Source organism: Arachis ipaensis, chromosome B5, assembly GCF_059453495.1.
Source record: "Arachis ipaensis isolate K30076 ecotype BB chromosome B5, ASM5945349v1, whole genome shotgun sequence".
Classification (NCBI taxonomy): domain Eukaryota; kingdom Viridiplantae; phylum Streptophyta; class Magnoliopsida; order Fabales; family Fabaceae; genus Arachis; species Arachis ipaensis.
This window is the reverse complement of record NC_142440.1, coordinates 13152104-13224192: the sequence shown is the minus strand read 5'-3', so window position 1 is coordinate 13224192 and position 72089 is coordinate 13152104. Positions and strand designations below refer to the sequence as shown.

Sequence of the window (72089 nt, the reverse complement as noted above, 5' to 3'; positions counted from 1 at the left end):
AGATTGTAAGCCAATTGTCAAGGTGGATGAGACTCACTTGTACGGAAAGTATAAGGGTTGTCTGTTAGTGACAGTTTCACAGGATGGCAACAACAACATCGTCCCTATTGCGTTTGCTATTGTGGAAGAAGAGACTTCTGATGCGTGACACTTTTTCCTCAGTAACCTGCGACAACATGTTGTCATTCGGGATGGTGTGAGGCTGATATCCAACCGACACAAATCCATCAATGCAGCAGTGGCACGCAGTAATGGAGCTTGGTCACCTCCCAGAGCTTTCCACATGTTTTACATCAGGCATATAGAGTCGAATTTTCTGAGAAAATTCAAGGCATCATACCTAAAAAAACTGGTCGTCAATATAGGTAACATTGAGTAATTCTAAGAACGTGGCTAACAGAGTTACTTTCAATAAGTGCTTCTCATCCATTTTTTTACGATTGTTTTCTTGTTATCGTGTAGGTTATTCGCGGATGGTGCGCGAGTACAAAGTGTGTTACCAGCGTTTACGAGAATGGGGCGAGGCTTATAGTAACTGGTTAGACCGAATTTCCCGCGAACAGTATGCGTTGGCATTTGATGGTGGCTATTGATGGGGCCACATGACGATGAACCTAGTGGAGTGTATCAACTCAGTATTGAAGAGTGCACGCAATCTACCCATTACTGCTCTTGTCAAGGCAACATTCTACAGGCTTAACGAGTTGTTCACCCGAAAAAGAGCCGAGGCGGAAGCACGGATTAATGCTGGACATGTTTTTTCGAAAGTCGTGACCTCAAAGTTGCATGCAAACCAGCTAGGATCAGGAAACATCCAGGTCAGGTGCGTGAGATGCCAAGTGGACTACAATAGAACGTCGACCTCCGACGACAACGATGTGGCTGTGGTGAGTTCTAAGTGGACCGGCTTCCTTGTCGTCATATATTTGCATGTTGTGCAAATCAACGACTAGATTGGCAAGTTTATGTCCATGATGTGTATAAGATGGACCAGGTTTGACGGGTGTTTCGAGCCAGGTTTAGGCCACTGGAGAATCCTACTACATGGCCCGCTTACAATGGGCCTCGCTTCGTATCGAATCCGTTCCTGAGACGCGTAACCAAAGGTCGCCCTAGGATGACGTGCTTCTTGAATTAGATGGATATGTGAATGCTACGTCGCCCCAGACGATGTAGGCAATGTGGGGCTGAGGGACACAGCCGTAGCAGATGCCGTCAGACAGTTGGTGCAAATGCCAATGGAGATGCACAGTAGATTCATACGTTGTGATATTTGCAAGTTTGTAACATATGACAATCTACCATGTGACAAATATGACTTTATGTATTATCTAAACAGTCCTCTAAGATTATGATATTTGAAATATTTTGTAATGATATATGAAATATTACAACTATAAAAACAAGTCCATGACATAGATAGTAATCATACATAGAACAGTTAATTAATACATAAAGAACTTGAAACATTTACTTAATACATAAAGATCTTGAAACAGTTAATTAGCACACAAAGAAGTTAACTGATAAATAGAAAATCTTAAGATCACAACAACTACTTTCTCATTGCCCATTTTACATCATCTACAAGACTCTTGCACTTCTTGGCGGCCTTTTTGAACACGGAAGGAGTGTATCGACTAGCACTGCGACGTGGCGGATCAATCCGTAGATTGTAACCTATGTCTGCATCCACTTTTGCACGTGCATCACCTGTATAGAATTTACTTAATGAAGTACATAAAGTAATCAAACCAACAATGATACAATAGCAGTATAACAACAAGTTCTACAAAAAGACCAAGTATACCATGTAGTCAACCGAATCACAATATAATCAACACTTTAAACAAGTAAGGGAATGTATAAAATATAATACCATCATTACGGCATTCTTCATCCTCGTCGGACTCCTCTATTTCATCCTCATCGTCCTCGTCCTCGTCCTCGTCGTCCGGTGAATCTACTAGATACCCATCAGTCTCTCGTTCAGGTGTGTTTGCATTTTCTTCAATGAGACCCATTGAAACACGATTAGAGTTTTGGCTATTAAGAACCCCACGACCACCGACACTCCTACTAGAGTCAATATATACAAACCCTCCAGAAGCACTCGATGAAGCACCCACCATAAACTGTTCATGCTGTTGGGCATATTGTGATTGTCCTGCATCTACAGTCATGAAACCAAGCAACTGGCTAAAAGAACCTCCTTTTTCTGGGTCAAAATGTGGCACACCCCAATACTGCTGATGTGCTGGGTACGACGAGGTAAACTGTGTTTGAGGTACATATTGGCTTGAATACATAGGTTGTTCTTGTGGAAGTTGACTTGGAGGTGGAGGGGGTGCTGGAGGCGACTGTGGCTCCTGCTCTTCATTGTCAACATCCGTATCATGATTACCCTCATCATTCTCTTGAACCACAAGATTGGACAAGGTCAAACGATCTCCAAATTTTGCCCGATACCAATACCTGTAAGTATCCAAGGGGTGCTATGAAGGCATGGGAAGCTCAGTAAGCACGTGATTATACCTGTTCGTCCACTGCATCACCCAAAATGAATGAGTCGTGGCCGTGACCCAGTTAAGATTTTTAGAACCAGTCAGGACTTCTCTTTGTGCCTTGTCTGAATTTCGTTCCTGATGAGGCACTCCCTGAACAAAACCGAACTGTCGCCTATACCTATCCGTGGCATGCCACTCAATGCATTCAAAACAGACCAACGGTACCGTAGCGCTCCAACAAACCGAGTGCACGTAGATGTCTGGTGAAATTATGTCCGGATCCACGCGATCGACACCATAAGCAACCTACACAAACTAGTAAAGATAAATTAAAGTCATGATTACATTCCACTTAACAATCACAATGACAAGATCAATAACAATAACAATAAGATTAACAATAACACTAAACCCGAAACAAATACTTTCTTAATGAAAACACACCTGGCCCTCCTGAAGATCGTCGAAGGCCTTCTTAAAGTGGGCCAGCGTAAGATATCTATAGTGACGGTCTCCACGCTCTCAGTTACGCCACCTAATATGACTTATTTCGTTAACACAATTGGATATTAAAAAATAAGCTACGGGGTGACTGTAAGATAGTATTACCTGTTTGCAAGCGGAAAACTGCGGGGTTCCCTAGGAACTGGCGCTAGATATGGCAGGTGGATCCAAGCCCAACCCAGCAGAAGTGTTAGCGGACCATCGATCTCCTTACAGTCATAACGAGATGCCCTGCATAACGCCCTGTATAGGTGTGCTAGGCATGCCGAGCCCCAACTGTACTGTCCAATACTCTCAAAATCACGAAGCAGAGGTAGATACTTCCAATGCACACCTGCGACAGACTTGTCCCCAAACAAGATTGTTCCGATCAACAACATAATGTGGCACTTCACGTACCTCTGTATACTGTTTTCATCAGTCAACTGTAAGTTTTCTTTTAGATCCCGCAGCCAGGTCAGTTTTATGCAGCTTCCTCTACATGCTGACTTACTGGGTGCAACTCCAAACTGGTGTAAACACTCCGCCTCCAAGGCTTCAAAACTGCTCATTGTCATCCCTGTGACTGGAAGACCGTCCGTCAGAAGGCCAAGAATCATTGCCACATCTTCAAGCGTCACAGCACATTCACCAATCGGAAGGTGAAAGGTATGCATGTTTGGATGCCACCTTTCGATCAGAGCATTCACCAGTGCTTTCTGACATTGGACTACCCCAATCTGAGACGCATGATAAAATCCAGTTAATCGTAAATGCTCCTCCACTCTATCATTATACCGATCCGGAGGAACTGGGTGATCACATGTCAACATCCTCAAACTCTACAAAAACATAACAAATTATTATTAGTCAACTCGTTAACATTTAATAATTTACTACTAGAGCATCTAAAATATCAAACTCGTGCTAAACTTTACCCTAATTATAACAATTAGTAGTAAGTACCATGAACTAACCCACCAATTTATTAACTTTCAAAAGTAACAAAATTTGCACAACTAACTTAACAACATATTAAGTGAAACCACACAAGTATTATAAATTATCTTACCAAATCCAACTAAAACAAATAATCCTAACTTCTAAATTTATTTACTAATCCTAAAAATTATTCACAACTAACTATTAACAATAACAACTAATACATAATTCCAATTCTTATAAACTAATAATGCTCTTAATTAATTAACAATTACAGAGTAGTTGTTTATTTATTTATTCACGGTAATAGAAAAAATGTTATAATAACTAATATCATAATCTCTAAAATTAATTATAAAATTTAATTCACTAATTATAACTTCAAAATTTGTAACTTCAAAAATTATTACAAATAATATGCTAACTACATTTAAACAAATAATCATCATTAACATAAATTCCTAAATTCAACTCTAAATAATCATCATTTACATTCCTAAATTCAACTCTAACAACAATAACAATAATAATAATTAACTTCCTAACCATAACAATTATAATTATAAAAAACTAAAAAATTTTCCAAAAAAAAATAACATCATCAGGTCAAAAAAATAATAATCATTTACATTATTCAATTCTAATAATAATAATAATAATAATAATAATAATAATAATAATTAACTTCCTAATAATAACAATTATAATTATAAAAACCAAAAAAATATTCCAAAAAAAAAACCATAATCAGGCACAAAAATAATAATCATTTACACTCGTAAATTCAATTCTAAGAACAATAACAATAATAATTGACTTCCTAACAATAACAATTATAATTATAAAATATTAAAAAATTTCAAACAAAAAAATACCGTAATCACGTCAAAAAATAATACACATTTTTATTCAGCTTCTAACAATAACAACAATAATAATCAACTTCCTAACAATAATAATTTTAATTATAAAATATTAAAAAAATTCAAAAAAAACCTACATCTGATAAAAATGATAGTAATTCCTACATTCAATTTCTAACTACAACAATAATAATTAACCTCCTAACAATAATAATTATAATTACAAAATATAAAAAAATAAAAAAAATAAAAAAAACTTACATATTTTGGATGACTAAAATAATATATAACATAAAGTTTAAGACGATCAACATCTCTAAATTTTTTTTCTTTGGCATCTTCTGCTTGCTATCACCATTTAAACTTGGAGAGTGGAGAAAGGAAAAAGACGAACTAGTATTGGGCTGAGTTTGGTGAAAAAAGTAAAGTGAAAACGGATGGTAAGTGTGGGGGGTTAATGTTGGGTAGGGCACTGTTGGGGGAGCCAGCTGAGCGCGACAAGTGGCAGGGGAAGCACAAGTTGGAGGGTCCGTTCTCACCTACAACACGGACCGTCCGAGTAGCATCATACAAGACACACGGTCCGATTTGTGGTATACCTGACACCACACTCAGGGGAAGCACCACCCTTCTCCATAACGAGGTCCAACACATACTATACTTCCATATGAAAATTAAAAAGCGACTATAGGTGCATATTGTTTTGCTTATGAATAAAAAAAATATCTGTACAAATAAATCTGTACCTTATAATTTCCCACTTTTAAATAGAGAAATAATAATTGCCTAATAATTAGACATGATTTCCTCCAAATTTTATCAATTACATAAATATATTTATACATAACTAAATTGAATTGGTCTAGTGGTTAGCTCACTAGCCCGCCTAAATAAGTAATGGGAGTTCAAAAAATTAATTAGTCTTAGGTTGAAATTTTCGAAAATCTAATTATCACTTTACTCTAAAAAATTTTATACAGATAATTAATTATATTATTATACAATTAAAAATAACTATTTTTTAAATTCCCTACTTTAAAAGTTATTTAAATGTATAAATTTAATTTTTGTATGTGTGCATATTTTTTAAAATAACCATATTATATGTACATCAAAATTAGTCACTAATATAAAATACATATTAGAATATAAATATATATAAAAAATAAATTAAATTATATATGTATTTATATCATATGAACATACATAACAGTTTCAATTTTAATATTTTTATTAAAATAAAAAGTTTAATCTTTTTTTACTAATAACAACCTTAATATATCTTTAGCGTATATATTAATTTAGAGTTTAATTTTGATATACTGACAGTATAAAATTTTTTACTCATTTATTCAATTATATCTATTTTTTTATAATTATTCACGCAGTCAATACAAAAAAATTATTTTTACTGATGTAGTGTTACGTAATTAAATTCACAGATAAAACTATATTATATTCAAGATGCATCAAAAATAAATTCTATAACTAAATCCTATTTATATTTATAAATACCAAAATAAAACATTTATAGCATGAATTCAAAATTCACCATTATGTTGGTTATCCTCCTGTTTTTTTTTTTAAGAGGTGATTGGTGTGTTTTGTATTGAGAGGGATGATTAAATTATTATTATTATTATTATTATTATTATTATTATTATTATTATTATTATTATTATTATTATTATTATTATTTTGGGTTCTTGATTAAAAGGTTATTTTGTCTGCATGGCAGTGGCTTAGACGTAGAATAAGGCTCATTGGACTTGCGTCCTTTTCTCTGACCCACAGATTATATTGGTTTGGGCTTTACTCCAAACCATTTACCAATCCACTTTTGGTTGACTATGCTCTATGAGTCCATGACTTGAGCCAATAAGATGAGGGTGCTGGATTATTATTGGATCAGATCCAAGCATTAAATATAATTTGTATTTGTATATACTCCAAATGCAAAAATATCTTTATATGCATTTGATGGTATATTAATAGAGATCAGTAAAAGTAATTATACTTTACATTCACTACTTAAGTAGTCATAAAAAATCAGATTGATTAAATAAGAACATAGCAAAAGAATTTTAATTTTATCCGCTCTATTTATCAAGATTAAACTCTTCATATTTACCCACAGAAAAAAAAATCTGCTATACAAAAAATCTTCATGCTTTTATTATTCTGGTGTGCTGAGTTATTTGTATATCTAAATTATTGTTTCGCTTATTCTCAATGTATATTTTATATTTTGATATATATTTTATATGAATAATTGATTATATATATATATAACATATTTTAATCACTTTCGGTCTTTTTTTAAGAGATTGATTTAATATATTGTAAAAATAATTTAGAGCATCAACTGATTGTCTTAATTTTTTCTTTTTGAAAAATCATATATGTAGTTGTATTAATATCCAACAATATAGTTATACTGAAAAAATAATTGCATTCTTTCATTTAATCCAACAATTATATATATACTACAGGATATGCGGAGAATAGCGGCGATTTTAAACCGCCGCTATTCCTAGGATTTTTTTTAAATATAATATTTTATTTTGATTTATTTTATAAACTTGGAGATTTTTTTTATCTATTTTTTTATTTAAAGAATCTTATCGTTCTTCTCTAAAATTCTATATTGCAGGAAAAAAACTCATGAATATTTAACTGCAAAACAAACTAACATGTTTATTTTAATATCAATAAAGTATTTCAATAGTCACCCAAAAAAGTAAGTATTTGGCTAATAATTAATACTGCATAGTTAACATAAACAAAACATATACTGAAAAACAAACTCACATATATCCTAATTTTCATTTTTCGCCATGTCCATCCAAAGAATTCATCAGTGCAGTGATGTCTGGTGGCAGCTCCCCACCTTGCTGTTGGACCAGATAACTCAGCACACTCTCTATTGTCTGCCTCTTCATTTTCTCCAATTGTAGCAATTCACTCTCCAATTGGGATTGTCTATGTCGAAAATCGTATCATACCAGTCAACACAAATTACAAACCACAAGATTTCTACAACTATAAAACATAATGCTAATTTCTAATTTTGTAGAGCAAGTTTAGACCAACTCAACCAGCATTAGTTTTGAAATCACAAATAAATTTGAGGTTATAAAGCAGAATAACCCTTTGTGCAAAATTTTACTTCTAGTTAAGCTCAACTCTTTCCACACTAATAGAAATAATTTGAAATGGGACTTTGTTGTTTCACTGTAACAATTGGCCAATCACATAATATAGTATCAATAAGGGACTAATTTATCTAAAATATAATTACACAACCAATATCAAAAGTTTAAGAATATGGAGTTAAAATCATAGGCACCAGAGATGACATTAAGGAGTTTATTAGACAAAATCTATGTCTTTTTCTAAGTGGCTGTTTCAATATGTGGTGTTGTAGATTGGGGAAGAGGGGATGAAAAATCTACCTAAGCATCCATAAAATACTTTTACCAAAAAAAATTACACTAAAATACTTCATTAACATCATCCTAAAAAAATTAATCAAAGTAAGAACAATAAATAACTGAAACTGCAGTATGAATTAAGAAAGTCAACTAATAACAGGGTTAATAGAGTTATTCAATTTATCTTTTCAGTGTGTATATTTTAGTTTTTGATTTTCAATTATTTTACTGTAGACCCATAATTACAAATAATTTATGGTGTTTTATTATTGTTATCATAGCAACCTTTCACGTAAATTATGTCACCAAACAAATAGATCACAATGAAAATATGTTAATAAATAATCAAGTTAATTTGAATGGCTTTAATTATTTCAAGCAAGTCTCTTGTCATATTATTCCCCTCATAAGCAGTGCTCATAAGACAAAATTAATTATTCATGTTTATCACAAATTCCTACCTATCAGTATTGTAGGAATTTGAAATGCAGCTTCAAAAATTACCCTTTTGATATTCAAGCCTTCTTAGTAAAGCTCTAGCTTCCTATAAAAAAAAGGAAAAGTATGAGGAGCCAATGTAATTGCTCTACAATATGTACAATGAGAATAATTTTGTAATTAAAATCAAATGATTAATTAAAATAATTAATTATTATTTATTTCAAATTTAAAATTAAAAGAAAATTAGGATTTTCTATTTGTTGTTACCTCCTTCATCTAACTCCCTCTTCTTTTGACCTAGCAAAAATTCCTTCCCCCAATTTGACGAGCAGCCATTGAAGAGAGTCCCACTGCCGGCACTAGAGAACCAATCTCCATGAAGTCCGCTGCAACCTGAGCAGTCGGCTCTACCCAACCGGTCCTCCCGCACGATTGGAATCTTCCCTTCATGCTTGGTGTTCGCTGCTGCCATCGTCCCGTGCGCCTCCGTTGTGCTACCGTCAAGCGTCTGTCGTCGACTAAGAGCTCTCCATTGCCGTCGCCTGGCCGCTAGACATCCACACGCCCGCGCGGACCTGTGTCGCATCATACTCATCTCTGAACGCCGCGTCTTCTTTGCGCCGCCTGTGATTTGCCGTCAACGAATCCAACGCCACCATTTTCTCTGCTTGATCGCGATGCTTCTCTTCGTCCCCATCTTGGACTACAAAAGGTCAGTATAAAGCTATCTACTCTATAGTGTATGTTTGTTTGATACCTAGATTTCAGATGTTCTTTGATTTTGGGTTTGGCTGTTTAATGTGATTGATGTTAGATTTTAATTGCTGTAAATGTTATGAACTGCTATGTAGACCAAATATAAAAGTTCAATTCCTGATCTTGTGATTGTTATTAGTTTTTTGAAATCCAAAAATAGTTATAACTCAACATAATGTAGCTTCATTTGAAATTGGGTGCGAATCTAAGGTTCAAGTACTATATGCAGTAGTTATTTTTATGGACAAAGTGGATATTTATCTACTTTATGCCATTGCTTTGTTACTTGATTTATTAGATTGTGCATGCTCATACTCCGCATGTTTCTTTTATTATGTGGTTTAGATTGGATTTTGTTTAATTTTAGTTGAATTAAAGTTGAATCTGAATTATGCCATTTAAACATGATATTCAATCGGATACAGCTTCTTCTTACACAGAAACTCTAGAGCCGTGGCAAAAGTTGAGCATTTGGAAGCCACTTTTTTTCTATTTACACCATTAACCCCATAGACCAAGATTAAATAGATGATTTAACAAACCTTGAGTATTTTTCTCAAGAGGTAAAAATAATTTATTTATCTTTTTTAAAATAAATAAATAAATAGCTAATTGATTGCATAATTTAAAATAGTAGCATGAAAAAAATGAGGTATACAGGATGTGATGATGGAGATGTTAGCCAAAGATACAAAACTGTTCAAGTAAAGAGCGTTCGTTACTTATTTATTTCACTCAAGACAAGAAAAAATGAATGGATTAATCATTAGAGATGACAAAAATCAAGATTAATACAGGACATGTGCATTACACATGATCTTTTTTTCTTTTTTTTTTTTACTTTTACCTTTATAAAAAGAACCATTTTCACTCTTCATTCAAAAACACTCCTCACCATAGTATTACCCCAATTTGTAACTTTATTGTGCAGGGAGGACTTGCTGGATATTTTGAAAGAGATTTACTACTTTAGTTGAAGATCATTTATATTACACTCTACTAATGGACAATCATAAAAAAATTAGATATAAATATTGTATATGTTAAATTTGGTTGATTTAAATGTTGTATATGTTAAGCCATTTAAACATGTTGTAAATGTTGTATATGTTGCTTGAAACTTTTTAGAGTTTGTAATCTCGTACATAGTACGTATGTATGTATTTATTTATTCTAATTTTTCTTTATCTTGTATGTATAAGCACAAGACTTGGCTTCATTGAACATCTTGTTCCTCAATGAGTAATCACCGATGCTTCTATTGATGAATGCAGCAGCCCCTGTAAACTTGTTAATATATTCTATTAATAACAAAATTGGTTATTGATATTATATTATTAATATTATTGCTGAAATTGTTTATTAAATTGACAAAGATATAGTAATTTCAGCATGTGATTTTTTATGTATGTGCTTCCATGTCAAAATGTTTATGATGATTGGCTTAATTTGTATGTGTGTTGAATTAATTTGGTTGCTTAGTGAAGGTTTCTATAATTGCTATTTAGTTCATCGTGCGATACATAATTAGTCATTTTGTTTTGGATTTGTGTATTTATTTGAGAATGAATGCCATGCAAGTTTCGAATCTTATTCAAGTTAGAAGTGATGAGACAGATCTTGGTCATCAAGTTTGGAATATAGTTTAATTTTGTTTTGCCATGAATCGCAGGTTTAAGTTGGTTTAATTTTGTTTTGTACTACTATGTTTTGCAGTGTAAAATTAGAACAAGGAACTGTCACATCTCTATTAGAAAAAAATGGAATTATCAAAGGAGTTCACTACAAAAATAAGAGTGGATAAGAACTTCCAGCAGCAAAGGCTCCTCTCACCATAGTTTGTACTACTATGTTTATATTGCTCTTATTCATTGCCCTTTCTTTTTGGCATCAATGATTGAGATAAATCATGTACTATACTTTAAGCCATTTAAACTAAGGCGGATGTTCATTTTAGTATGATTCCGGATGGTTCTTTTCATTCTAAAGTGGATGATTACTGTGGGTATACAATTTATAGTATAATTTATGATCCTATTGTGTTCATGTAAACAAAAAATTAAAAGAGAAACTAAAATAGGCCGGATGTTCATTTTACTAGGTAGGACGATGGTTATTTTCATTGTAATTTGGATGTTCTATTTATTATTATGTTTCTTTCGGAGGAAAAAATAAGTTAATAAAGAAGTTGTAATTGTATTCATAAACGCATAATAAAAGACAAATTAGGATTAGTGGTCACTGAACATAGCCGTTACTTCCTATTTGAGATCCTACAAAGAAATTGACTTTGCTCTCTAATTTCTCTAGCATTTTTATTTTTGGTCCATAGCCAGCTATCCACACATTGAAGAAAAAAACAGTATCCTTAAGCATGCAACCACATAACATTAGAAAGTGTAGCTCCGTGTCTCTAACTAGTTTGACATATATTTATTGAAGACAAAATTAAGTTGGATATTAGCTTCAGTCTTACTATGATTAGTAGTTTAGTACTATTTTATTTCAACTTTTACCCACAATAGACATAGTCCAATCTAATGCTCTTTTTCTTGTATTTTTTTTAAAGCTTTTCAAACATTCAGTTTTTTGTGCTTTTTGCCAATCCATTGTACACAAATAAGAACACGTTTTCTCTTATTGTAAATCACAGCTTTATAGGTTCTTGAGTTCATATATATAACATAAAGATTAACAAAATCAGAAAATTTATAGTATGTTATCATTTACATTGTTCAGTATTATAGAACAAAGAAATTCATGGAGCAAGCAATATCTTCTCAACATGTTGGCTGCTTTTTAGCTATGATGCAATGTGCCCCGCTGCCTCAGAGAGAGGGAAGTATTTGTACACGACAGGCTTTACCTTTCCTTCTGTAATTGCTGGCCAAACATTCTTCCCTTTATCTAACAATCACAGCTTTATTTTCAATGCTTCTATTCCGCAAGCCATCCCCTGCATTCAATCCAACAAAATTCTAGTTATTGGTTGTCATCAAGACCCCATAAGGCAGCACCTTTGATCACATTAAACCTCTTTCATACCCATTGAACAGATTTGTTTTCTTTACTCATTGCTTTTTGCTCCCATTCATTTCTTAATTTAAACTCCTTTTCTCATTTGAAGCTAATGTCAATGTTTATGAACCCCTGCTTCATGTTATTAGCCTTATTTCTCAAGAACCGTAACCCCCAACATGCTTCCTTCTTTCCATTAGGATACGAAAAAAAAGTAAAGCATAAAGATGTAATCACCAACCGTATATGTAAATCCATTTTCTTTTTGCCATGCAAGTGATAATTTTTAGCAGGAATTTAATTGGTCACACAGACCTGGTCAATCAATTAAAACTATAACAACCACCAAGATAAATTATTTTCATACAATGCAACAACATCGCAGCCCCATAAAGCAGTTTTTATAGCGAAAAACAACCATTTGAATAGATAATAAATTAGCCATCTATTTCAGTAAAAAATCGGTACTTACTATCTCAGATTATAACCCCATTTGAGCATCAAACATGCATTTGTTTACCTAACAAAAGCAAACCAAGAAAGGGAAAAAAAATAGCATGCAACCATAAGCTGATTCAAAGAAGACTTCAACATAATAAAATCAAACCAGCATTCACGATCATCAAAATCAATCAGCAAAATGTCCCAATAGTAACCATTTTTACTTAAGAGAAAAACCTTGTTTAGGCAAGCATGAAATTGAATACGAAAACCAACCATCCGATAACATATTGAAATAACCATCCAATTAAATAATCAAAGGATCTATCATACAGACCAACCATCCAATACCCTACTAATGTAACCATCCAATAAGGGATCAACCATCCCAGCAACACAATCTGTCTCTAGAACAAGATGCAACAACAATGATGAATCATGAAACGAAGAAACTAGCCCACTTACCCTGGATGGTCGACGACGCTCTGGTTATGTTGTTTGTGATGGTTCCGGTGAATGGTCCACGTCAGCCGGTGACCCAAGGCGTGGATCCTCCGCTGCGAACAGTGGCACGGGAATGCTTCAAGCAACAATGTACAAGCGCGGGAATTGGGCGGTGCTCGGCGTGACGGACTGGTGGTTCAGTGCAGAGGTTGCGATGCGGATGCTGCCGGCGATGGTGTATGGTCGCGAACAGGAGTCGCCGACGCAGTTCGCGTCGGAGCTGATGCGGGTCATGCGAAAAGCGGGTGCGCGGCGAAGGGAGGTGGTTACCAACTACAGTGACGCGGCGGAGGGGGTTTGGGAGCAGCGACAGTGATGTTTTTGAGGTTTAGGGTCATTGGGCGGTGCTCGGCGTGACGGACTGGTGGTTCAGCGCCAAGGTTGCGATGCGGATGCTGCCGGCGATGGTGTATGGTCGCGAACAGGAGTCGCCGATGCAGTTCGCGTCGGAGCTGATGCGAGTCGCGCGAAAGGCGGGTGCGCGGCGAAGGGAGGTGGTTACCAACTACAATGACGCGGCGGAGGGGGTTTGGGAGCAGCGACAGTGATGTTTTTGAGGGTTAGGGTCATAGATGGTCAACAATGGTAAATTGAGGGTAATTTGATTTAGGGATAGTAATTAGGATAAATTGAGATCATTAATTTAATTTGGGCTACATAAATAGCTCATTGTATACATTGTATAGAAACTTTATTGTCTCCCTAACGGGACTCATAAAAAAAAGGTCATTTACTCATTTAATTATATCTTATAATAAAGACACATCTCAATCAATAAAATTAAATGACAAATATTGGTCACGTGTTCAAATTAAATGTAGACCACAAACAAAATTGATCACGTGAAGAGTGTCCTACTAGAAAGAAAAATTGATCACGTGTTCAAATTAAATGTAAATCACAAACAACAACAACAAAAAAACCTAATTAAGCCTTTTCTCCTTTGCTCTCCATTAACTACTATACTTACTAATAGTAAAATAAAATATAAAACAATCCACCATCCACACCAAAACACTTAATAACAGCAACACAAGCTATATATATATATAATGGATAGAATGAGGGATTTGATATTAAAGAAGATAGTAGTATATTTTAGAGTTCATGTTACATGTGCCACAACATAAAGCAACTGTTCTATGAACTAGGAGCAAGCCTAGCAGTGGAAATAGAGAATGAAATACTAATCTAATTTAGCAGTCTAGCCACTTCAAAGATACAAAAATATAAAAAAAATTAAAATACACTCCTAAACCACTTTGATCTTCATGCGTTTATTCTATTAAATTAAATGATTTTTATATACATATCAAATTTTATGTGTTGAAAGTTTTCACAAAATAGCATGATAGAGAGAAATCAGTAACATATAATGGAGAGAGAACAATTTGTGTATAAGTGAAGCTTTTATTAATTTTGACCAAAGAACAAATAATAGACCTTTTCACTAAATTATTAGCTCCAACACTATTTTAGAGTTTATTACAACAGGTTAGGATTAGCTTGTTTTAATTCATTTTGTTTGGTTTTGTTGTGATTAGTGTTGTGAAGTATTATGAGAGCAAGAGTTGGATGAGACTGAATGAACAAAATTATGAGTAATATTCTGAATACAATGACACCCTACAGTGACTTTGTATACACACATAAAACTCAAGAATGGTTTTTGAACCTAACTAAGTTCTTTTAGTTTAACTTTCTTAACAGGTTTTATCCATCTTTATTTAGTTCTGGTTTTTTGCTCTTGTTTTCTTTTATGTATTTTTTTGGCTCTGTTTTTGGCTTAAGTGAAAATAATTTTGCACGAATATGTCATATATCATGTTTTCATAAAATATCACATCTTGAATATCAAAGTGTGTGAAATTCCTCACTCTAGAAAAAGTATCAAGAAATTAAAAAACTGAACAGGAATCCAACTTTCACAACTGCATTTATTAGTGCCAAAATGTAGCAAAACATTGTCAAAATTGTTCGGATCAGTATGGTAAAACATATTCAAAACACTTGGCATATTGTCGAACACTTGGCATGCAAAAGCATAACCAATACAAAATAGCACTAACAAGCATTCTTTGCAACACTGATGCACCACTATTTCGCGGTACATTTTATGCTTAATTGAGTGATTTTTATAAACTTTTCCCATATTTATTCAATGAAATAGCATGGTTTCATAGTTTTCTCCTAATTTGTGCTTAAGTGTAAAAACATGCTTTTTAGGCCTTTAATTTACTAATTTTGATTCACCTTTGATTCCACTAGATGCCTTGATGTGTTTGTTAGTGAACTCAGGTTGAAAAGGCTAGGAATGGATCAAAGGAGTGAAGAGAAAACCATGCAAAGTAGAGAAATCATGGAAAATCAAGGATTTGGAGTTCACACATCGACGCGCACGTGTGACAGACGCGCACGCGTGAAGATGAAGTCGCATGGCGACGTGTACGCGTGACATGACGCGTACGCATGACCCATGTGTACGCGTCGCTGCTCGCACATGACCTCATTAAAGTAAAAACGTTGGGGACGATTTCTGAGCTTCCCAAGCCCAGATCCAATTCATTTCTGAGCCTATTACATGCAGAATTCAAGAAGAGTCAAGGGGGGAGGGGAAAGCACATAGTTGAGTTTTCATCATGTTTTAGGTTAGAATTCTAGAGAGAGAAACTCTCTCTTATCTCTAGAATTTGGTTAGATTAGATTCAAATCTCTTCTTAGATCTAGATTTTAATTCATGCTTTGATTTACTTTTCCTTTCTAATTTCTTGTTCCTTTACTTTTACTTTCCTAGTTTAGTATTTTACTCTTTGTATTTGTTTACTTTGTTGTTGAGGCACTCTTGTTTCTTCTATTTTCCTTTAATGCAATTTATGTGTGATTTCTTTTATTGTTGATTTGAGTTGTTGTTGTTAATTCCTTGCAATTAGTAGTTGTAGATTTACTTCTCTTGCAATTTTATTTTGCTTTTCTTTTATGCCTTAAAAGTGTTTGACAAAATGTTTGGAAGGATGTTAGAGTAGATTTTTGTGTTCTTGACTTGGGATGGTAACTTAGGTGAACTTGAGTTACTAATGTCCAAGTGTTGATAATTGGTGTCCATTGACTCTAACTTCCACTAAGTTAATTAGTGAGGTGGCTAGGACTTATGGATTAGGATTAATGTAGCTCATTTGACTTTCCTTCACTCGTTAGAGGATGACTTAACGAGATTGATCCTTGCAATTATCATGTTGTGGTTAGTGACAAGGATAAAGATCCTTGACCATCATTCCTTGCCAAGACCTTTTTATCATTTGAGTTTCCATTTACTTTCTTGCCATTTACTTTTCATGTTCCTTATTCAAAACCCCAAAATATACTTTACCATAACCAATAATTGAGCACACTTCCCTGCAATTCCTTTGAGAGACGACCCGAGGTTTGAATACTTCGGTTATTTTTATTGGAGTTTGTACTTGTGACAAACAAATTTTTGATTGAGGATTGTTTGTTGGTTTAGAAACTATACTTGCAACGAAAATTTATTTGTGAAATTCTTTGCCAACCAATTTTTCCTTCATCAAACACCAAATCAAAATTCAGCACCAATGACATGAAAAATTAGCAGCATTTCGCAGGGACTCAGCAAAGTATCAGTCAATCAATCCAAACAAATTAAAATTCAAACTCAAGAAGCTCTTAACAGCATGTGTAACTATGTATAAACTAACACTAATTCTAACCTAAACTCAACTAACAGCAGCAAATAATCCTAACCAAATCAAATTAACACTAAAATCAACATATAACTAATCCTAATTTAACTAAAACAAAAAATAAAAGGTGATATGAGAACCTGAGTCGAAGAACAGAGCAAAAAATCTGAGAAAGGGATTCAGTGGCAGTGACCAGCCACTGCTGCGTCTGAACTAGAGTGGCTCTGTTCTGATTCTGCGACTGGGAATGAAGGAGGCTGGGGGGAGGTAGAGAGCCACTGTAGTGCGAGGTTGTGAGGAGGGAAAGAAGATAGGCACGACTGCCCTGGATGGTTACCAGCGGCGAGACAGAGAAGGTAGGAGACGAGGACGGTGGTGGTTCTGTGAAGATGGAAGAAGAAGAAGAAGAAGAAGAAGAAGAAGAAGAAGAAAAAGAAGAAGAAGAAAGAAGGGAAGAAGAAGAAGAAGAAGAAGACGACGACGGTGGTGGTTCTGTGGTTCTGACGGAGACCCTGAGGGTGATGATCGATGGTGGCGCTGCATTGGTGCTCGAAGAGAAGCTAGGGTTGGAGAAAGGGGAGTGATTCAGACTTTAGAGCTCTAGACTTCTAATCGAGGGGGTGACGGAGAACTTAGGGCGCTGGCTCTATCTGATTCTTTTTGTAGCAGAAGCTCAAATTGCTATTATAACCGCCGATATCTTGCTAATTTGTGGCAATTTGATAAACAACCGCCAATTTATCGCTGCTATTTTCTGTATTTGTTGTAATAAATTATTAAATGATGAAACTATTTATCATATATGATAAATGATGAATTTATATATGATTGAACTATTTCAAATTAGTAAATTATTTTAGTATATTAAAATTAACAACCATACTAAATGTACATTAAAATCAGCTACTAAAATTAGACATTAGTATAAAATATATAATAAAATATAAATATACATTAAAAATAAATATAATAATTTATATATAAATATATTGATAGTTAATTTTAGCGACTGATTTTAATGTATAAATATAATATTTTTGAAAATTAAACATGTTTATTTTGTATATTAAAATTAAACATGTTAAAACTTCATGAGACCTCTGATCTCTTTCAGTTGAGAGATTAAAATCGTTGTTTGTGTAAGTGATAAATAAAAGAATATTATTATGGCATGGATTGCACATGTATATGGAAGTGTCTCGGGCACAACAATGGGATTTTCGCTGCGATGAATGTTTGTTTGAATCTGATAGTATTCAATATGACTAGACTTTTCAATGTTTTCATCAATCTGAAAAGGAATCTGCAGAGGATGTTATTTTTTTACTTTAAATATATAATGTCACTTTATAAATTAAAATGGGATCAACATATTTCGAAGCCCACGCGCAACCAGTTGATGATCATACCTTTAAATTTAATTATTATTGGTGTGAGAGTTGATGATAATATGATTTTTTTATCTTATAACTATATAGTTAGATGAATTCAATAAGTTCGTTTCTAATAGTTAATTTTGTGTTGATCGTAGTGAACGTTTTATGTAGTTACTTGCATTACTTGAATTAAAAACGAAAAACTCGAATTTTATTTAAGCATGTTTCATCAGCTTTAATTTTTTTTTTCTTTCCCAATTATTTACTGAAAATCTATGTATAGTGCTTTAATTAACGCCCTTTTCATTTATCTAATTAAACACCTCCTGCGTTTTAATTGAACTCAAATTTAATTTCATAAGTTTTACTTTAATAAAGTTGTTTCACGAAAATATGATTAGGGTTTGTTTGGAAATCTTTAAAAGTCACTTTTTTTTTACTTTAGAAAAAATAAAAATAGTAATATCAATGTTTGATATAATTTTTAAAATTAAATTATAGTTTTTTTTTTTTTTTTGGTGACTAAATTATAGCTTTTTAAAAAGTTAGTTAAGTGCTTAGGGAGAAGTTAAAAAAATGACTTCTCTCGTAATAAAATTTTTTATCACATTTTTTTTAAAATAAATACTTTTAAAACAAAAAATACAAATACACAATAATTTATTTTTTATAAACTACTTTTAATATAAGTATTTATTGCTAAATCTATTTTTTTTAAAAAGAATTAATTAAACTGTTTACCCAAACTAAACCTAAATATACCTAGGTTATCTATAAAAGGAGTTTGATAAAAATAAATATTATATTATGACTCTGGAATTATTGTTACTTTTAGTTATTTATGAACTAACAAGTTGTTTGTAACACAAATTGATCTATTAGAAGTTAGAACATACAATTTGTGAAAATATATACTTTGAAATAGAAAACAAGAAAATATACGTGTTTTTTAGAGAAATAATCATAATACATATACTTTAAAATTTAGTCACCAAAATCAATTATTATATATAAAAATACGTATTTTTTATCTCAAAAAATATTATTATACAATTATAAATATATTTAATTATTCTATTATTCTATTATTTAATCATTCTAATAATTGATTATTTAATTAAAATATATGTAAAATATATATATATATATATATAACATTTCTTATAAAGAAATTAAATAACTTTATTTATTTGCTAACACATACACACTTGTTGAAAAGTTATAAGAGAAAATAATTAGATCTTGAAATAGGATATGTCTTGGAAATAGATATTGCTGCTATATGTATGTATATGTGTAAACAACTACTAGCATAATAATATTTATATAGTTCCTTGATTATTAATTTAAGTTAATTTAGTGGTTAATTTATTATTTTATTTAAATAAATGTTAAAGATTTAATTTTTATTTTGTGCATATAATTTATTAGCCAATAATAAATTTTTAAATAAAATTTTAATTCATAATAAATTAATTTTTAATTTATTAGATCGAAGATTTACTCGATTTTTCTTGGTCAAAGAAATACCAATAACACTACTTCTGAAATGTAATCAAATACTACTAATTTGCCTATCCAGATCAGATATGTTATATCCAGCAAAATTAAATCTCATCTGCATGAGAGGGGCTTTTAGCCACCCACAAAATCATACAACGAAGAATGTTAGGAATCAGTAATTTTTGTGATTTATAGCCATTAAGTAATTATCAATGATATTTTTAATAGTGTAAAATTTCATCTAATAATATAAAATTAGTAAATTACTCACTCTTTTTTGACTGATTACATGCTGGTCAAAATTTAATAAAATTGCTGCTTACTAAACTTTTTCATCATACAATAATGAGATTGGTAGTATCCGCAAACAAATGAACCAATCAACTGTTTGATCTCATGTTATATATGTCGGAACCATAACAAAGTGTCATTTAGGTAACGTTTGGTAGAAAAATAGAGACTGAAAAACTGAGACTGAGACTAAGAGATAGAGATCGAAATAAATTTTAATATTTTGTTTTGTGCAAAGTGAGAGACAGAAATTGAAACAAGAATAAAATTCTAATTTAATTTGTACAAAGGATAAAATTGGAATTAATTAATTAAAATGAGGATATTTTAGGTATGAAATGTTATTAAAATTTCAATTTCCGTCTCTAAAAATTTCAGTCCCCTGTATTCCTATTTTTTGGAAGTAATGAAATAATAAAATTTAGGGACAGAAACAAAAATTTTAGTACCAATCTCTAGCCAATAAATATAATATTATATCTCAATTTCTCAGTTTCTGTTCCAATACCTCAAAACAAACGTTACTTTATGTTCAAAATACATTACTACTCTTCCTGTTGTAGAAAATTGTTTTAACATTATTGATCCCTATAGTATAGGAAACGTTTCAGGTGTATAAGCACTTGGTATAACAATTTCATATCCACGATAGATATAATATATATTGGCTAATGGCAAATGGCTACGCCTACAAAGGCTAGTCTATTGTGATTTATTATTAGTTGAGAAATTGGAACACATAATTAATGGTGTGTTCAGTCTGTATTTCTGATCCGCAAGGTTTTCTTTTTCTTTTTTACTTTTAGGGTTTTTTTCCTTTCACAATTAGCATATTAGTCATTTAAAGCGCCAAATTGGCAGGTGGAGCGGATTTAACTTGAAGTAAATTATTAAAGAATTTGTTATTACTTATTAGTAAATTGACTGTTACATGGATAAAATGAAATTTGAATTTATATTTATAATACAGATAATTTATTTCATACTAATTCAAACAAACGACTGAATTGATACATATTTATTAACTTATATCTATTGGTCTAATTTTAATTTGCATTGAGTCAAATGTTCACAAAGAAAAGTGGTAATTAAATTTGAGAAAAGCAGGATCAGAATTCAGAAGCAAAAGATTAATTATAATTATTAATGGAAAAACATAATATATTTACTTTTTCCTTTCTTTTTACACTTTGAGATTAAAGCCAGAAACATCTTTTGGCTCTTTTATTCAGAGAAGCATCTAAGCCTCTAAACAAATTGGAGCTATAATATGTATGTGTGGTCCCTATACATACACATACGTACATCACTATTTGAAGTTATTGCATAAGCAAAATATATATAATCCCTATCCCTAATTAATAATAAATAATAATTAGAAAAAAACGGAGGGTCCACTCTACAATCATATCACACAGAAAGTAGCTAAGTAGCTATATACATAGCTTATCATATCATATGATATTAAACTCATGAAAGTAACAAGAACAATATAATTGCCTTGAAAGCCACATTGCAACATATTACGTGGGGGTCTATCCATTCTATCTACTGATGATGATGATGATGATGCTGAGCATAGAATATAATATTTAATAATTAATAATAATTAAGTTAATTGTAGGAGATGATTATTATATATTACTGGAAATGGGATCAAAGTCTCAATCTAAAACATGGAAAGAAAGAAAGGGAAAAGGAGATGAGACGAGTGAGAGAAAGGGAAAGGGGAGAATGATCTTTGTGATGTATGTTTGGAGATACGGTTTGGAAAATTAGCGCAACAATATCATTACCCATAAGACTACCCTCTGTACCGCCGCACCTCTCTCTCTATCTCTCTCTCCTAGCCCACTGAGGTAAGCAACTACCTTAGCTTACAATTTTTTTTCCTTTAATTTTTACATATCAAATTAATAATTAAAGTTATTTTTAGGAAATGATTTTTTTTTGTTTTTACGGTATTTTTTGATCTGACAGATTAATGACTAATCTGTCATAAATCTGAGCTTTATTTAAGGGTTTGTTGGCTAATGAGTTCTTACATGTATAAAGTAGTATTTGAACTCTCGACACTTGTTTAAACAAATGAGTGAGTTAATTACTCGACTAATCCAAATTGATTAAGAATGGTTTATTTTTAAATCAAATCAAACTAACTTTTTTTCCATGTTATATAAATTGAATCTGATCTCTTGTTAAAGATAAAGTTATTTTTTATTCATCGTTGTATATATGACATGTCAATTGTTGAGTATGTATTTTTGCAGTTTCTTGAGACAATAATTTTACCATTTTGGTATCACTAAAAAGAAAAAAAGAAAAATTCTATCATTTGATATAGTTTCAAATTAAAATAATATATTTAATAAGCTAATATTTTTTTAGTTGAATTAGGTTCATAAAATTTTAATAATAGATTCATATGAGATAGAGCGTTTAATGGCAGTTATTATTATTATTATTATTATTATTATTATTATTTGTTTTGAACAAAAAAATAGTGTAGATATATAACACATCTATGAAGGACATGAGTTGGAAAATGAAACACATAAAGGTAAATGAAGCAGAAGAATGTGACCATTTGGCCAATGTGTGTTTTATTGTTATCTCTTATATGTGTATGTGTACGTGTGAAAGAGGAAGAGAGATATATAGGAGGGTAGTAGTGGCATGTTAATGCATGATAATGAAAGGCAAATCTCATGATGATAGTAGTGTCAAAATCAAGCGAATTATGCAATCTGAAAAGGTTGAAGCTTGAAAGTTGAAACGTATAATAGACACGTACATATATATGGATTGGTAAAAGAGGCTAAGATCAATATAATGTTTCCAATGTTTTTGTTCTTTTCTATTCATCTATCAAATGAACCAACGAGACTGTTACAACAGAATGAAATTGAAGGAAAGATTGAATAGTTCCATTCCCTCACGGTTTTCCTCATTCGTTCCTTCTTATGTAATATATATACACAATAATCTTAGAAAGGCAGTATATTTTATAATTTATAATTATCAATTAATTATTATTAGTATTTTTAATGATATAAAATTATATCTAATAATATAAAATTATATATTCTTTTTTTAATAATTAAATATTAATTAAATTTTAATAAAAATACTAATTCTTAAAACTTTCTTATATATATATATATATATACTATTTTACTCTCTCTTTTCTACTCAAAAATTAATTAATATAATTTTGTTTGTATAACATAATATTTTTCAAGAATAGTAATATTGATTTTCATATTTTATTAGTAATTTTAATACTGTGTAATTTGATATTTTGAATTTAGTCAAAGTTGGTATGGTCCTCGTTTATCGTCATAAAATAAACTCTTTGATCCTATCTTAATTAATATGAATAGTAATCGGGTATTATATTATGAAGAATGTTAGTGACTTATTAGAATTTATTATTTTTTATTATTAGTTAGTCATTAATATTTAAAGTATAAAATAAATTATATTGTTAGATTATTATACTAAAAAATTAGATTAAATAAATTAAATTAATAATTAAATAATAATTAAAAATAATAAATTTTGATCATTTTTTAATATTTTTTTCATATTAATCATTTTAATGACAATTAATCTTATCCTTTACTTGTATACAAAAAATTAATTATTCGCATAATCAGTCATTTATATGAAATATATATTGAAATATAATATAAATAAAGAGAGAAAGTGTGATATAAAAGAGAAATAAATGAATCTTTTAATACGATCAAAAGATAAAAAAAAGTAAGATAACAAAATAAGAAAGGGGAGTTGTTAAAGAAAAGGAGTCCAATTAGAAGTGAATGCACAAAAATTAAAAAGGATAAAAAGAAAAGTAAGAGCAAAACAAAAAATCAGAGAAAAAGCTAGGAAGCTGAAAAACAAGGTAGATATATAGGGAGGAATTCCAAATAAAAGTAAAGATAATGAGTTCAGAAGTGAAGCTATTAAGTTAGGATCGCGATTTAATCTAACTTGTAGTAATGATAAGATTGTTGTGGGTTATATTATGTAGAATCTAAAAGAGAATAATGCTACGATTCGAGAAAAAAAAAAAAAAAAGAGCGACACAGTTAAAAATTAGAATACATGAAAAAATGATTTTACTCTTTATTAGTGTCATTGATATGAAATCTTCTTGGTGATTGGGTTGTTAATATTGACATTCTGAAATTCCTGATAGCAAGTCCATAGAGACGCTTGGGTTTTAATTTGCATGCTTTGTTGATGTTATTTTGTCGGTTCAACTTTTTTAGTATTGTTACGGTCTGGCCCAAATCCTTTACAGATCGGTTCGATCCGAACGCCACCCGATCTGAATGGTTAAGGATGAGGTGTCCCGCAACCGATTTGGACACGCGTCCTAGACAGCTCACTTACAGCGGTGGGAGAACGTCTCGAAAAAAGTGGGCCTGCCCTTGTAGGGCCCACCTCTGACACAGTATATAAGGGGAAGGTTTTACCGGGAAGGTTTTATCCTTCCCCAAGGTACGTCACACATCACTCTCCCCCCTTTTCGCCTGCACATTACTGACTAGAGCGTTGGAATGTCTTTGCAGGTGATACCCCCTCTACAAGAAGTGCTCGGGACCCCGCCTACACCAGACCGGTAGTTCACGACGAGACGAGACCCCTCACCACCAACCAGTATACCAACCCGATCCGTCCGATACCCGACCTACCGAACAAGTATATTGAGTACTTGAGCTTTACTTTTCTTTTGTAGTTGAGGATTTTAATTAAGCATTGAAAAAAAATATATTAAAGTACAAAATAAAAATTAAAAATAAGTTAATAATATATATATTATTAAAAAATAAAAAATATTATTTGTACACTAAAATTAGCTATTAAAATCAGTCACCAATGTATTTGTGTATAAATATGTGTGATTTAATTTATTTTCAAGATGTATTTGTATTCTAACATATATTTTATATTAGTAACTGATAGCTGACTTTGGTGGCTGATTTTAGTATACACGTAATATAACTCTTAAAAAAATATATGATAATTAACTTAATAGCGAATTTTTTTTACACATATCAATTTTGTCTTAAAATTAAGTGCTTTTATTCTAATTCATCAATTTCAAGATTTATAATCCACAAGGTACCGAAAAAATATCAAAACACCTATAAAGTATTGTCTATAGAAGAAAATTGTAAGTAACACGAGACTTTATCTAACTAATTATATATTTGAATCCTAGTTTAGAAGAGAAAATATTCATACTTAATAGGTTAATTATTTTGTTAATCTTTATAATTTTATTAAATTTATAATTATATTTTTATATTATTTTAATTAATTTTTATATTATTTTTAATTTTATAATTTAATCATTAGTAATGTAAAAAGTATTAAATTTTTTAATGAAATATTTTTTCACAAATTGAAGGTATTTAAGATTAAAAATTAATTAGATCTTTGACTATATATATTTTTTAAGAGAAATATTTTATTAATTTTAGCGTTATTAACATAAAAATAATTTAATTATAAAATTAAAAATAATATAAAAATTTAATTATAAGTTAAATAAAATTATAAAAACTAATATAGTAATTAAACCTACGCTCATGTACTAGATTATGTTGTTCCCAATTAAATATTCTGCTGAGGGAAAAATTAAAAAAGTGAATCATACATCCAAATATCTCAAAACATAAATACTAATTAATCGCTATTGTTGATTCCATTTTATTATTAGCATCACTTTTAAGATTAGTTAATCGGTGTAACCATTGATATTGCATACAATTCTAAAGGAAATTTTTTTTTTAAAGAAAAAAGAAAGACTAGAGGTACGTACACATCTTCTTAATAGTTATAGCTTTTGGTCTTATTATTAAGGCATTTATTTTAGCATCGTATTAGAATAGAAATTTAATATTTAAAAATATCTAAATATATAAATTTAGTTAAATAATAATATAAAATTATTTATAATATCAATATATCAAAATTAAATTTTTGAAATAAACTTTAAACATAATTAAAAAATAAAAACGTTGCATTTTTATTGATAACTATAATTTTTAATTGTATGTCAAGTTATTAATCTATAGCAGTAGCGAGCGCGAATTCAAGATAATATATATTTAAAAATTTTATGAATAATGAAAGAAGTGGATATTGAACCACGATTTTTTTTATAAAAACTCAAAATAATCACTAAGTTTTTGATAAAATATAATAAGGGAAAAAATAACCACTAAGTTAATAATTTAAATTACATATTTAATAAGTTTGTTATTTAAAGAATAATACGGTAAGAACTTGAAATTATAAAAAAAGTTAATAAGATATTTATTTTTATTTGTGTTATTTTAATTTTATTAAAAACTTGATGATCATATTATTTATAATTTTATGTTAGATTTTTTTAAAATTTTATTATTTTTAATTTTAATTAAAAAAATTTAATTTTTCTCCGAGTAGGATAGGGTTGAGAATTTTATAGTGCGTTCTCAACCCACCAATAGAATAAGTGAATCTTAAAAAACTTTTAACTTTTAAAGTAGAATTAAGGTAGAATACAAATCTTATCCTATTTATTATTAAACTTAAATAGTATATATATTGTATTTTTTTTGAAATGATTATTCTTATAAAAATATTTTTATATAAAAATAATATTATAAATTATTAAATAATTTAATATATCTAACTAAATATATTTGATTGAATCATCTAATCCTCATTAATATCATTTTCACACCAAACTAAAGTAGCGAAGTTTTCCTAATAAGACTCATGTAATAAAGACGACATGGTTATATATTTGTACTAGCAACAATTAAATTAAAGGAAGCTGAGGATGAAGTAGTGAACTGATCAATGATGACAAGCTAAAGATGGAATAGAAGTTGCCAGATTCATGACTTTGGATCAGTAAAATTTTGGACCCCAACTCAGTTTTGGGTAAATTTTATTCAGATCAGACTGGTACTATAAATGCAATTAATAATAGCAATGAATATATATATATATTTCTGAGTTACATTGCACATACATACTCTCACTTTCAAGGGTTTTGTTGCTTACATAAAGAGAGAGAGGATGCAGAGGTTATAAGAAAGAATTGAAGCTAAGTGGCATGCAAATGCAGTGGCAAAAAATGATGTAGCTTTCGAGTTCTGATCTCACACCAACATAAACACAGAAATAAACTCCAGAAATCATGACATCCATCCTTTTTGCATTTGCATTTATTTTTTTTTAAATTTAAAAATATATAAATTTTTTTCTCATGATACTTTAAATATTCAAATTATTACTATTAGTTAAATTTTTCTTCAATACATAAATAAAAAATATTAAAAATTTCAATTGTTTAAAACTTTTTTTCATTAACTAAAGAGTTTAACTAATATTTAATTTTTAGAATTATATATTGTTAAGAAAATCTTTGAAAATATTGTTGTAGCATTAGCAAAGGGCAAAGGCAATAAATTTTTGGGGCGCGTGCTCCTTAACTTTAAGAGGTGTACCCATCATAAAGTCATCAACTGCCTTTTACATTTGTACCCTAGCTCTACCTCTATACTACTAGTACTACTGTACTACTTCACTACTCCTCTATAATCTATATATATGTAAATTGCTTCCTAATTTTTAATTTTTTAGGTCGTGTTTTAGACATATATACCAGTAATAACTAATAACATGCATGGATAAACATAAAATTGAATAATTTAATTTATAATCGAATATTATAGGCCAAATTGATTAAGTGATAGATGAGTTCGTTGGCAAATACTAATACATTTGAGCATTTTAGGCAAAGGAAGAAGTGCAACACTTTTTAAAAAAATATTTTTTTTATTAGAAATACTAAATAAAAGAGTAAGTTTTAATTAAAAAAAAAAGATTCATCTGATTAATATATTAATTTTTAAATTTCAACTATTCATATAAATTATATATAATAACACAAACAATTAAGATTTATTTGATTAATTACTTAATAAAAATATTTAAAGATAATAGAGTTGATCTCTTTTTTGAAATAGTTTTGAGTTGGAATTTTTCAAAACAAAAAATTGCAATTAATGGTTGATTTGCAGGGTTATATTAAATCCATTTAAGTTTAATATACTTCTTAAACTAGAAATTTATAATAGATACACTTTACGCACATACAGCTTGAAATTTCATAAAATTAAATTAACTATATATAACAAATTGAATAATACTACGCATTTAAATTATTTTATTAATTGAATCCAACCAAATTAAATAATATGTGTTAGGAGTTCAAATCCTGTCTTATATGACAAATTATTGAATAGAGTTTAAATTTGTGACAGATGAAACTGAAACGACAACGAACCTGATTTAATTAACTTTTTTATTTATACATAATTCTTAAAATATTGATAAGAAATGTAGTATATCTAACAGCGACAGTAATTTTAGGGTAGCGTTATTTGTGAACTTCTCAGATTACTCATTGCAAGGTGATAAATAATAAAGTGTTTATATGAGAGAAGATCAGGTAAATGGCCCCAAATTAACTTGCTTGCCATATATGGATGGACGTGGACTATTCACTTTAATTTAACTTTGTATCATGATTAGTTGAATAATTGCAGAAATTATTTTTAATATGGTAATAGAGATGATGTTTTGGTTGAATATTGATATTTGAAGTGTATTACAATGGAAATCATTCAACACGCCTCCCACGTGTTAGTCAATATACTGCCACGTGTTGGGCAAGATGCTGCCACGTGTCCAACAGTACACGCTCCCACCTATTGCAACACGCCCCCTACGTATTGCCTTTTCTCTTTACAAAATCCACCCATCTGTAATTACACAAAATAATCTCATTTTTTAAAAAAATACTAATATTTTTTTTATATAAAAAAAAATCAGCCGAATAATTGATTATATTATTAAAATTTTTAAATTAAGGATTGTGGATGGATAATTTTGGGATCAGAGATGAGAGATTGTGGGCGTACACATGCAAATTATTAAAAGACCCCGCAGAGATAGAAAAGAAAAGAAGAAAGATTTAAGCGTATTTGACAACTTTATAACTAAAGCGTTTGAATATATAGGGTGAGCAGCAGCCATATATATAGCTATTAAGCTGATTGTCTCTTAGTTGGAGCCTATCTTTTTTGTTTCTATATGCACTTCATTTTTCTTCACATAATAAACTGCAGTAGTAATCATCACTTCATGCCAATCTCTATGTCACGCATTCAAAGATATAGAATTTGTTGTGGGACATCTCGATCTAACATCTTGTTGGAGGGACATTAATTAAAAGATCAAGATTTGAATTCATCACATTTTTAGTATTTATTTAATTGACACCGGCTTCCAATCTTGGCGAGATTAGCAATCTCATTATGGTAAAAATAGCTATAAACTTATTTTGGTTGACCAAGTCAAGAATGCACTTTTTACTCTCAAAAAGTCTAGAAAAAATAAACACACAGCTTATTTCATATTTAAATAAACTTCAACTCTCTTTCATAAATAAAAGGTATATGAATTATTTATATTAGTAGGAGAAAAAAAAATCTTTATAACTTGGACGATGTGAGACTAATACATAACACAAAATTCACTATCCTAAATAATATGAGACTTGTATTCCCTTAGGTAGCGTTTGGTAGAGAGACAAAGACTGAAAAACTGAGACTGAGAGACAGAGATTAAGAGACAGAGACAAAAATAAATTTCAGTATTTTATTTTATGCAAAGTGAGAAACAGAAATTGAAACAAGAATAAAACTCTAATTTAATTTGCACAAAGGATAAAATTGGAATTAATTAATTAAAATGAGAGTATTTTAGGTATAAAATGTTATTAAAATTTCAATTTCCGTCTCTAAATATTTCAGTCCCCTGTGTCCCTACTTTTTAGAGGTACTGAAATACTGAAATTTTAGAGACAAAAACAAAAATTTTAGTACCAGTCTCTGAACCAACAAATATGATACTGTGTCTCAGTCTCTCAGTCTCTATCCCAATACCTCAAAACAAACGCTACCTTATTATAATTAACTAATATAATTAACCTATTAACTCTATTTGCTCTCGCGTCATTAATTTTTCATTTTTTAATATAAAAAATAGATTGAAAATCCTCCATATCTGTTAAGTTGAATTTAATAGTACTCTTGCTTCATTTCTTCTCTTTCTAAGTTTTTTTTTTTTTAATACTAAAATTCCACTTTATTGAATTTAAGATTTAGATGAATTCATGAACCTTGTCATGAGAGATTACCATAAGGGTGTATATGGTTCAAGTATTACTTTGTTACTCAGATTCCATTCTTATGGGAATCAAATATACCTATAAAAAAGGTGGGAATTGAAATGATGGTATTTTGATTTCTTAAAATCAAATTTGTTTAAAAATAGCTTTTCAAATTTTGAATCAAACATGGAAATATGATATTCTTATCTTAAAATTTCCATAAATTATTTATAATTCCCCCGACCACACACACCAGTGAAAAACCTTTGGTGGTGGGTATTTGGTTTTGTTTCTGGATGCAATTTGTTTTGATTTGCTTGAATTTCAGAATTTTAGCTCTCTCCCATTCTACTTCCTTAATTCACAGGGTTTTCCCAATATATTTAAAAACATGAAAAATTATCATGCATCATTTTACAAGTAATAAACGAATTTTATATTTAACAAATAACTTGTATATTTGATCTGATTTTTGTAAAATTATTTAAATAATTATTTAAAAGATGCACACAACATGTCAAAATAAATTCGATTTTTAAGTTTTTATTTTTTAATAAACATTCGCTCATTCACACAAAAATTTAAAATCGGAAAAATTTTAAGGTTGAAAAAAATCTAATTTTTTAATAATATTTGCAAAAAAGTTATATTAAAATTTAATTTTTAAAATATTGTTTATAATATATCTTAAAAATCTAGTTACTTTTGTTAACTTTTTAAATATTTTAATAGTTTATTTATGGTTTATATTTTTTGAAGTTATTTTTGTAGACAGAGTAAATTTTCAATACTATTTTTGATGATTTACGTTTCTAATTTTAAGATGTTCCATATTCATATTACTATAGTTGATCTACTTGGCAAATGGCAATAAGATAGTAAGATACATAAAGGCCACACATACATAGAGCATTGTAAATATCCGGTACTAGAATTAGAAAAGCTCCACTCCTGCCGTTCCTATAAACCCTAATGAAAACACTGCTCATCCATTGATTGGGACCCATCTGAGTATTACATATATGTGATGCATTATGCTTAGGTATAATTTCAAATTACAATTTTACCCTTCAAGCAAGCCCTGTAGCTTGCTGATTGGACTTCAATGATAGAGTAGAAACAAAAAGATAAAAGAAATTAAAAGATGTAGGTGGCTACCATATCTGATATCTCCATCAATAGGAAGAACTTATTATTATTGTGTAACTCCCTGGAATGCATATCATTCTATTGCCATTCATTCATTCATTCACAACATCTACTTTTTTCTTTCCTTCCATCCAATTTATCATTTCATACCTTATATATAACATAGGCTCACAATAATTCTCTATACTAAAAGAAAAAAAGAAAAAGAAAGAAACTTTATTTGATATGTAATTAATAACATAGATGGGCATGATGATGCATGGCTTTTGATCCAAGTAAGTAATTGGGTGTTGGTAATGGTACCCTTACCCTCACTTTCTAAGCTCTCTTTTGTCCCTACCTTTTTTTATGAACTCCCCTTTCCCTCTGTCAACTTCAGTCCTTCTCCCTCAGATATTCTTTTTGATTTTCTCTCTTTATCACTCCATGTACCATGTGCTATTATGTGATCACTGATGTGCCTATTACTATTAGCTAATAGCCTCTTCAATGCTTTTATAAATTCTTTCACAAATTCTATATATCCCCCTCCAATTCATGCACTCTCTACTTAATCATATTACCTATTATTAGTCCTATACACACATAAAACATCCTTGTTCTTGTTCTTCCTGAGATAAATCATGGAACAACAACAACAACATTCATCATCAGCAAACAGCAACAACAACAACAATGGTACTAGTAGTCACATGAACAGTGGTAGCAGGCAAAGCAGCACAAGGTGGACACCAACAACGGATCAGATAAGGATATTGAAGGATTTATACTACAACAATGGAGTAAGGTCTCCAAGTGCAGAACAGATTCAGAGGATCTCTGCTAGGCTTAGACAGTATGGTAAGATTGAAGGCAAGAATGTCTTCTACTGGTTCCAGAATCACAAGGCCCGTGAGAGGCAGAAGAAGAGGTTCACTTCTGATTCTACTACTACTATCAATGCCAATAATCTTCCACTTCCAACCATGCATAGAGGATCCACCATTAACAACAACAACAATGCTCCTAATTGTTGGAATAAACCTACTGAAGACATTACTACTACTACTACCTTTCATAGCAACAAGTATTATTCCAACAATATGCCATCATCAACTGGTAAAAAAGTAAAAAAAAAAAAAAAAATTAAAACCCTTTTGGGACTATTAGTAGAAGTTATTATATCATATGCTTATTATGTTATGTAGGGATTGCATCTTCTTCTTCTTCTGCTGGGATGGTTGGTGTGGGCCAGATGGGGAATTATGGCTGTGGATCTGTTCCCATGGAGAAGAGTTTTAGGGTAAGTTAGTTGTACATATATGATTATAGAGTTTATATATATGGACCTGAAAACTTTGTCACATAAAGTGTTTTTGTTTTTGTTTTTCTGATCTTAATATAATGGATTGAATATTGATACCTATATAAGCAATTTTATTTAGCTCCTTTTTCACTTCTCACTGAGTATTTTGCTTAGAAATGGAAGGAATATTATCAATGCAGATATAGCTGCAGGTTTGCTTGCTTAATTCATGCATCCCTGGCCTGTGTAATTATGAGAAGGGTGTAAATTAGAAGCATGTGATCATATATATATATATCCCCAATAATAATAATGATAATATATCTTATTTGACAACAAAATGGAGAGACATTTCTACCATTTGCATTCTTCATTCCTTGAAACTTCCATAAAAAGAAACCCTTGAATTGGTCTCTTGACTTGTAAAATGACCAATAAGCCAAGCCTACTGAACCAAAGCTAAGGTTTTATGATTTATCACTAATTAACAACTCAAATAACTATATATATAGTTTTACAACTTCATTTATCATCATTTGATGCATTTTTTTTATTGTTATTAGGAGTGTACAATATCTGCAGGTGGAGGAAGCAGTGTTGGTGGTGCCATAAACCACAACCTGGGATGGGTTGGTGTGGATCCTTATTCATCAACTTACACTGCTTTCTTTGACAAAATAAGGCCTGAGATTGAAACCCTTGAACAAGAACAAGGTGATGATAATAATGATGATGAAGAAATTGATGATGTCACTGAGATTGAAACCCTGCCTTTGTTCCCTATGCATGGTGAAGACATCCATGACTATTGCAGCCTCAGATCCAATAATTCTTCTTCTTCTTCTTTTAACTATGATCATCATCATCATGGATTCAACAACGGTGGTTCTCGTGCTTCCTTGGAGCTTAGTCTCAATTCCTACGGTCGCAAGTCTCCAGATTATGCTTGAAACTTGTTAATTAATTAGCTTACACATCATTATTAATTAACCAGAGTACTATGATATAATATGATAGGTTAGTAGCTTAAGTAGTTATGTTTCCATTTTCCATAATTAGTTTATTTTATTAGGCACTGTTATGTATGTCTTCAACATTGTCCTCTTCTGCTCTTTCACTTTCTTCAATCTTCTCAGGAGAGAGAGAGATGTTCCCATGCTGACACATGTCATGCAGGGAGAGATGAACTTAATTTCCTACTCAATCAACTAATTATTATTAATTATCATGTTATTATTTTCTCCATCTCCCCAAAACATTCTCTCAATTATTTATTTCTAATTCAAATCATCATTGGCACTAGAGACACATGCTATCAAATATATTAACACATTAGAATCGTAACTAAAATTAATTATTAATATATATTTTATATTAATAGATAGTTTTAGTGCACACTGGTTAATATATTAAATATGTTGTATGATTAATTTTCTATGAATGAATGATGCATTATTAACGACCTTATAGTTTTGTTTAGCTAAATTGATGAATGATCTGATTCTGATATTATTCTTTTCTGGAGAAGCACAAACATAAGCATCCGTGAATAAAGTGAAGTAATTTGTAAGACCAAATTCTAAGAGCGATGAAATCATGAAACAAACTAACAAAGAGACAAAGGAGAAAGAGAATTGATTTTGCTTGGCAGCAGTGCACTGCCCTATAGCGCGTGAGAGTGTGACTAGTCGACAGACACAGATTTATGTGGGGACCACTCAATTGTTCATTTCTTACAGAGCCTTTTAGCTTTCTCTGAGCATTTTATGGTGCTACTAGCTATTAGCTTAGGCAGTGTATTGCGTTATGTACTTATGTGTATGTATGTGAAAGAAGACTGAGGAGAGACAAGAAAGAAAGAAAGAAAGAAAGAAAGAAAGAGATTAGAGAGTATATATTTTGAAGTTTGAACCATCACCTACTTCGGTAATAGAGATTAGAGAGTAGTATAGGACTATATCTACTGCATCATTCAATTTAATTATTCCAATATATATATGTAATGTAATCTAAACCTTAGGCCATATATATGCACTTTAGAATTTATAGACTAAGATGCAGATGACGCACGTACACTTCAGAATACTTTCACATAGAGTGACTCACTAGTCACTACCTCTAATGTGATTATATTATTTCACATTTAATCTAACAATTTTTTCATGAAAGTACCATGGTTTTCATGCTACGTTACACAATTTCATTTATTATATGGTTGCAACTAGCCACCATACGTACCTAAAGCCTAAAGGTGGCGCATTATAATTACTTCTACATATACGGCCATGTGAATGAAGAATGAGCCTTAGCTATACCTCGAACTCGCTCATGCTACACAACACAAATTAAATGATGGCTTGCTCATTTATTATTATGCATAGATTTGTGTGTCAAATTCGACGCACAGAAACTCCTACATTGCCATTCCAACGGTACAGCAAAAAAAAAAAAAAAGCATTGTTTGATTTTATTGCACAAAACTTTGTTTGAATTGAAGGTATATTATATAATAATAATATAAATGACCTCAGGCAAAAGGTTGAACACGTTAAGTTCCATGTGGATCTTAGTTAAACACGTAAACTTGTTATACAATGATTCATTCCCATTCCATTCTGAAACAAACAAGAAATCCATTTATGTGTTCACTTCAGTGTGTGCTGACAGCAGAGCAGAGCAAAGCGAAAAAAAGCACAAACAAGTACTGTTGTGCAATCAATACTTTTCTGCTACCAAAATTATGTTGGCTCATACAATTTTCAAGGTAATGGCAGCATGACACAGCAACTATATACAACCATGCATGAAGTGGCACAAGTGCACAACCCATAACTGATTTCATCATAAGCTACCCTCATGGTTCTTCCTCTTGCCGGGCTTTGTTTGATACATTTGCCAAATCACTCTGGCCCAAATCTCAATAAAATCTTTGTAGTATATACATACATGTGGGCCAAACTATACTTTTGAATGTTGTTAACAAACATTCAAACTTGGACCAAAAACAGAAAAACATAAGCTAAGAATATACATTAAATTAGGGGTGGCAACCGGGTCTAAAGCTGTCGGCCTGGTCTGCGTAACCCACCAAAAAAGGTGAATTTGGCTGAAAATTTGAGACCGTCATACTTAAAAAGTCTGTCTAACCTACACCACTTAAACTATAGGCTTTGGCGGCAGGACGGCTTCTCCGGCGGGTCTCGTGCTTTTTTTGACCAGGGACGTTTTTGCAAAAAAATTAGTTTATGATTATGTTTATTACATATTTATAATTATAAAGACTTTAATGTTTGTGAATTTAAGAATTATAAATTTTTTGAAATGGTTGTAAAATTATATATACATTATTTAACATTTAATGGTAAAAAAAGGAAAGAGAGATTTGGCGGGTCAAGCTTGCCAGTCCGCTGTTGGGCAGGGCGGGAGAAGGTTTTAGGACCGCCTCCTTAGGTGGGGTGGCGCGGGCTTTCCCGTTTGCCACCCCTATATTAAACACAAACCAACTTGGGTTGGTTGAGTGGTCAGCTCACTCGTCTGCTTAAGCAAGTGTCGTGGGTTTGAATCCCGCCTTGTGCATGCAGCAATCCATTGGCCAGTGGCAGACCCTTAAATGGAGCTCAGATCTGCGACGGATTAGTTCTTGACCTATCGGGTTGGGGGATACCATGGACAACCATTGATTATGCAGGAGACAATTTTATTTTGTCTCATAAATCATGGTAGAATTTTCACTATCTTTCTGAGTATTACATACATCAATTTTCAAGGATTCAACATAATCCTATCAGAAAAAAATCAAGCTTCAACATAAACTTGACTTGGCTAGGTTACTTCCTATACTCTCAACACACTAAGGTAGCGTTTGGAAGGGAGATAGAGACTGAAAGATAGAGACTGGGAGATAGAGATTGAGAGGCAAAAACTTAATTAAGTCTCTGTATTGTGTTTGATGTAAGATGTATAGGATTGAGTTATGTCTCATTATTTTGCTTGATTCAAAATAAAAATAGAAACTAAAATATATAAAATGACTAAATTACCCATTTATTTTAAATGAAAACATCAAATAATCCTAACCCAACCGATTCCCATTTTCCTTTCCCCTTTTTCATTTCTGAATTCTAGTGGTTTCCCATCGGATCATCCCATCTTGCCGGCACCACTCCCCTCCTCGGCGTCAACTTCGCCTCCGACGTGGAAGCCACCATTTGTCCATTGCTTTGAATATGGTTCTCTCTCTCGGTAACTTTGTTGTCTCTGTTGGTCTCTCTCTCTTTCTCTCTTTCACTTTCTCTGGCTACTGTTATTATCTTTGATGCTTTTTTCATACCTCATCTTTTTCCTTTTTATTTGTCTTGTTTTTATATGGTCTATATTTTAATTTGTTTCTTCTATTGGTTGCATGGTTTAGTAGAGCATCTGTTGATGTTTTTGTTGAATATTGACATTGAGTAGAGGTAGAATCTTGTGAATAGTCTATGTCCTCTTTATTTTTCATAGTGAATGTTTTTGTTTTATGATATTATTGTTGAATATTGACATTGAGTAGAAGTAGAATGTTAAAAATTTGTCTTGCTTTTTTGAAGAACAAGTTTATTTTCTATTTATTTTTCAGAGAGAATGACTTGAAAGCCAGTAGAATATGTGTTATTGAAGTTCATATGCTTGGTTTGAATTGAACTAATTTAAGAACATATTTGAATTAGAACCAATTTAAGAATGGAATGAACATATTTGAATAAGACGTTCTTGTGCACTACCACTAGTTTGCTAGCTTGCTATCTATGTCATAATTATGTACATGTGCAATTGAAAATTTCATTTTCTGCATTTAGTTAATCAAAGATTTTGTGTTGCGTCTCATCACTCTATATTATTACAAGTTACTACTAATCTTGATGTCTGTTTTCATAGGCTATACTAAGATTGCCTATATATTACTATATATGTATGTGTCTATCTAAGTGCATGCGTAATATTATATGTTTGGGTAAGTAAATTTATTTGCATTGCAATAATAAGGAGTGCGAGGAATGAAAAGTTTGAGAGGTTGGCAGTGATTGAGTTGCTTCTGAAGTTATGTTGTATTTGACAACACAACTTCATCTAAATTAAAACAGTCTTTGTAAGATATTGAACTGGGCCATCAACTGCAGAAGTAGTTTGATTTCCATGTAGCTTTTCTGTTATTTGTAGTTGACACTTGATTAGTTTTTAAGCATTAAAGCTAAGTAGTTGATATATTTTACCAGTAGTTTCTTATTTTATGGCAAAATATGTTGTCGGAACAAGGCATCAAATGAAGTAGCTTAATTATGCATACACTACTTTTATCTTTCAATTGTTAATTATGCAGTCCATCTTTGATTTCTTTGTTGTGATACAGCTGAAGCTATAAAAAAGTCCATTGTGAAATCTGCATTTCCTAAAATATCTAAGCTCTTTATGCATATTATATTTCTTTTACTTGTGTTCTATTTAATTATTATGCTTTTGTATTCTCTTTTGCTGATATCCTACAATCAAACTTCAAGCTATTGTGGATTAGAATTGAAGTTAAATTTATTTCATCTTTTTTGTTGAACAGGTCTGCTACATACGTTATCATGTATTCCGAGACATCCAAACTTCATTGAGCACACCAGTGAGAAAGCCAAGGAAGCTAACGATATACAAGTGACAAATCTAGTGGATACATAGTTTATGTGGTAAAGAAATAAAAGGATAAATAAGACAAGAATTGAAATCGAATAGAAAAGATAAATTGTAATTGAAATAAAAACAAAGAGGATAGGTTGAAATTGCATACAAACAGAATTATTCTACTTTTTACCCAATTTTTTGACACAACAAGAGAGGGGCTCCTCAACCTAACTTGTCAACACCATAGTTTGGGAATTGAATCAAAGGGACTCCTCAACCTTCTACTCAATTCCCCGATGCAACAAGAGAGGGACTCTGTAACCTCAATTGTCCACATCATGGTTTCATCACGAAACCAAAAAAAGGGTTTTCAAACCTCTAAATCATTCTGTATTACGACTACCCTAGTTTATGAGGTATTTATAACCTCTTATTATGTTAAAATATAGAAAACCTTGAGCCCCAAACATAAGGCCAAATCTAGTAATTAAATAAACAAAATCAAAATACATCAAATTAAATAAAAATATTATAAAAATATAAACTAATATCTTCTAAATAACACTTGAACTCTTCATATCACGAACATTTGAAGCACGTATCATTATGCATCACAGAAACTCTTAGAAGCAAAAGTAACTACAGACTAAGTTATAGTGTTGTGTTTTAAATTGTAGTAGGAGCATTTGTTTGTATTTGTGAACATATTGTAAAAGCAAGTATATGAATGAATTAGATTCACTGGTTTGTTGACATTGAATTCTTGAAATTAGATTGGCTATTTTGGAAAATTCTTCTATTCTTTACCTAATTACAAACAACACAACTGCAAAATCTAATGCAACAAGGTTTTCAAAACAACTAAAATTGTATGTTGTCATAATTCCATACAAAGCATTAATATAGATGGGAATAACAACTTGCTAATAACATAGATAGTAGAAAACCATGAATTTGACCTATTGAACTCATCAATATAAATTCATGAAGCATTAATTTAAAAATTGAGTATCTAATATTAAGTTGAGAATTTATGAAGCAATAATTTAAAAAGTTAGTATCTAATAATAACCTGTCAATTAGGACATTTCACCTAATAAGTTCTTGAATTCATAAAAATATCTAAATCACCCTAAATAAGTTCAACAAGAATCGTTAACAAAAATCACTTATTCTAATTGAGAATGGATCGCACATAACCACTCTTTTGAGAATGTGTCAAATATCCCCAGAAAACTTTCTCTATTTGTGCATTATTAGCAAACTTTATCGCAACCTACACCACCTCATCATTATCGAATCCAAGTTATTCAAGCTTCTCACCGACCATGAACTTCTCATTCACCCAGATATAGTATCAGCAAGAATTTGGACACGTTTTTCTTGGGTAGCAATCGAAAACTGCATCTGTTCAACCATCCTCTCTAGAATATCATTTTGCATTTGCTTCTTTCCCAAATGCCTTCCGCTAAGATAATTAAAAAAGTTACAAATTGCTCCGGCAAGCTTACTTGACCATTCTCACGAAGTCTTCCTTAGACTTGAAGCAACTCGCACAAATTAGCAAACACATTTGTGTTTATTCTCAACTCCCAAATACAATTCCTATCACTCTTGCCAATAATATGCTTTAAAGCATCACATCTAATTCTATTATTCATTCTTCCGCCTAATGACACTTTTTCACTACTTATATTCCTAAAGTACACAAATAATATAAGAACAAAGTTTAACATCAAATTATCATGCTTCAATCTCATCATGTCATAAAAAGAAACACATTGTTTAATAATTTTTGACCGCTCCGTTCCTTTTTAACAAAATCATTTCATACAAAATAAGCATAAATATTCAATTTAATCAAACCAACACAAATTTGGGACTTCACTTTAATTCCATCTAAATTAGTACCTCAAATTAAACATATTAAGTCGAAAAACATAGCATGAGTAATTCCAAGTCTACTCACTTTGCATCTAAGTCTCACCATCAAAAATAAATAGAAACAGCTAACACACACCTAAAATTAGAAGAAGATTCATGCATATATGATAAAAGGTTCAAAAACATCAAAGCAACATTAACCAGACAACTGACATTATCCCCATTAAACAATCTAATAATAAAAACAAACCACAAGAAGGTAACCACGCAACATTATCAAATTGTCAACATTAACAATTTAATAATTATCATACCGATTTAGAACAACAAATCAAGACACAAAACTAAGTTTATCAGAACATAAATTTAGATTATATAAGACACAAAAACAGAAAACATTGAAAGAAAAGATAATCTGCAAAACACATTGAAATATACCAAAAAATTCAACAAGCAGAGAAGCAAAACTTTTCAATAAAAAATAATATAACTTCATATAAAACTACAACAAAAACAAACACAAATGCGAAAAAGAAGACAAACTGCGAAAGAGAAGAGACGACATGAAAAATGCGAATATGGAGGAGAAGAGAAAAGAAACAAAGGCTTCACGAGGATACCATGAACTGAAAAATGTGCCTATGAAGATGAAGGTGTAACGGTGACTAACCTTACTCACAGTGGTTCGACGATGGCGACGATGACGTAGTGGTCTTGCCAGCGGCGATGGGGGCAGTGACAGCAACTTTGGGGTCTTCGAGCTTCAACATCTGAGAATATGATTATATTAGAAGAACTCAAACCTGATTATTTGATTTGGTCAAAAGGCCAAATTATAAATTAACTAATTAGAATGAGGGTATTTTTTATATAAATTTCTATTTAAATTTTAATTTTCATCCCCAAAATTTTAGTCTCCTGTGTCTCTAATTTTTGTAAGTACTTAAATACTGAAATTTTGGAAACGGAGACTGAAATTTTAGCATTCAACTCCTATCTATACATACAGAGCACAAATATGAAATTGTCAAGAAGTTACCAGAGGGGAAGCACATTTGTCGTATGACCGGAGATGATGTCAATTATGCTTCTACTTTGAAGGTTGATATTGGAATTGCTGTTGCTGATGTTGCAAGAAGTGCTTCTGATATTACTGTGAAGTTTCATTGATTATTGAGCACGAGTATGAGCAGCTTCAACAGACTTTTGATGATCCCATGAATCAAGTTTCTTACACTTTGTTTGGATGAGATGATTTTGGAAAGAAAGAAAATGGGGGAGAAGAAAAGGGATGGAAAATTTGATTTTCCTTCGTTTGGGTCAGAAAGGAAAATGAACGGAAAATAAAAAAAGTATGCCTGAGCCCATTTAAAAGTTTTCACCTCATAGTTGGGCAGAAAACTGAGATAGGAGAGAAAATATTAGTAAAAAGACACAATTACCCTTTTAATCACATAAATTACAATCCCTAGTTTCAATCTTTTCGGAAGAAGAGAACAGCTATCGTTGTCTTAACTAGTTGGCTTTCTTCTTCTTCAGCACTGACAGCGTAGCTTCCCATCCGCATCCACGTTGCTACAGCAGTTTCGTTATCGTTGTGACAGGTGAAGCACATCTTCAACCAGGCATCCTCAACAGAAAGGTGAGTTCTTTGTTCAGTTGTAGTAGGTTTTTTCAAAACGAAATGGAAAAAATCATTATATCATATAGATTGTATTCCTCTTTTGTTTTTCAATTGAAATGTTCTGATTTTACATTTCATGGATGCCAAGAACCCATAGATTGTATTCCTCTTTTGGTTTTCAACTGAAATGTTCTGATTTTACATTTCATGGATGCCGTTTATTTTTGTAGTGGAAAAAGAACCCATTCTTCGTTGTCTGTTCTTAAATACTTCATTCGTTCTAACTCAAAAATCCAACGATATATGACCCAGTTCAAGTTTGATCCTAGAAAAGACTAATTTTTAACTCATCTGGTATTTGAAATGGTTTGCCCTGTTTTCATATGATCAGATTTTTTCTCAAACTTTATTACATTATGCCCTTTTTTCATGGGGTGGTCCAAATATGAAGAAAAGAATTCAGGCAAGTGACCATAACATTTAGTTACATTATTATTATTGAGACTATGAAAAGTGTGTGTGAGAAACAAGTAGAAAATGCCAAAAACTTACCTCTTAAGTCTTCATCAATGATCAATTATACACTAGATAATCAGGCATTGGAATTTAGGAAAATTTACTAAAAAATGAAAAAAAAATTATACATTGTGATTTGTGAAAACAACATATTAGAAAATAGAGAGTATAAAAAAAGATTAAGCTCCTAATGCATATAATGTAATTCTAAATCAATGTACTAATTAAACTTGGAGCTTCGACCGATTAAATCATTCAATTAATTTGAGCATGCATTTTAAACACAATTCTTTGTAGGTTAGCATGAAGCAATTTTTTGAAAGACACAAGCAAGCTTTTCTTTCTCTTTTTTACTTTTTTTCATGTAAATATCATCAACAATAGCTATCAGATATATCATTCATAAAGGGAGAGATTTCACAACCTCTTCTTTAGTTCATGCATCATTTGCTTAGTTCATTAGGTACTTGCTTTGTAGATGATTCTTTTTGTAAAATAAAATAAAAAAATTGAAAAAACTCCCATTGCATATCTTTAGAAAATTAACATGAATCGAAATTAAATTAATTTAGTCAAAGATTGGTGGTGGGTAAACCACGACAATTACAATTATTTTAGATATTAGATATTAAATTGGATATATCATAAAAATCAACTCCTTATAATTTGTCAATTTATTATATATGCCATAAGAAGAATCTCTATCTTAATAATTCAAAAAACTTTAGGACATAAGAACGTATACTATTTTTAATATAGAGAAAGCAATTACAGAGTGTATAGAATATGTACATATGCTTATTAGTTATCACAATATTTTTACATGTTTGATTTCTTAATTTTTTTGTTAATTTTTTCTCCTTTTTTTAATTAATTTGATTTGTTTATTATATACTTAAATTACAACTAGGGGTGGCAACACTACCCGAACCCGCGGGTACCCACCCCGCCCCTACCCGCTCGGGGCGGGTAATTACCCGCCCCCGCACCGGGGCGGGTTTTAACGGGGCGGGTTCTTGGGCGGGGCGGGGCGGGGTCGGGTTTAGGTTGAACCCGCCCCTACCCGCCCCGGTATATATAATATACGTAACATATATAAAATAATTAGTAAAATGATTAATAATATTATATTATATATAAATTTTTACTTTAATTTATATTATGTATGTAAATGGTGGTTATATAATTTTTAAAATTTAATTTTATTTGTTGGATTTAATAATTATAGGGGCGGGTAGGGGCGGGGCGGGTTAAGGTTTAACATTTTACAACGCGCGAGTAGGGCGGGGCGGGTTTAATGCGGATTTTCTGTAGGGCGGGGCGGGGTCGGGTAGAGCAAAAACCCGCCCCTACCCGCCCCGTTGCCACCCCTAATTACAACCAACGGTAAGGTGAACTGAATCAATGTTATGGGTATAGTTTACTCAAAAGTACATCACTTATTAAGTAGATCCACCTGTTTAGATTTTATCTATAGGTGTTGTGATGCATGTACCTAATTATTACAATCATTAATGGGACAACTTATTCCTTTTCTTTTTAGTTTCTTTTTTTTTAGTATCAAAATGAATATACAGACATAAAGAATAGGAACATATTATCAGTTATTACCGTGGAATAATTTCCTTCTTTGGTCTCTTACAATTTTTACTCGCAACTTATTTTTTTATGTTTTTTCTCATTGGATTTTGGTGTTAAACAAAGGTATTTATTAATATATCATGTCATTTACAGCTTGTTTTTATTGTTTATGGCAGCCAGTTTTGGAATCAAGTTTGACATTTAGGAGCTGGAAATAAGTGTTTCATATCAAGGTATTTTCGTGTTTATAACATGACACCATAGTGTTATATAAAATTTTATTTTCAATTATTTTTTATATTTCGATAAATGAATTGTTAAAATGTAACAACATATGTGACTCTCTAGTTACTTTCTTTATTGATATGTCCACCATAAACCTTATATTTTTATAGATGGATAATGAAAATATCGAAGATGCGAATCTCGAAGATAGAACAAACGTCATATATGATTCAGAATTTCAAGTAGGTCAAATCTCTTCTACTGACCTATATCATCCTGAACCAATACAAATATCAACTCGTGTCAGGGAAGAGTTAGAAAATAGACAACATATATGTGTCACATCTCTTTCTTGTGTTGCAGTGCATCAGTTGTATCTTTTGGAATTAATATCACAACATAGGCCTAGGCAAATTAATGACGACAACTTGGAAAGAGAACTTAGGCGTACTCAATTAATGACACAGTTACTGGAGTCTGAAAAGTGCCGAGATGTCATACGTATGGGCCCTGAAGTATTTAGGCAATTGTGTCATAAATTAAGAGGAACTGGTAGAGTAAAGGATTCAACTCGTTCTACGGTTGAAGAGCAAGTCGCTAAATTCCTACATATTATAGGGCATAATGTGAAAACTAGAACTATGTCTTTCTTCTTCCACCGGTCAGGAGAGACAATTAGTCGTCACTTTCACAATGTCCTACATGCTATTCTATCGTTAGAGGGAGACTTCTTCAGGCAACCATCTGGTGAGGAAGTTCCTTATGAAATACTTAATAATAGTCGATTCTATCCGTTTTTTAAGGTACTAACTCTTTTGATTTACTTAGTCACATTTATATAATTATCAATGAAATAATTATAATATTGTTATGTTAATAAGTCAATATACTTTCCCAAAAAAGGATTGCATTGGAGCCATAGATGGAACTCATAGTCGTGTGAAGGTACCAAGGGTGGACGCCCCTCGTTTTCGCGGACGAAAAGATCACCCAACACAAAATGTTTTAGCGGCCTGTGGTTTTGATATGAAATTTACTTATGTGTTGTCCGGTTGGGAAGGAACTGCCTCTGACTCAAGAATATTGAAAGATGCTTTAAATAGGGAATATCCACTTCGAATTCCCGAAGGTCTGTGCTAATATAATTTACAAAATTAGCTACATAAAGTTAAATTTATAGTCATAGTGTGTTATACTTTAATTTTTGTATGCGACTGTTGTAGGAAAATTTTACCTAGGTGATGCTGGATTCATGCTGAAGCCTGGGATACTTACACCATATAGAGGTGTTCGGTATCACCTGAAAGAGTATTCACTACGTGAGCCACAAAATCCTAAAGAACTATTCAACCACCGGCATTCTTCATTAAGAAATGTTATCGAAAGATGTTTTGGAGTTTTAAAGAAAAGATTCCCAATTATAGCTGGCGACACTGAACCATATTATTCATTTGAAACTATGAGAGATATTTTTTTGGCATGTTGTATACTGCATAAATTTTTGATGGGTGTTGATGTTGATCAATCTATAATTGATGAGGTTGACAGAGAATTGCTACAAGAACGCAATATAGATAGATCACAACCAATTCAACAACGTGATGAGGAATATAGGCATGCAGCATTATTACGAGATAACATTGCGGTTGAAATGTGGAATGTGTATCAAACATTATGAGTGATTATACATTTGATATATTTGAATATGTATATATATGTGTAGTTTATTGTCAAAGTTGTTTAATTGGATTTTTTAAGAAAATGTTACAGGTTAAATAATTCCTAATAAAGGAAATAAAACAGAAGCAACTCAACCTTCTAAAGACAACTTAAGATGGTCTGATGAGATGGATGAAGCTCTGCTAAATGCGTTAGCAGAAGAAGCATTGAAAGATAATAGACACGATGGCTCGTGGACAATTGAAGCATATGCAAATGTTGTGAAGACTTTGAATATAGCTATAGGCCCGCACATAACGAAGAACCACATCAAGAATAGAATGAAGACACTGAAAGATCATTTTGCTGAAGCGTATGACTTATTTCATCACTTAAGTGGATTTGCATGGAATCTTGTAACTAGAAAGTTTGAAGCTGAAGAAGAAGTGTGGCAAGACTTTATTAAGGTATCATACTTTTTTATTACTTATATCAGTGATGAAGTGAGTCACAAAATAATTTTAACAATTTTTTATGTAGGAGAAACCTCAAGCAGAAAAATGGAGAAAAATGCAAATTAAGCATTATGATATTTTGAAGGAGTTGTTCGGAGCTGATAGAGCTACTGGTAAAGGGGCTGCTACTTCACGAGAAAGGATTCAACAACTTGATAGAGATCCCATTGACTTGAATGACTCTTTTGAAAATGTTGGATTTTCTGACATAGATGTGAATACGGGACATGATATCCCAACATTTTCTGCTAATTTAGATTCACCAAGTGCTCCTCATGGTCAGCCAAATCAATTAGGAGGGAATTCAACTTCGAGAGGTACAAAGCGTAAGTCTCCTATGAATGATTTTTTGGAGGCACGGTATGAGAAAGTTGCTTTGGAAATTACTACCATGGCCGATGCTGTAAAAGAGGGTAGTTATCTGTCTAGCAAGCTACATGACGTGGCTCAGAGGCAGGTTGAATCAGCTGAGAGACAAGCTTCTGTGGCTGAGAGGCAAGTTTCGATCGCCGAAAAACAAGTCTCATTAATTGAAAGACAAGTCGCGATTGCTGAAAAAGGATTAGCTATTATGCAACAAAGTAGGCCTCGCATTTACAGTGAATCAGATGTATAGGATATGTTGACTGAATTAGGTCTAGTAGATTCATTTCGGATGCAATGTTATCAGTTTTTATGTGAAAATGAGCAAAAAAAGCGCCAAGTTTTTGGGATCCCACCTGAAATGCGACTGGATGCACTTTTTCATTTCATGATTGCTGCTGGTGTTCGCTTAGGAGATATGGTACTTCCAGAAAACATTCATCATTACAGGTAAAATTTTTATATGCGCTTAATCTCTGGTTAATTTGAGGTTATTGCGTTTAACAATTGATTATGTGTTTCTTATTGTCGTAAAGTATGACTATATCTTCATATATTTGAACAAGAGATCATTTTCTGTTTTATTTATATTAACACATGGTTGGAAATCACTTTTTGCTGATAATTTGAGATTGATTGGTTGTTTGAATAGAAAGATATCAATAAAATAGATTATCATAATCAACTCTGATCTTTGTGTTAATTTGTCTTTGTTGTATATGCTCGTGCAGGAATCCTAAAACTTGAAAATGTTTGGGACCAATGAGTACAGAGGACAATTAGAAATTCATCATGTGTTAATATCTTTAACTTGGAAAAACTTTATTTTTTTGAAATAGATGGGTACATATGACTCAAGCTATGTACAATTGATTTTTTGGACGTAGACCTATGCTGATTACTCCGACCATGAAGAATGACCCTTTTGGAAAGTGTTGTGTAGTGATAAAATGGTACTATATTAGAGTCCTGGTCGTTGTTACGTTTTTTATGTTTTGTTATATGTTTATATAAATTGTATATGATTATTTGTCACACGTAGTAAGAAAGAAATGCTAGTCACTTTTGATAATATTTTATTTTGTAAATATAATTTAGTGGAACTTTTTCTTAAATATGATTAAGGAGATTAATGATGTAGAGTATGAGTAGTTTTTATTATTCTTTTAGGAAATTATTTATTTATATGTATTTAAAAAGAATGATACTAATTTTTATTTACGACATTCAACGACAACAGAAAAGGATAAATTCAAAAAAATATTATTGTTAATAAAGATAACACTCTAAAATTCTTAAATGTAATTGGGATCACTTTTTTTTATTTTAGAAATAATTTAAATATATTGGTATATTATAATTTATATATAATATAATGAAGGGTATTTATGTAATTTCACTTGTTTATGATTTTCTCTCTTCCTACTTTTCCTTTCATCCAAACAAAAAAAAAATTTCCTCCCATTTTCTTTCTATCTATTTTCCCTTCATCCAAACAACATAAAAAAAAAAAATTAACTTTTCCTTTCATTTTCTTTCCTCTCATTTTCCATCATCCATCCAAACAAAGTGTTAGTGAGTAAAATTCTTTATCTTGTTAATGTGTGGGTTCAGCATAAATTGACAATGAACTTTCTCCAATTCAAGAATCAAGTCATAGTTAGGGGTGTTCAAAACCGATCCGGATCGAATAAAACCGGTCAATCGAACCAAAAAAATTAAAAACCAAACAAACCGATAACCAAAAAATCGAAAAAAAATATCATATTTTGCTGTTTTTTTGCGGTTCGGTTCGATTTTCGGTTCTGATGCTGAAAACCCTAACTGAATCAAACCGAACCGGCCACTTAAAAAAACTCTAACAAAACCAACCCCCTCCCCCCAGTGACGGACCCAGAAAATTTTAAAAATGGGGGTAAAAATATATCTTAAAATAAATTTTGTTGAACATTGTTGATTATATTAAAAATATAATAAAGATAAAAAATTAAAAAAAAGTTAGTGAACACTTTCGGTCTTAAAATACTATTTATAATTTATAAAAAAAATATGTTTTCATTTCTAAAATTTAAACTTAAAATATTTTAAGTAAATTATAAATAATTTGTCATCATAACTAATTTTATTTTTATTTATTTTTATATACATTTAATAATAAAAGACCGAATCAATTGGCATGTTAGCGCCTATTAATACACTAATATTTATAATTTGAAACTATAATATATATATATATATATATATATATATATATATATATATAAATACCATAAAAAAATAAATCTATATATGAAAAATATATTTATATCAAATAATAGAGACTTAATTTACAATTATTTTTCTCTCTTTCTCTTTGAAATAATTATTTTTTTTATATATTTTGTAATTTAATTTTGATATATTATTAGATTAAAAAATTTATACATTTATTTAATTATATATTGTAATTTAAAAATATCTTTTACATTTATCACGTAAATAATTATCTAAAAGAATAAATATAATCAAATAACTATGTAAAAAAATATACATATTTTAATATATCAAAATTAACTTTCATGCTTTTAAATAATTGTTCTACTACTCATTATAATTTTCAAATATTAATTACCTCACGTTGAATTAAGAAGTTTATTTTTTATAATATTTATGTCATAAGATATTTTTTAATCTAAAATAGTTATTACAAGCAAAATTATTTAAAAGATAAAATTAAAAAATATTATATTATTTTAAAATAAAAGATATTAATTAATAGATAAATGCTATTTTTTTATCTCAACTAATTTTTTAAGACAAAAAGAATACTGATAATTTTACTTATATTTAAAAAATAAAGATTTAATTTGATAATTAACGAGTTGATTGGATTTAAAAAATTATATTATCATTGGTAATTAATTATTTTATTGAGTTAATTTATTTACTTATTTTTAATTTTGATATTAAATCAAATTTAACAAAATAAATATTATTATATGATAAATTTAATAAAAAAAATTATTTTTAACATGAATCTCAAAATAAAATTTTATAAATTTTTTGTGGGACAAAAATAAATTATATTAAAATAAATATATTAATTTATATAGAATTATTTTTTTTTAAACCTAGTGGGGGCAAGTGCCCCCCTCCTCTAAAGCTTGGGTCCGTGCCTGCCCTCCCCCAAAACAGACCTAAACCTAGCACCGCTCCTCACTCTCTACCAGCGAAGAAACCTCAAGGCTCAAGCCCCACTACCCCAGCCGAACCCCTTCCTCCCAACAGCGTCGTCCTCCACCGTCCACAGCACCGTCGCCGACTCGCGGGCAGCAGCACAGTGGACAACATCCTCATGGACGGCACCCACAGCAGCCTTTTGCGTCATTGCCGACAGCACCCAGCCACCCACAGCACCGTTTTCTCCCTCACAGACAGCACCCAGCACCCACAACACCGTCTCCTCCACGCCGAGTTTATGGAGCCTCCGAGCCAGGTATTCAGTTTTATTGTTCTATATATTTGTTGCTTGATTGTTGATTGTTGTTCATTATTTTATTGTTGATTTTTTGAAATTGCTAGTAATTGATGATTGTTGTTCATTGTTCATGGTTGATTGTTATTCTTTGTTCATTGTTGATTGATGATTGTTATTTATTACTGATTTTTTAATTATTTGTTCATTACTGATTGTTTAAAATTGTTAGTAATTAGGTTGATGAAGGTAGCTATTTTGTAAAGTAGGTCAATATTATTCTTTTTCCTCTTATAATATTTGAAAGAAAACTACTTTCTGTTTCAGGTTGGGGAGATTATTAGCAGATTTGAGAAGAAGAGATTTTAATTGAAAATGTAACTTCTTTTGTTTTTGTTACTACTTAACACACGTGCTAACAATTTAGCTTAGAAACTCCACAAATTTTTAGCCTTATGTCGAAAGGCACTATGCTGACTTATCTACAAAGCATTTCTTTAATAAATTGGTCTAATACATTATCTCTGGTTCTATTGTTGCCATGGTCTGGGAGGGTAAAGGTATTGTTGCAACTGGCCAAAAGTTGATTGGAGCAACAAATCCCTTAGCATCTGAGCGTGGAACTATCCATGGTTACTTCGCCATTGCATTGGAAGGTAACTATTTACTTAAACTCATCTCTATCTAACTGCATGGTTTCGTATGTGCTTTCCATAGATCTTGATCATAGGTATGTTAAGTAAATTTCAAGTTGACAAGTAAAATGGTTAATGTTGTAATCTTGTTTTTGAAATAATTGGTCAAATTAATCATAAAATCAAGTACACTTTAAATAAAGGTTGTAGTGGTCTATGTGTGTGGATCATTTCTGATTGGAGTATTGGACCATGTCAGTTGTAGAATTTTAACATTGTTTGAATAAGGTAGCCCTAGAATGGGTCCTAAGAGACGATGGTGAAGATTCACCTGTGACACGATCAAGTGCTTTTTCCAATTATTATTGTTCTTATTAATTATGTAACTGTGTTTTGATTTCAGATTGGTTTGCTTAAAGAAGTTTCATTGTTTTGTTGGAGAGGACACCAAAACGTGGCTATCTATTGCTGGAAATTTGTTTTTATTTTTTGTTGTGTTGACTATTGAACCTTTAAACTCCTTTAATTGTCGTATTTTAATTTCTTTTGTCATTGAATTTCATTGGATCAAGACTTTTGTTAGTTATGGTGTAGTTGTATACTATAATTTCAATGTTATCACTTTGTGAAATAGTATGACATGTTTTTGTTTGAATTGATTAAAAAACCGAACAAACCGAACTAAACTGAACCGCAGTTTAATTGATTGGATCGGATGACTTTTCTCTAAAAAATTGAACCAAACCGCACCGCGAACACCCCTAGTCACAGTTGTTCCACTTCAAATATTGATTTTTTCTTTGTGGTATAGCGTTTGGTTAGTCTTAGACATTTCTTGCTTTTAATCACTTTCGATGTCGTCACTTGATCAAATCGAAATGTCCTTGATTTTTCCTTATTATGAACTATGAAGCTTATGATTTGTGTCAAAAAATTTTCATAACTGCATAATTTGCTATATCTATTGGAGATTTTATAAGAATGAAAAATATCTAACACTTTTTATGGTATATGAGCAAAACATCTAGAGAAAAGTAAAAATTTATTTCCTTTCAATAGATATCCAAAGTTGAATTATTTTTTAAAAATTATGTACTTTTGTTTAATATGCTTCTCTTTTTCTTTTCTTTTTTTTTTTTTGTAAAGTTGATCTGATAATTAATTTTGGCAGAAATGTAAGTGAAGGAGGGAGTGTTTCAGCACCAAAAGCATCTCCTGAGACTTGGCAAGGATTGTTATGATATTCTTAGAGGAGAATAAGAATGTTGCTGCTTTGACAACTAAAACTAAGGTCAGAAAGTTATCAATTTTGAAAAGGGCTGAAAAATCCCTGAGTAAAGAGGTTTTATAATATTAGGTATTTCCTTATTTATTTTATTATTGTATTTAAGTTTTTAGTAAATTTTAAAACTAACTTATTCCAATAGTATTTATCTGTTTATGTATATGATGGAAAAACATTTATTTAGTATGTGTGATTAAGCACATGTGATTAACCAAACTTTAATCATGTTTATTTGGACTTCGATCAACATAATTACTGTGTCCTTATAAATAAACTCATGTTTTATAAGAATAAAAAAGATGCACATCTTTACCGCAGCTAAAAATAATGTGTAGAAATTAAAGACTATATAAACAAATGCCATTTTGAATTATGTATTTTCTCATGTTTCATTATATAAGTTTTTCTATTCTAAAGAGATTATTTATATTTGACCAAGAATAAATAAAATTTTGTTGATAGAAAAACAACTACATATAATTTTCAGAAATCATACATGTATTTTCATAAAAATATAGATAACCTTATTCATAAAATAATTTTATGTAAAAATACATCTATTTTTTATGATAAATTTTATTCTTACAACACACACTTACAACTTTAACACAAAAGCACATTCTTATAAAACTACATATCACTTTTATTTATAAAAATATTTAACAACTTAAAAATCATATAAATATCCACTCACATACTCTAAAAAATAAACACATCATATACAACTTTTTTCATGAAACATATTTATGTCACTTAAAAGTCATTCACACTTCTTCATGTAAGAATACATAGAGCTTTTATTTTTGAATATTTTTTGTCTTGATGTGATCCACTTGTCTTCTTACTTCATTTTGAATTCCATGAAATCTTGCAAACAAATTTCATGAACTACTATGCTAGTCATTTGCTAAAATTTAAAATAGCTTTAATGTTAAAATATATTGCTTTACTCATTTTTATTAGCTATACCCCTTAAAGTGCATCCTTTGTTATTGTATAAGATAGGTGATTTAAATAATAAGTCTCACATCCAATCCAACTATAAAGAAATATATGAGAACTAACATTAAGATAGCTCGTCAAGCAATACTTACAAAAAATGTTATTACCTTGATTTAGTGATGATGTTAATTCAAGTCTTCTCCTTTCTAATAAGTATTATTACATAATCACTTAGTACATATGTTTGGTAAAAGTGAGAGGAAGAAAAAAAAAGAGATATAAAATTATGTGAAAAAAGATAAAGAAAATGTGTAAAGTGAATGTTAATTAATATATTAGATATAAAAAAATAGTAAATATAAAAGGTCACTACAAGAAAATGGAACATTTGTAACAAAAATTTTGTATCAAATTTTAAATTGTTACAAAATTTTTTTTTTGTAATAATTGGTGATTGTTACAAAAGAATAATGTTTTGTAACAATCCATTTTTTTGGTTACATATTATGTTAGTTTTTGACTTTTTGTAACGAGTTGCTGTGTTGTTACAAAATAAAGTAAAGTAGTTGCAAAAATTCGAAATATTTTGTAACAAAATATTTTTTTGTTTCAAAAACTCTAAGTGTTTTGTAACAAAATATCTTTTTGTTTCAAAAACTCTAATTATTTTGTAACAAAAAATTAATTTGTCACAAAATTCAACATTGTTTGTAACAAGTTATTTTTTGTCACAAAATATAAGTATATTTTATAACAATTTTTTTTCAAAATGTTAAATACTTTAAGAGTAAAAAAAATTGTTTATATAATTTTATTTTGTTTCAAAAATTAAAAAAATTGTTTATATAATTCTTTTAAAATATATTTTACATATTATTTTTTACATAGTCATTAATTTATAAAAATTGTAAATATTATTTTATATTCTTTTAGAAAATTAGTATATAATTTTAATTAATAATTAGATTTTTAAAATTAACTAAAAATTAATTTGTGAAATTTAAAGAAATTTTATTAATTTATAAATATAAATAACAATAATTAAATATACCAAAAAAAAAAAAACTAAGATACTAAAAGCAAATGTGTAAAAAGTGAAAGAGTAAAGCTGTAAAAAAACCCTAAGTCCCCACCCCTCACTCTGAGCCTCACTTTCAACTCTCATATGAGCGCCGTCTACTCTGCGAAGCAAAATGGAGCTGCTGTGGGAAGAAGAAGCACCGGCGTAGCCCCCGGAAAATGCCTGCCTTGTCGTTGTGTCCTCTGCAAGCACCGTTTCCTCCGTCGTCGTGTCATGTGCGGGGCGTCGTGGTTTTCGTTCCGTCGTGTGCGCAGTCGCCCTGTGGTCGTCGTTGCGGGGGGTCTTTGTGGTGGTGGTCATCGTCGTTGTGCGTGGTCACCGTCAGCTCTGCTTCTCTGCTGGAGTTCGCATCGTGCTCTGTCTTTGGTAGCCTGGTTCAGCCGTGCTTCGTTTGTCTGCTGCCAGTCTGGTCCGATTACGTTTCTGCTGAAGGTAAGTATAGTGCAGTTTATTTGAGTATTGTTAACTATGTTGTTAGTTGATAATCTTAACTGAAATATTGAACCCTATATTGTTAGTTGATTCTGCTGATGTTGTGGTTGAAAATATTAGTGTTGCATAGAAAAGCTAAACAAATTGATGTAACATTATTAACCTTTTTCTTTTACTGTTGCATGAAAGTTAAATTTTATCTTCATTTTTGAATCACAAATTGGATTGTGCAGGATGATATTAGCTATATGATCAATGAATCCTACGATTCTGAGAATCCTATCACTCCAAATGAAGCTTTTTTACTTGTGAGAGGTGAGAAAAGTGGGGCAAGTTATGGCATAAAGGTTTCGAAATCTAAGTTAAGGATTCAAGCACAACTTGAAGAGGCAATGCAAGACCGTGAGGAGCTAACAAAGGAAATAGATGTGCTCAAAGAAAAACTTGAAGAGCAACGAATACAGCAAGAGGAGGAATTAGCTCGAATGAAAGCTCAATTGGAAGCTCAACAAGCCGTTGTGAACTCTTTCATAGCGCGCTTTGACAATGAAAGAAACTAGACAATTAAAGGTACTCCTAAAATTGCTTATGGTTTAAATACATATTCCCAGATGATTCATGTATTATTAGTATAGTTTAATTTGTATATGGATCTATTTATTACATTTTACTTGTGTCATGGTTGAGAAATGACAAATGTCCTATTATTTGGTTTGATAAATTTAGTTGTGTATTGGCTGAGAAATAAGTAGTGAATTGGTTATTTTTTATGGAACCGTAGACAGTGAAAATATCCAAGTTTTAGGGGAGGTTCTGCCAAAATTTTTCTAAACATTTTGGATAAAAGTTAATGAAAAAAATTATAGTTGGTGTTATATCTTGTTTCTAGTTTTGTGTTGTTGCTTTTTTTCTTATCTACAGGAGTGCTAAAATAGTGATAATCTACTACCTTAAGGGCTCAAGAATATTTTGATTCGTAGATACACTAATCTATGTTAGACTTGTAACTTTTGGTTGAACTTGTACAAGAAATATAACTTGTAGAACTAATAAATGTACTCACTAATGTTATTTTGTTTTAAAATAATTTTAGTTAAATGAAGCATGTTTGAATTATGTATATTTTTATATATTATATAAATGTTGACTTTAGTAAAGTATTTAATATATCAATTAATTAAAAAATTAATTTAATAAATTATACATGCAATTTGTATTAAAAAAACGGTTACAAAATAAATATTTTGCTTTTGTAACTAAAGAAAACAAAATTTACAAAATCAAGTTATCTTTTGTAGCAAAATTTTATGATAGGAAAAAAATATTGTCACAAAAAATATTTTGAAGATCAGAATTTGTTATCACTTTTGTAACGACTTTCAGTTTTTTGTATCAGAAATTTGTTACAAAAACTTTTTGTAACGGGAAATACTGCAATGCCCCCTTTTTTGTTACAAATTCTTTTTATTTCAAAATTCTGTTTTTTTGTAATAATTTTTTTGTTACAAATATTGCTTTTTCTTGTAGGGGGTGAGAATGAATTAGAATTTAACTCAATTTATACCTATTAAAAAGAATTTATTAACATTGAAAATATAAAGTAACTTATATAAAATTAAAGAAAAAGAGAATATAAAAAATAATATTTAAAAAAATCTTATAATATTATATAAAGAAAGAAAATTATTAAGAGATAAATTTATAATAAGAATTTTATGGCATAAGAGAAGGTAGAAATTACGTTATTATTACCCATTTATTACATAATAAATTATAAGAATAGTAACGGGTCTTTTTATTTTGTAAAGGATTAAAAAGTATTTTAAATCAATTCTGTTGGGTAGACAACGGAGATTGTGAACAATGGGTTACACTTTCGACCCATATATAGAAGGGCCAAAAAAAAAAAATAGTCCATCACAAATTACCTTTCTAACAACCCTACTTTCAATCATCCACCTTCTAATCCTTTTACCACTACATATCCCTTCCCTAAACCCTCATTGTGCCATTGGTCCCTCCCTCACCCGCCAGCTTTAGCGCCGTCGAGCTTCTTCTCCTTTAAGAATGTCGATTTAGAATGAAAATAACTATCCACATACCTAGTAAAATAAGCATCTAATAAATTTCATTGTATCTACTTAAATCCAATCCAAATTAAATAAATATCCACTTTATAATAAAAATAACCATCAACATACCTAGTAAAATGAACATCCAACAAATTTTATTGTATCTATTTAAATTCAATCCAGAAGTTTATTTTTCCTGCAAACAGGATGTTTATTTTTCATGCAAATTGAATGTTTGTTCGCGAATCACATTCCAAAAAAGGGGGAAGAAGAAGAGGAAGAAGAAGAGAAAAAAGAGGAGGAGAAGAAAAAGAACCACGATAGCAGAGGGAGGGCGACGACGAGATAGTAGCAACGCTGCCCAAGAATCACAAGGTACGTTCCTTTTGAATCCCTAGCAATCATTCCTTCCAAATCTACATTACAACACTCATGTATTATTAATCTCTTAAATAATTCTTTTTTTTTTGTCTGAATCGACGCAGTGAGTGCTCTTAATTTGGGTCAAAGAGTGTGGCATCGTCAACTATGGCATCTTCTCGCTTTCAGCTCCTCAAACAAATCCTTGGAAACCGCTCCACCGTCACTAGATTTTTTCTTCTTTGTTCCTTCCACAACGGATTGATGCCTCCATCGATGGTTCACTCTCTAGCGACTTTTAACGAGAATTATGGTGCCTCGGAACGACAAACCGATACAACGCAGCAACAATTCCACGAGAGGGTGGCGCGACACCGCATCAACGCTGCCAAGGAAGAGTGGCAAGAAAACAACAACAGCAGTGAATTGGCATTTGGATGGGAGGCGCATTGAGCTGAGCGTCGGAGAGAAAGATACATCGGACTGATGGGCGGAGATGGAGGCGTGTCGGGTTGAGCGACAGAGAGGAAGACTGTTGGGATAAACATCGTGTGAGTGGAAGAAGGGGAGTAAGAGGAGGGTTGATATGGAATGGAAATCGTGATGTGACGATATGTTGAGAGAATATTTCGTTACCTAACCTTAATACATATTCAAAAATTAATTATTCTAATAAATTGAGAATTAGATTTTAATAATTAATTTAATCTTTTTTTAAACTGTTATTCATGTTGTTCAACACTTACATTATTCACCTATATTTTCTCATATTAAATAGAAAGAGGAGGATTAAAAAATAATTTAGTTAGATAAGTTGTGTTCAAATTATGTAAATTAGCTATTAAAGCTGACGTAACAGAATAGTAGAAGTCTAAAACACTAAAAAAAAATCTAAAGATTATTTCTATCTCTCTTTTAATAGATTACTAATAGATTATTTTAGAACGAAGGGAAAGTTTGAGCGACCTAAATTTGGTGGTTGTAGTGCAACACTTTGGCTTTGCACTTGTTTACTAAGAAAGAGATGTTGGAGCTAATTTTGCTTTTGTTGCCAATGTTAAAATATTTTCTAGTGAAACAATATATTACAAATTTCTCTTTTTTCTCCTCATAAGATGTTGATGCCTTTTCCATTGCCATTCACAGGTTGGATGGCACCCTGAACATAAGACTACACGCTGCTTTTTCATAGAACGAACTGATGGGACTGTGGAGGATTTTTCATACCGGAAATGCATTCTTGGTGCTCTTGAGATTGTTGCCCCAGATAAGGCAAAGACCCAGAAGAAAAAATGGAAGAAAGATGAATAAGCTATCTCTGCTTGTTCAAGAATAATAAGTGACTGACCACTTGATCAGGTGACAGCCACAAACTAAAAATATGAAATGATGATCATGGTGGGTGATAATAGTGCAACAACTCTACAAGTACAAAATACAACGTTGTTTTTCTACCTTTGATTTTGAAGGAGGAGGTGTCCCAAATCAGTGGTAGAGAATCACAGTTGTTTTTTGTGAGTTTAGAGTTATGTCATTGGCCTTGCTCCAGCAAAAAGCTGAGCGTTCATTTTTGTTGTATACTATCAGGAAGTTAGTAGCTAACTGAAATGTAGCTTGTTTGGTAGAGGCGCTGCGCGGCAAACCAAGATCAAAGGGGTAATATTTGTGCAGCAGCCAAGTTTGAAAGGCAATGGCCATATGTTTTTGTAATATCATAACCTAACAAACTAGTCCTTTTTATGGTAAAGATGGAGGGATCCTTACCGTTAGCTTCTTTTTGCTTCTTCTACTAATACTTTATTTGCCTCCTATAACGTCAGGAAGGCAAGGAAAGATCCAGTGGAAGCAGCAACGAGAAGCATGAAAAGGTTTGCCCCGGACCACTTTTATTCTTTACATACTTTGGCAGTTAGATACATTCTTCTTTGGGCTGCTTCCTTCAAATTCAATGAGTGCCTCCTCTCTCCATTCTCTGCCCCTCTTGCAAAAATAATTTATGCTTTCTTTAAAAAGAATGATATATTCTAAATTTTGTTTACAATGTGAATGAGTTTTCATCGGCCTGCTTTGCTTTCCTTTCATTACAGGATGGTGACCACTTGGCAAAGGATAAAGGCGGACAGGCCTAGAAGTCATGGAAGATCAAGAAAACAAAACTGTGGAATAGATATCTCTTTTATTAGCAGCTATGATTTCTTTTTATCATTTTTAGTTTGAATCTCTTCACTTTTTGATGATTGTTGTATTTGTTTGGGGCCTTAGAATAACTTTTCCACTCATGGACAGAATCCTATTTCAAGAACAACAATAATCGACAATTTGACAATGAAGCTATCATAAATAATTCTTTTTCTTCCGTTTTCTAATCTAATAAGGCTGTTTTTTGTTTTCTCTCTATTTTCAATTTGTCATTCTTAGTTAGATTTCCTAAATCGCAATTCGCAAAACAGCATACGCTTTTACCAGAACGCATATAGAAACACCTGCAATAGAAAGAAAAATAATATTTTACACATTTCACAGTACACTAAGAATTGTGAAATATAGGCATGTAAAGAGAACCGAAACGAAAAGTAAAAAAAAAATGATTTTCCAAAGATGACGCCAAATTAATTGTTATTGCAAGATGAGTATATATTTCAATTTCAAACAACATTAAGGTTTAATTTGAATAAACAGCTTAATTACTTTTTTTTAAAAATAATTTAAATAATAAATATTTATATTAAAAAAATTTATAGATAAATTTTTTGTGTTTGGTTTTTTAATTTTAAAAATATTTATTTAAAAAAAAATATAATAATTTTTTTTTATTATGAGAGAAATAATATTTTTTATTTTTCTATAAGTATTTAAATAATTTCTTAAAAAATTATAATTTAATTTTAAAATTTATACCAGATATTAATACTATTATTTTTTATAAGTAAAAAATTTAAAAAAATAACTTTTAAAACTTATCAAACGAGTTAGTAGGACAAATACCTTCTAAAATACAATAAAAAATAAATTAATTAAAGATTAAGTAAATAACATCAGATGTCGTCTGCCCGTAAATTGATTGCTAATAATTAATGATGGTTTCAGTGGCTAAGAGAAGGGGGTTGAATCTTAGCCCTCTTTTTGCTTAGTAACACTTGCTGGCCTTTGAATTAACTTCAGGAGACTTTTTGAGTTTTGTCTCGTCCCTAGCCACGAGACTTTTATTTTTGTCTCGTCACTTGGCACGAGATTTTTCTTTTTGTCTCGTCACTTGGCATGAGATAATTTTCAGTTCTAGCCTCTGTGCAGTAGAAATAAAAATGGAGTAGAGAAGAGAGAAAATTACACCCAGATATATCCTGGTTCGGCTGCTAAGTGCAGTGCAGCCTACATCCAGTCTCCATCACAACCATGATGGAATTTCACTATAATCTTCATGATTACAAACTGTAAAGTGCTAACCCAACTTACAAGGGAATTCCCACAGAATCATGAAACACAACATAGATGAACAAAGGAACTCTAAGGACATCTATGGCTTTTTCTTTTAATTTTGCACTCTCTGCCTTTTTCCGCTCTATGACTTTTTCATACAAACCTCACTGTTTTTCTTTTTCCATGAGACTCAAGACATGACAAAATTAAACAGAAAAATATTAAACAGAATACATTGAAGGAGAAGAAAATCTGTAAGTTTAGGTAGCTCTGAGAATCCTGTGCCTTGCACTCTCACTGCTTACTTCTAACTCCTTGCTCCAAACAGTGGTTGTTCACTCTTTTTATAGAAGAGAGAAGCCTCCACACTTGAAGCCAAAAACCCAAGCCAACTTCTTATTCTCCAAGAAACAGAACCGGTTCGGCCACATAGAGAGAGAAGAGATAACCATGCAATAACCAACATGCTATTACCTCTAGTCCTTCCTTGGTCATCACTCTTCATCAATCCGAGCTCTCCATCCTTGGCTTGCTCTCCAAGATGGATTTCTAGCCTTTGATGCTTCATGATGATGATGACTTTATCTGCTTCAATCTCTGCCTCTTCCATCACTTCGCCACTCTAGCTACTTCCTGTGGTGGTTGAGCAGAATCAAAGACAAGCCATCTCCTCCAAGAATCTCACCTTGCTGGCCGAATCTTCTTCTTCCATTTTTGGTATGGAGAAGCTAAGATATCATCACCATATCTTACCATTCTTGGTGAATATCTCAGCCACAGCATACTTTTATTTTGTTATGTTTTCTTACCATCATTGTGATGGTCTTGTTGCTTGCCTTCCCTTCTTTTTGATAGCTCCATGTAGCTTCCATGGCATCTATTGTTTCCTGTGTAATAACCGAAGAAGAGAAGCAAATAGAGAGGGAAGAGAGAAATTTGAAAAGCATTGTATTAGGAAAGAGAATGAGATTAAATGAAATGATTCTTTCCTTGCTGAGTAGCGTGTAGCCATAAGTGCTACAATCAAATCAAGTGTCTTGTTTTCTCTCTCATAGTTCCCATGCAATAAATGACAATGTAATGAATTTTGGAATCCAACACATGGTGAAATGCTTGGATCCGTTGGAAGCAATTTTGCTTTCTTTTTCCATTGGTTTCGGATCATGCATGAGGAACTTTCATCAAATATAAAATTGGGCTTAGTTGCAACAACATTTAATTATGGCCCAATAATAACATTTGCTTTCCTGATAAATTTTTTGGATCATGCATTGAGCAAATAGGAAAGCATTCATTTGGGCTTGTAGTAATAATAACTCAATCTGGCCCAATTAGCACAATAAATAATTCAGCCATACTCATCATACATTCTAGCATCAAACCAAAGCTGAATTTTTTATTTAATTGGGCTTGTATCAGAATTCTATTTTCGGCCCAATTAGAAACCTGCATCATAAAATTATTAATTAACATATGTTAAATGAAAATCAAATTAATAATTTTATAATTAATTATTTCAATAATGTTTGTTCATCATCAAAATTAAATTAGAGTTTTCCAAACTCATCAATCTCCCCCTTGATGACAAACATTATTAAAATTGAAATGGAAAAAAATTTAAAGATTGAGTAAAGAGTACTCCCTTTGAATTTGAATTTCTCCCTCTTTCAAGTTATCACATGGCTCCCCCTTAATATATACCATTGTTACCAAGAGAAGCACCAACCTGTAACATTTTAATCAAGCTTCAAGTAACAATGTTATTTAGCATATTCATTACATGATGCTAAATGCTTGATTTATGAGCAGATTTGGATGATATTCAAGACTCATTTGATATCATAAATTGATTTTCTGCTCAATCAACAACCACAAAATCTTTTGAAAATCAATTGCTGTTTTAAAATATTTTCCAATCAAATCAGAGCACATTACAAAGAAAAAAATATATTTTTTTAAAACATACACGATCACATCAAAATATGGCAGCAGATTATATTTTACATAGTTCAAAGAAACTACCAAAAATAAATTGTCAAACCTACATGTTTGTCAAGATGAATCTAAAAATTTCAAAATGAATGTGCATATTCCTCAAGGTTAACTAACAGCCAGTCATTCATGCAATCAAAACAAATGCATTGCTAAAACATCATAAATCAATAGCAGTAATCACAATGCAGTTTTCAACATCATTAACATGCTTTCATCAAGCATAAAAAAATATCCTTTTAACAAGGGTGATCATAAATTTTCAATAGAAAAATTTCATCCCCTGTTTTCCAGATTTTTCCGATTTCAATTTTCCTTTTCTCCCCCTTTTGTCATCAAAGGGGCACCTGCAAGATGTAACCCAGATCATAGAAAACAAAGTACTCAAAATATAATCCAAAACATAATCCAAAGTATCACATAGTTATACTACTATCAGTCCTCAACCTAACATAACGAAATAACAAATTGAGCCAAAGTGTGCCAATATCAAATAGTAACCAGAAAGTTAATCATCAGAAAGATTAAAGTCAGATCCCTCAGCTCCTGCATCACTACCAACTTCATCCATCAAGCATTAGACCGACCCTTTCTTGGCATTTCTTCCAAGCCGACTCATTTTCATATGCAAGTTTGCGAGCAGACTTGTGAAATTGAACCATGAGTTCAGACATGTTGGAGAATTTTGTGAGAATTTCTCTGAGAGAACCGGTCGTCTTTGAGAATTTTGGGTGGCTCTCAAAGTCGTCATCAGAAGCCATTGATTTCTTTCCCTTTTTAACAGTCCCGCCTCCTTTGATCATAGAGACCTTGTTCTCTACATCCCCATTGGTTAAATCTACCTTAAAGTACTCAAAAATGCACGTGAGAAACATTCCATAAGGTAGATTAGCCTTTTTTTGTACTCTTCACAGATTCCCACATGTGTCTAATCATAATATAACTAAATGAAATGGAAGATGAAGTAACAAGAGCAAATATTATGAGACAGTCAAATACGGTTATCCTGTTGTGAGAACTACTTTGAGAAGTGAGAATGTGAGTTATGATGCGGTGCAATAGGGAGTTAGTTGGACCCAAAGCCTTGTGAGTAGGAACAGTTCCATCCAGGCCAGACAAATTTTCACAAATTTGATGAAGAACTTGCTTGTATGTAACCCCTACATGTGAATCCCATTTATCACTCATGTAAAACTTTGGCCCTTCATCAATGTATCCAAGGGCAGAAGCAATGGTTTCAGAATTCAGGGTGATATGAACCCGTTTCACATAAGAATGAAGGCTGCCATCAATAAACCTCAGATTCGCATAAAACTGTCTCACCAACCCTGGGTACACCATTTTATGAATGAGGAGCAATGGTGACCATTTGAGACTATCAAACAGGGGCTGGAGACTGATTCCTTTGGAGGCCAGAGACTCGAGATTTACTAAGTAAGAGGGGCACAGATGCCGTTTTTCTAAAATTTCTTTGTGAAATTCATAGAAAGCGCACGTAGAGAACCTTGAAGGATCAAAATGTGAGTGTGGTTTGTGAAACTTGTTCTTGAACTCCATTGAACCAAGGTTAGTGGGTTCTCTGGTTTCATGAAGCACGAAACCCTTGGCCTTGTGAGAGCTCTTTTCGGATGCATGGGGGGTGGATCTCTTCGGTGGTGATGGTGGTGGAGACGGAATAGGTGATGTGTGAGACTCTTCTTCTTCTTCCACGGGAGCTTTTTCTTTCTTCTTCCTTGAAGAGGTTTTGGTGGCAATGACTTTTCTTCTCATTGTGTCAGTTTGTTTTGAGGGAGGTGAGGGTGACGATGATGATGTAGAGTGAATGTGAATGTGAGTGTGTGATTGTGGAGTGGACTGTTTTTGAGAGAATAAGAGCCTTTCACTTTTCCTGGGAGCAGTTTTCTTTTTCATGGTTAGGAGAAAAGAGAAGTTGAATATGAAAAGGGTGAGGAAGGCCGAAACAGAGTGAGGGAGGAGGGAGGTTAGTGGTGCAATAAATGTGGATTGGAAAGAGATGATGGGGAAGTTAATGACCATTATGGCGCAGTTATTAACCAAAAGGGGTTTAAAAAACTGAAAAGGAATTTCCTTGAATCAAGGGATTAGTTGGAAGGAAAGATTTGATTTGACAACATGCTTCTTCCAACAAGATTTGAAAAGACAACCAAGAGATTTTGTGATTTTATTTTTCAAAAGGATGAGGAACTAACTAAACTGTCATGGTGGGGTCAAAAACTATTAGGTGGAGCCCATAGAAATTGAATTCTGCGTTGCCTCCCCCTTAATTATAGCTCTTCCATCATGTCCTCATTTTTATCTCGTCCAAACCTACGAGACAAAACTGAACAGAATCAAATATTCACAAGTTATCAATAGAACTTAAATCAAACATTCCCAAACATTTTCTCAAGGTACAGAATCTGTCTTCACAGAGGGGTTTTGTAAAAATATCAGTAATTTGGTCTTCAGATTTTACAAATTGAATATCAATAGTACCCTTTTGCACATGCTCTCTAATAAAATGATATTTTATCTCAATGTGCTTGGTTCTTGAGTGCAGAACAAGATTTTTTGAAATGTTTATAGCACTCATGTTATCACAAAATAAGGGAATACTATTGATTTTTAATTTGTAATCTTCCAATTGTGTTTTTAACCAAATTAATTGAGAGCAACATGCAGATGCGGATATGTATTCAGCTTCAGCTGTGGATAAAGCCACTGTGGCTTGCTTCTTGCTTGACCACATGTTGAGTGAGCTTCCAAGGAAGCAACACATGCCCGATGTGCTCCGTCTATCCACACTATCTCCCGCATAATCTGCATCACAAAACCCTACTGCACAAAATTCATCAGATTTAGGATACCACAAGCCATAATCACAAGTTTTCTTAATGTATCTAATGATGCGTTTAACAGCCGTAAGATGGGATTCTTTTGGGTGAGATTGAAATCTTGAGCATACACCCACACTTTGAACAATATCCGGTCTAGAGGAGGTAAGGTACATGAGTGAACCTATCATTCCTCTATACCTTGTTTCATCCACATCTTGGCCATCATCATCCTTTTCAAGTTTTGTGTTAGGATGCATTGGTGTACCCATTGATTTGGAATTTTCTAGGCCAAACTTTTTGATAAGTTCTTTTGCATATTTTCCTTGGTGAATAAAGGTACCACTAGGAGTTTGTTTAATTTGGAGGCCAAGAAAGAAAGTAAGCTCTCCCATTAAACTCATCTCAAACTCACTTGTCATGAGTTTTCCAAACTCTTCACACAAGGATACATTGGCCGATCCAAATACAATATCATCAACATAAACTTGAACAAGGAGTATATCATCATTAGATGCTTTAATAAATAAAGTAGTGTCGGTGGTACTCCTTTGAAAATGATTTTCCAATAAGAAGGCACTAAGCCTTTCATACCAAGCTCTTGGAGCTTGTCTAAGGCCATAAAGAGCCTTAGATAGTTTAAAAACATGATTGGAAATTCTTTATCTTCAAAACCGGGGGGTTGTGCCACATACACTTCTCTATCAATAAATCCATTAAGGAAAGCACATTTAACATCCATTTGAAACATTTTGAAACCTTTATGGGCAGCATAGGCAAGAAGCAACCTAATTGCTTCCATTCTAGCTACCGGAGCAAAAGACTCATCAAAATCTATACCCTCTTCTTGATCGTAACCTTGGGCCACTAATCTAGCCTTGTTACGAACAACTTGTCCATCCTCACCAAGTTTATTTTTAAATACCCACTTAGTACCGTAACTTTCTTACCATCCAGATGTGGTACTAGTGTCCAAACCTCATTCTTGTCGAATTGGGCAAGCTCTTCTTGCATTGCTTTGACCCACGATGGATCTTCAAGAGCTTGTTTGACATTGTTGGGCTCCATTTGTGACAAGAAGGCAAAATTGCTTGGTTCGGATTGTCTTTTGGTGGAGGATCTTGTTGTTACTCCTTGAGAGGGATCACCAATTATGAAGTCATGAGGATAACCCCTCATAGACTTCTATTCTCTAGGCTTCTGAAGTGGTGTTGAGCTTTGATGAGTTTCTGGTGGTCCGACTGTTTCAGTTTCTCGTATCTGCTCAGGAGATAAAATAGAAATGTCTCCTCCAATCTGACGAGACAAACTGGACTGGCAGATTCTTCATTTTGAGCAGATTTGGAATTTTCTTTACTTGTTCCAGCCTCTTCACCATCTGAATCATTATCTATCACAGCACTAGGAATTAAGTTAGAATCACAAAAGGTAACATGTATGGATTCCTCTATGGTTCTATGCTCTTTGAGATAAATTCTATAAGCCTGCTTGTGATGGAATATCTAACAAACATTCCTTCATATGATTTTGGATCAAACTTTCCAAGGTTTTCTTTATTGTTAAGTACAAAGCATTTGCATCCAAAAACATGAAAGTACTTAAGATTTGGAGGGGTTCCTTTCCATAGCTCATAAGGAATTTTCTTTAACCCTTTTCTAATGATTGTTCTATTCAAAATGTAACAAGCTGTATTTACCGCTTCAGCCCATAAAAATTTAGGAATCTCATTCTCACAAAGCATGGCCCTAGTCATCTCTTGAAGGCTTCTATTCCTTCTCTCAACTACCCCATTTTGTTGAGGTGTTCTAGGGCATGAAAAGTTATGAGAAATTCCTAAGTCATCACAGAATTTTTCAAAATCTTGATTTTCAAATTCTCTTCCATGATCACTTCTCAAATGAGCAATTTTTAAATCTTTTTCATTTTGAATCTTCTTGCAAAGGGTTGAGAAAGCATGAAAGGCATCATTTTTATGAGTAAGAAAAAGTACCCAACCAAATCTAGAGTAATCATCTACCACCACAAGACCATAGTGTTTACCTCCTAAGCTTTGTGTTCTTGTAGGACCAAAAAGATCAATGTGTAACATCTCCAATGGCCTTTTAGTAGAAATTCCATCTTTTGGTTTAAAAGAAGATTTTACTTGTTTGCCCAATTGACAAGCATCACAAGTAAGATCCTTATCAAATTTGGTATTTGGAATTCCTCTCACCAAATTTTTTTTAACTAGCTTAGAAATTTGGTACATGCTAGCATGACCCAACTTTCTATGCCATAGCCATTTTTCAGATTCAAGGGATGTAAAGCATGTTACATTTTGTTCTTTTAAGTCCTCAAGAGTTAACCCATACACATTATTACATCTTTTAGCTTCAAATAAAATACCCCCAGTTTTCTCACAAACAACCAAACATACAAATTTCTTAAAAATAACTTCAAAACCCAAATCACACAATTGACTAACACTAAGTAAATTATGTTTCAAGTCATGTACAAGAAGAACATCATTTATACAAGATGAAAAATTTTTACCAACTTTCCCAACAGCCACTATTTTTCCTTTTGCATCATCACCAAAAGTGACAAGTCCTCCATCATATTCATCAAGCTTTATGAAGAAGGTTGTCTTTCCGGTCATATGCCTAGAGCATCCGCTATCCATATACCACATATTTTCTTTCCGTTTGGATGCTAGGCACACCTACAAAACAAGCTCAAGTAACCTTAGGTATCCAAATCTTCTTAGATCCTTTCACGTTAAACAATCTCCTATGTCCCAAACCATTGTAATCAAAAACAACTTTGTAAACTTTATTACCAACCATTCTTTCACCAAAAAAGCATTGAATGGGGAAATGACCATTTCGGTTGCATAGCCTACAAAACCTTAGAGTTGCTGTTTTGTTAAAGTAGGTGGGTTCTTGAAATCTTGTATCATTAGAAGATGAAGCAATGTTTTCAAAATGAGATTTTTCTGCAGATTTATAAAACCCTAACCCAGCTTTATCATAAAGAGATTTTTGACTAGCCAAAATTTGATTAAGATTTTCAGAACTTTGAGTGAACTTGGCTAAGTCTTCCTTAAGCCTTTTAACCTCTTTAAGCAACTCTTCGTTTCTTTTAAAACAATCTACATATGCAAGAACGGAATGATCACTTTCACAGCTCTTGATTTGGGCTCTTAACTGCTTATTTTCTTCAATAAGATTACAAGCAGTTTCGGCCTCCCTTACTTTTTCTTTAAGAAAACTGTTTTTAGCTTTAAGAATGGTGATTTGTTGTTCAAGATCTTGGTTATCAAGCAGAAAACATATTTTTTCAGAAAGGTGGTTTATCATAAGATGAAGATCTTCAGTATTAGGGTTATGAAAGACTACCTGATCTATGTGATCTGCCATGAGACATGGTTGGGACTTGGTCTCGGTTTCCTCATCATCATCATCTGAGTCATTTTCCAAATCTTCCCATGAAGCCATCAGTCCCTTCTTCTTTCCTCTTTTCGGCTTCTCCTCCTATTTCAACTTGGGACAATCAGATTTGAAATGCCCCCAATTCCTTGCAGTTATAACAGGTTACTTTGCTGAGGTCTTTCTTCATTTTCCTTGAGTTGCTGCCTTTGCCTTTGAGCTTCATCATTTTCCTGAATTTTTTGGCAAATAACACAAATTCATGTTCAGAGGAGTTATCACTGGATTCATCATCCAGAGGGTTAGTCATAGAAGAAAAAGCAATTCCTTTCTTTTTTGAATCTTTTTTCAAATAGGTATTTTCAAAAGTAAGAAGATTTCCTCTCAAATCATCACAAGTCATGGAGTCTAAGCTACTGCTCTCAGAGATAATTAAAGCTTTTGTTTCCCACTCTTTTGTGAGGCATCTCAGCACTCTCCTCACAAGCACAAAATCAGGATATATAATTCCCAGATCATCTAAGCCAACAATGATGATGTTGAAACGTTCAAACAGCTCATCAATAGATTCTCCTTCCTTCATTGCAAACATTTCATATTCTCTGTTCAACATATCTGTCCGAGTCTTCTTTACAATGGATGTTCCTTCATGAGTGATTTGTAATTTGTCCTAGATTTTCTTTGCCGTTGTGCATCGTGATACCCGCCGGTATTCCTCGAAGCTGATAGCACAATTGAGTAGGTTTACATCCTTGGCATTTAGCTCCACCTTCTTCCTATCTTCCTCAGTCCACCTTGCTTCTAGCTTAAGAGAGACTACTCCTTCAGCATTGATGGTAGTTGAAAATTGAGGACCATCCAGAATGATCTTCTAGAGTCTGTAGTATACTGCTTGCAAAAAAATTTTCATTCTCTCTTTCCAATAGGTATAGTTTTTCCCATTGAAAAGAGGTGGTCTGTTACTTGACTGCCCTTCTGTAAGGTTGTAGGACACCAGATTAGAGCCACTGTTTTCTGCCATCTGGATCTTTTCTCCAAGCTGCAAATCTTGATCTCTTTGAGACCAAGCTCTGATACCAATTGATGGTTTCAGTAGCTAAGAGAAGGGGGGTTGAATCTTAGCCCTCTTTTTGCTTAGTAACACTTGCTGGCCTTTGAATTAACTTCAGGAGACATTTTGAGTTTTGTCTCATCCCTAGCCACGAGACTTTTATTTTTGTCTCGTCACTTGGCACGAGATTTTTCTTTTTGTCTCGTCACTTGGCATGAGATAATTTTCAGTTCTAGCCTCTGTGCAGTAGAAACAGAAATGGAGTAGAAAAGAGAGAAAATTACACCCAGATATATCCTGGTTCGGCTGCTAAGTGTAGTGCAGCCTACATCCAGTCTCCATCACAACCATGATGGAATTTCACTATAATCTTCCTGATTACAAACTGTAAAGTGCTAAACCAACTTACAAGGGGATTCCCACAGAATTATGAAACACAACATAGATGAACAAAGGAACCCTAAGGACATCTTTGGCTTTTTCTTTTAATTTTGCACTCTCTGCCTTTTTTCGCTCTATGGCTTTTTCATACAAACCTCACTGTTTGCCTTTTTCCATGAGACTCAAGACATGACAAAATTAAACAGAAAAATACTAAACAGAATACATTGAAGGAGAAGAAAATCTGTAAGCTTAGGTAGCTCTGAGAATCCTGTGCCTTGCACTCTCACTGCTTACTTCTAACTCCTTGCTCCAAACAGTGGTTGTTCACTCTTTTTATAGAAGAGAGAAGCCTCCACACTTGAAGCCAAAAACCCAAGCCAACTTCTTATTCTCCAAGAAACAGAACCGGTTCAGCCACATAGAGAGAGAAGAGATAACCATGCAATAACCAACATGTAATTACCTCTAGTCCTTCCTTGGTCATCACGCTTCATCAATCCTAGCTCTCCATCCTTGTCTTGCTCTCCAAGATGGATTTCTGGCCCTTGATGTTTCATGATGATGATGACTTCATCTGCTTCAATCTCTGCCTCTTCCATCACTTTGCCACTCTAGCTACTTCCTGTGGTGGTTGAGCAGAATCAAAGACAAGCCATCTCCTCCAAGAATCTCACCTTGCTGGCCGAATCTTCTTCTTCCATTTTTGGTATGGAGAAGCTAAGATATCATCACCATATCTTACCATTCTTGGTGAATATCTCAGCCACAGCATACTTTTATTTTGTTATGTTTTCTTGCCATCGTTGTGATGGTCTTATTGCTTGCCTTCCCTTCTTTTTGATAGCTCCATGTAGCTTCTATGGCATCCATTGTTTCCTGTGTAATAACCGAAGAAGAGAAGTAAATAGAGAGATAAGAGAGAAATTTGTAAAGCATTGTATTAGGAAAGAGAATGAGATTAAATGAAATGATTCTTTTCTTGCTGAGTAGCGTGTAGCCATAAGTGCTACAATCAAATCAAGTGTCTTGTTTTCTCTCTCATAGTTCCCATGCAATAAATGACAATGTAATAAATTTTGGAATCCATCACATGGTGAAATGCTTGGATCCGTTGGAAGCAATTTTGCTTTCTTTTTCCATTGGTTTCGGATCATGCATGAGGAACTTTCATCAAATATAAAATTGGGCTTAGTTGCAACAACATTTAATTATGGCCCAATAATAACATTTGTTTTCCTGATGAATTTTTTGGATCATGCATTGAGTAAATAGGAAAGCATTCATTTGGGCTTGTAGTAATAATAACTCAATCTGGCCCAATTAGCATAATAAACAATTCAGCCATACTCATCATACATTCTAGCATCAAACCAAAGCTGAATTTTTTATTTAATTGGGCTTGTATCAGAATTCTATTTTCGGCCCAATTAGAAACCTGCATCACAAAATTATTAATTAACATATGTTAAATGAAAATCAAATTAATAATTTTGTAATTAATTATTTCAATAATGTTTGTTCATCATCAAAATTAAATTAGAGTTTTCCAAACTCATCAATTAATAAAGTGGACTACATGATTTATGTTATAATATATTTGTATACTTGATTGAGATATTCAAATGTATGGAGGAAATTCAACAAAACGGGGTGTTTAGGTGAGAATGAGAATTAAAGAGAGGATATGTTACGGCCTGGCCCAAACAGCACGGGCCGACTCGACCCGTGGACTACCCGACTCGAATGGTTCGGCTTGAGCTGCTCAACCTCCTACCCGGACACGCGTCCCTGAC

General features: G+C 32.0%; 1 protein-coding gene and 1 pseudogene across 1 annotated transcript; both read left to right on the top strand.

Annotated features, from left to right (window-relative positions):
• The first annotated feature begins 32278 nt into the window (after positions 1–32278).
• Positions 32279–33890, top strand: WUS (Homeodomain-like superfamily protein). Its single transcript, XM_088488670.1, has 3 exons — positions 32279–32753; positions 32843–32937; positions 33504–33890. The coding sequence occupies exons 1-3, from the start codon at positions 32279–32281 to the stop codon at positions 33888–33890; spliced, it is 957 nt and encodes a 318-aa protein (XP_088344796.1).
• A 12370-nt stretch (positions 33891–46260) lies between these two features.
• On the top strand, positions 46261–47404 carry LOC148563408 (uncharacterized; annotated as a pseudogene).
• Positions 47405–72089: the final 24685 nt, after the last annotated feature.

Coding starts and splice junctions, on each gene's coding strand:
- WUS (XM_088488670.1), top strand. CDS start 32,279: ATGGAACAACAACAACAACATTCATCATCAGCAAACAGCAACAACAAC. Junction 32,754..32,842: donor CAATATGCCATCATCAACTG/GTAAAAAAGTAA, acceptor TATGTTATGTAG/GGATTGCATCTTCTTCTTCT. Junction 32,938..33,503: donor CCATGGAGAAGAGTTTTAGG/GTAAGTTAGTTG, acceptor TATTGTTATTAG/GAGTGTACAATATCTGCAGG.